Here is a 72,089-nt window from a genome sequence, read left to right as displayed (position 1 = left end):
CCCTCATGGGGGTTTTCGAGGGCAACATCCTCAAAGCCAAAAATGATGTTATATTCTAAAAATTTTTGACTACTATTTGTATATTATTCTAGCCTTAATTTTGTAAGCGAAAAAAAAAATGTATAAAAGGGCTTAGAGTCAGGGATTCTTATAGTGAGTGATGCATAAATTGTTCTTGTAGTGGTATTGAACTGCAAGGGATTACAAATTCTAATCAGGTTGTAATCACTAGATTGTAATAATATTGGACTTGCTATTTGATGGACGTAGCCTAGGGTTTGGGTGACCATGTAAAATCTCGGTGTCTTGTGTTCTCTTCTATGTGATCTATTATTTTTTGATATTGGTTATATTTAAATGTAACTATTATTTTTGTTTGAGGTTAATCCTAACATAGGATATACTCTCCCATGTATACATAATGATATTTTTCATTCTAGAATAATCTTCACTTAGTTTCATTTTACATTTTTCATAAATGCTCCTATTTACTTACTCTCCCTATCATTTTTGTTCACCTCCTATTCATTCCAAGATCCCACCTATGTTCTTTGAACCCACTTTTATTCTCAAGGGGCATACCTCTACATCCTCTTCATCCTTCTTCATTCTTCCATGATTGGGGAATTTTATTTTCTTCTATGCTGATTTTTACATTGTATCAAAAGGGGAAAAATGTAGACACCCAAAATTATCCTTTGTACACTAATATTAATTTTTATTAATATTTTAGTTTATTTTGGTAATTAGCTACATTGTTATATTATTCTATTCATTCAATTAAATTTGATCTAATTAAATAAATTATATCCCTATTTTGTATTTAAAATTTATTTAAATAATATCCACTCAATATATTAGATTTATTTTAATATAGGATTCCTCCATCTCCTTTATTTGAATAAATTTTATTTATTTAATTTCCCTAACTTGGCTAATATTATTCTAAACCTATTTGGATTAACTTAAATTTAAATCTTGGTCATATTCACTAATCCTTATCTACACCTCAGTCTTCTTTATAATCCTAGTTAAATTGAAAATAATCTTGTCTTCTATGTAATTATGTGCATGGTCACCTTTTCCAAGGTGGCCATCTCTCCATATTTTTTCTCTTCCAATCATTTGAATTTTTTCTTTTTATCCATAAAGATGAAATATATTCAACTTTTGCATTTTTTTTCTATTAATACTAGACACATTCTTTTTGCCTTTTTATCTTAGCCTCTCCCTTTTGCCTCTAATCTTAGCCTCTCCCATTTTCCATCTCATCCATTAATTTCATTCCATTTTCTATAAAAGGAGACATCTCCTTCATCAATAGGCTAATCTAGCAATAATCATAATCTTTCAATAGTCAATAATCAATAGTCAATGATAACATTCTAGAATACTTGGGCACATAACATTTAACATTTAACATTATAGCATTTAGATTAACATGGAATTTTGATTTCATTGGTTTAGAATCATGACATATCTAGCATAAATTTCCTTTTCTTGTATATTATTTTAGTTTTTTTTTCTTAATTGTTAATCTTGCATCATCATTATTATTAAGCTTGTATTTCATCCTTAATATACTAAAATTATTGTCTTCATAATTAATTTTTATTGTCTTTTTCATATATTTTGCACTTCATCTTGTGACATTTGGGGAAAGTTCCTTATACTTGTTCTCAAACTCCTCACTTTGCATCTTGCAGTCTTTGTATTTGTTTTCATATCATTGTATTGGATAGAGCATACCTACAAATATTTAAAAAGAGAAAATCAACAATATTTTAGGCACCTTTGTTCGAGCTAATCAGAGGTTGTAGTAGAAATTTCATGTTTGTTATGCTTTATCAAGGCTAACATTTGAATGTGGCTTTCTTCATTGTTTTGGTTATTCTATTTACAACAAGTAGGTTGATATTTTTACTGTATAAACTAGAGAAGTAATCCTCAAAGGGTGATGGAGTTCACCTTCCCTATAAGACTCCTTTTTTTTTTCAACTCCAAGCCACTTCTCACTTTTCATTATTCAAATCGATCTCCCATATTACTTTCTATTACCTCTATCCGTGCCTTTCAATTTTAAGTAGAAAGAGTAAATTTCATCACTTTGAGGATAAAATATTGAGTAGGGGTGGATTCGACCCCTACCCTATTATTCCATCACTCCTTTCCCCAAAATCACCAAAAAATCTCAAGACTTAGCCCTTTATCCTTTATCTTACATCATGAAATCATAAAAATGTTGAGTTATATAGATATTAGAGTGCATAAATTTGACATAGTTAAGATTAAAATCTTGGGTAGGGGTAAAATTCCACCCCCTCTTGAGGATTTCGGCATTTTTATTTCATCAAATCCAACATGCTCTACCTTAGTTTCAACATCAAACTTGCGATTATAACCCCTAATCCTTTGATCTACCTTTTATTTATTGAGAAAAATGTTGAATTGTCTTTCAAAGAGGAAAACTTTGAGATGCTTAGTGGATATATATCCTACGTAGGGAAAATATTCTACCCCTACCCAAATATTTTATTATTTTCACCTCAACAAAATTTACCTTATTCTTCTTCAATTTCATTATCAGCTTCTACACTTATCCATTTTAAGTCACTTGACTCACACTATGTCATTAAATTTGAATTGATTAACTCTTTAGAGGGAAAAAATTTAGCCATTAGGAGGATTAAATCTTAGGCCAAGAGTAGATTACACCCCTTCTTGAGGATTATGACTACAATCTAACTTGAATTTTTTATAAAATATCCATCATATTTTCTTTGTTACTTGCCCTTGACAAGGAGTTTAGGGGGCTCATACTTGATCCAATTTTTTCCAAGTCAAATGTTTAAGGTAGTTAAGAATTTTATGTTGAGACCTTGTCAAATTTTGACCTAGTGCTAGGATTTTGTATTTTTAATTTAACTTCCCATACTAAGTCATTTTTAACTTAAGATGTGCGAGGATATATAGATATATGAAATTATAGTTTACTATAATTTGAGATATATTTATATGAATATTATTATGATGTTTGAGATAGGTTTCAACTTCATAGGAGTTATAAGTAATATTCTAGATTTTGAGGGTTTCAAAAGATTTAAACAACCAAATTTTAGAATTGAAAATGCTTTCTACATTCTAATCTCTCATAACCTTACTTTAATTAATAAGATCAAGTTAAAGATGGAATAAGGATCCTCTAATAATTATAACTCATTCCCTAAAAAATCACTTGGTTTCAAATCCACACCTTTACCAAAAATAGCCCAAATATCACTCACATACCAGACATACTTGACGTCCTAATAGGTCAAAGTTTCTCAAAAAAAACTCTCAAACTTGGAGACTTGAAAATTTCTACCCCCTAAGTCAACTAATCCTGCCACTAAATAAAAAATTTGGGGTCACCATTTGAAATGGGGTGATGGTGTAAAAACCTCACAAGACTTATGAAATAAACCACCCTCTCTCTATGTAATTGGGTAGGGATTTTCATATTGTTACTATCATCTCCCTCTCAAATTTTAATACACATTATTCAACATTGATGACAAAAAAATATAGGATTTAAAAAAAAAAAACATTTACAATCAATTTGTAAGGGAGTCATGTATACAATCTACCCATTTTTTATTTTATCAAGACAAATATCAAAGAGAAAAATTAATTATGATGAGATAACAAACCATTAATAATTTTAAGTTCTTAGTGTTTTTCTCAATTTCTTAATTATGATAAGATAACACACCATTATTAATTTTAAGTCTTATAGTTTTTCTCAATTTCTTATATTGTTTGTTATGTTTTATCTGCATTTATTCTAGAGTGTTCCCTAGGACTTTCCTATATCACATAATAATGAGGAGATATTTTTTCTCTCTCCATCACTTAGTAGGATTTTAAAAATGAGGGGAATCATGGTCACTATATGAATCGATTCCTCAACAATTTAACAACATTCATAATGCAATTTCAACAGTGTTAATCATTTCCTACACAAGTGGTTTTTAGTATTTATATTTATGGAAACTTGAAAATGATGATAAATAAAGCCTAATAGTTGAACTATTACTAAAGTCAGGAAATGTGAACTAATATCAAAGTAATCTTCCACAAGCCAAAATAGTGCCAATTGAGTCAACACCAACTTGTAGACATTACTTTGATGCCAAATATAAACCACAAACATCTATTTCTAAAATTGTACTATCTAATTACACAATATGGTAAAATTCTAAAATGTACCAGCTTTTCCTTTCTAAAGACTATTAAATAATTTTTAAAGATATTTTTTGGTGTAAATAAGTATTTACTATTTACACTTTACTTAAGTTTACTTAGGTTAATGCATTATTTTATTATTTCTTACGTAGACACTTAGAAGTTTGTGTACTCTTATGAGTTGTCATGTTGACAACATCGGAGTTGTTGGAATGTTCAAAAATAGGAAGAGTACTTCAGAGGGGGGGGGGAGGGGGGGAGGGGGGGTGGGGGTGAATCAGAAGTACCACACTTTTAACCTTTTCAACAATATAAACATATAACTGAAAAAAAATTGCATGCAAGTAAACATATAAATGAACATGAAGTAAACACATGCAATAACACATAACACCAGATTTGGTAACTCAGAAACCCTCCAGGAATAAGAAGGTAAAATTGGGGTGGGGATGATACCCACAAAAATTACTGTAGCAATAAATGTTTAACCACTTTTGATGGTCTTCCCTGTGAAAGGTCTGCCCTATTAAAGGCTTTACATTGTGTCAATAGTGACTTGATTAGAGGATTTACAAACACTTTAAATGAAGTGTTACCCTATTAAAGGATTTAAAATATGTTGTTAAACCCACCTAATACAATAGGATTTTAATCACCTTCTTCAAAGGTTCTCCCACCTAGCTATTAAGCTAACATATCAATACAGGATTTCCATCTTCTAATACAATGGAAAGAAAGTATTAGAATAATGAACTTGATAGTATGCAATCTTTAATTGTTGGATTTAGGCACTTGATATACTCTCTTTGATCTTGATCATTTGTGATCTAATATCTGATTGTGTCCCTTGTCTCTTATACTATTCTAATCAACTGAATGTATAATTTCTGCTTTGTTCCTCTAAGTCTTACTCACTTCACACTAATTTTTTTTATAATCTCCCCATACACTATTCTCTTCCACATATGCAATGGAGTTTTTGACCTCCATTTAAGGATTGTAAAGACTTAGGGTTAGGGATGGATCTATGATCCATATTGAATCTTTAAGTTCCTGTTCATTCCTTGCATTTTTCTCATTGGTTGCATGCTTTCTCCATTTTTTGATTGGCTACATGCTGATCGCATAGGGAATGTAAAATATTAGGCCTTATCCTTTTTCTCCTTCAAAATCCTTCTATGTTGGTTCAAAAAATGGTTTACATCTGAGTTTGTGAGGGCACAAACTCATATGCTAATTTTGTGTTACTCAGCTCATACTGGACTATTGGTGCTCGACACATATATTATCTTGGATTTCTCGGCACCTATTACACTTTGTCTCACTCGACACTATATGATTTTGACTCACTCGACATATGAAGCATTCTAACTTGCTCGACATCAACTGTGACTTGGCACCCATATATCACTCAACACTTATATATTGCTCAGCACCTGAAGTCACTCGGCACCTGTTGCAAACCTAACTTGGCACACACTATGGCTCGGCATACATAGTGTACTTAGCATCAATGTAGAAAGTGATTAAGTGTGTTGACACTCAAATTTCAAAACCATCTAAGGACCAACAATCTCCCCCTTTGACATGAGTGTCAAAAACACTTAACTAAACATTACTAATTTGACCCTATGAGTACCTTATCCACATAATTTCAAAATTATTCAATTTTTTTTCAAAATACCTTAATTGAGCTAATTGTTCCTTGACATTATTGAAACCAAAATTCTATGTTGAATGTGCTTGATACTCTTTGTTTTTTAATTTTGTTCCTATATTCTATACCTCTGATCTATATCTTGCCAAAATTTTGTATCTCCCCCTCTTGGCTATCAAAATTGATAGGTATTCTACCCCTTAGATATATCAAACTATTATATCTTCCTTAAAACATATATCTCCCCCTTTCCTTATTATTTCTCCCCCTTTTTGACACTAATGTTAAAGGCTGCTAAGGAGTAATACCATATTTAGCTAAAAAATTATTATTTACCTCCATTATTGTTTTTAGAGCTGCATCCCAATTCTCTAAACTAATGTCAAGTGATTTATGCTAGATGGAAGTCTCTACAGCAAGGTGTACAAGTCCATCAAGTGTAGAAAGATTTGGATATTTCTTTAAGACTGTTTCAGCATACACTTGCTCCTTATGGAAGAATTCTAAATGAGGGGTTACAGAGGACTAAATTTTCATTAGTTTGGCCTTAATATCAGCCTACTCTATTGTAAGTATAGCTAAATCCCTTTGAGTGTGAAGCGATTTTGCAAAATGCTTCTCACTTTGAGCTGGGTCTCTAGGTAATTGCATGCTAGAGATTTTCAAATTTCTTTCCAAGCTCATCATTCTTTGGTTTGTTTCTTGTGTGAAATTGGAAAAATCACACAACTTCCTGTACAATGAAATTTTTTTTTCAAGGACAATTTTGACCTTATCTATTTTCTTGGCCAACTCTACCTATTCAAGTGCTATGCCACTTGATATCTTTTAATTTACTTTTCCTTGAAATTTTCTCTCTAACCATTCCATGAGTTTGACATTAGTATCCTGGTCTTCATTTGTCACCTGGTCAACTATGTCTAATAGTTGCTTTATTATTGGCTTTGCTTCATCTGGTGACTACAAGCTGAAGGCATCCATGAAGATGTCCTTGATGTAATGAATTGCTTGCTTATGTTTGAATTCTTTCCTTAGTATTTCTTGCCTCATCCTTCTATGTAATGCATTTTGGATTTCAATCATTTGTGCCATTTTGATGGTCTTGGAATCATAGGAAGGAATCACAATATCGTCATCTAGTTTAGGGTCTCCATAATGAAGTACCCTTGCCACTCTAGTTGAACTCAAGCCTAGAGTCAATAATTACAAAGGAATGGCTTCAATGCTTAGCTTCTAAATGGTCTTTGTAGGAGTTCCAATCTTTGGTAAGTCTACCAATGTCTGAATGGCGGCCTGCTCCTTTTCTTTTGAGGTATCCTCTTTTTATCTAACTTCCTTTCCTGTACACTCGACATCTGAATAGTATCACTTGTTGCACTTGGTGAAGGTGTTGGTGGAAGCATCAACATCTTAGTGCTAGTAGCTTTATAGGTGAAAGGTGGTTCTTGTGTTTTCACCTTTATTTTTTGTGGTGTACCTACTACCTTTTTTAACTCATCAACACTTGCCAATATAGGGCTTGCACATAAATGTGCCTATAAAGTAGATTGGTGAAGGATCTTGGAGAGATCCTCTATAGCAAGGGGATTGATGTTTTGAGCAGAGTTGTCAGGAGCATTCTTAATGATTACTATTTCTACAGGTGTGATGGTTGTATTAGGTGGACTAGGAGGTGGCATTTGTGTGTCTTGCACACTCTTTTCATCTTGATGCTCTTGCTATTCAACTGTTGCCATGTCTTCTCCTTTAGATAATTCCTCCTCTTCTTTCTCCTTATTCTATTCCTCTCCCTTTTCTTCCTCAATTTTCTTTTCCTCTTCTTTCTTTTCTTCTTCCTTCTTCTCTATTTTCTTTGCTTCTACCTCTCCTTTTTTCTCTTCTATTTTATTTTCCCCTACCTTCTCTTTGGCACTGGTTTCTACCTTATTTTCTTTCTCCACCTTATCATCAGTTATCTTATATATTGTTTTCCACAATTGTGTGGATTTATTTACAACATCCTCAATCTTGTTTTGAAGGATGTAGAAGGCTTCTCTAATCTCCCTTTCCATCTTTAGACAATAATGCCACTTATTTTCAATTATCTCATATAGTTCCTTGGTCATAGTATTGTCAAGCTCTAGAGGTGTGTTTTTAAATTCTGCCATCATGGCATACACATATTCCTCTACTTTATTCTACTCTTCCCTACTAAGCTTATTGAAATTAAGAGACTTTAAATCATTCAAATCTGCATTTTTTATTTTATTGCAAAGTTTGTCAATTGCAGATTTTGGAGGATGACTTACGACTTTAAATTAGCTAATGTCCTCTAATTCTGTTCTTTCTTCATCATCAATATCTAGCTATACCACATACCTTCTTCTCTTCTTGGGCTCTTCAATAGGCTATACAATGGCTTTCTTTTTCTCTTTTGATGCCTCTTAAGCCTTTTGAGTGGTTGCTCTTGTAGTGGCCCTTATTGTTGGAGCTGGCTTAGCTTGAGCTGGCTTGGTGACCTTTTTGGGCTTGGGTTGAGCTGTAGGCTGAGTTTTTTCCTTTCTCTTCTTTTTCTCAGTAGGTGTAGGTGCTTCCTCAATTTATTGTCCCTCAAAACCTTCCTCCTTGTCTTCCCCTAAGCCTTGTGTTAGCTCTATTGGTCCTTGCTCTTGCTCTCCTTCTTCTTGTTCTTCTTGTTTTTCACCTGCTTCTCCCTCAATACTTGCTCCAAATGTCTTTATTATCTTCCTTACCATTTTATCTTTCTTCTTGATAACATAACCTATTTTCAATTTAGTCTCAACTTTGGACTTGACAATATCATATGTCCCAACATGAGGAGCTACCTTATCTATTTCTTCTATAAGCAATGTTGTGATTACTACTGAGGCTTCATCTACATCAAGCTCATATCCCAATGGCCTTAACCATCTTACTCTTGGCATTGCTGCCTGAATGTAGGTGCAATCAATGTCAACCAAGAAGCATATGTCATTGACATGTTTCTCTACTAATGAGACTGGTATTCTCATTCTTTGATTCATAGACTTCTTAAAGTCTTCAAAATAACTAGTCATATGAGCCTCAAAGTTATCTCCCATTTGATCAATGAACTCATTGATTTGTGTAATTGCAATTTTGTTGGGGTTTCAATTCACCTTTCCTATAGAAGGAAATTCTTCCATAACATAAAAGAATATACATACAAGAACTAAAAAAATTTGCATTGTGCTCCCTTGGAATATCATAGGTGTGATCTTTCTTCAGCAGTTTGTAAGCTACATCAACTGCTAAACATGGCATGTTGTTTAATCTACTGGATTGATAGAATTTGTGAGATATTATTCTCACAACAAAATCTAGAAGGGAATCAGTTATAGTATCAATGTTTATTCCCCTATTGTTCCATTTGGCTCCTATTTTTTTCTCTCAATGACCTCCTTTTTGTCACTTCTCAAGGTCTTTGGCCAATCTAGGTTTGGGAATCTTGTAACCCTATGAACTATTCTCTTGGTAATCTTAATGGGTCTTGTCTCTAGCCACAACCATCCATCGTGAATTTGACTCAAAACAATTTGAATCCATTCAGTTTTGAATCCTATTGGGTAAACTAGGGCATTGGTCAAACCCTTTTTCTCAACTATCTCAAATTCCTTTTTCAAAATCTTGTTCTCACATAGTTTTTCATAAGCTTGAAATATTTCAAAATTACCTATGGCACCAATTTTGTAGTTGTAACATTTTCTCACATCTTGCTCCATGACTACTTTAGGTGGAATGATGGATAATGCACCAACTGGGTCATTTCTATAGTCGACTTTAGGGATTGGGCTAAATTCAGGTTGTTTTACTTCATTTCTGACTAACTAAATCCCATGATCTTCCTTTACTTTAGGGTTTCTTGAACTAGAGGCCAACTTTTCAAGCTAGGGTTTCATATGTAGTAAAATTTTAACTTCTGTGTAGCTCGGCACTTGATAAATACCTTTAAATTGATGAGTTCATGCTAAATTACTATTGGAATTTGTGCAAATAGCTGTTAGGTTTCTTCTTGATCGCTTCTTTTCTCTTCTCATCTTTGCTCTTTGTTTGAACGACATGAAAATGAATGAAATTTGACCTTATACTTGTCAAAGACTTAGCATTAAATGCTTTGTGCATACAACTATAAACTTGGCACTTGAAGGATTCAATATGATTTGGCTCCCATTGTATTTCATTTACTTGGCCTCCACTAGAATTATACTTCATTTGGCTTCAACTATCAGCTTGGTTGCTATCAGAAACTTGGCATCCATTGGAACTTTACTTGGCATTTGAGGACAGTTTGGTAGTATTTGGCAAAAACTTTAGATTTTGACTTGGCATCTTTGCTCATGCAGTTTTCTTCACAGTAGTGCTCCTTTGTTCTTTGGAATTGATGTATGATTTAACTTTGTACATCAATCCCATACACCTTTCTTTTGCTTAGTTAGATGAAGTGTGATCACTTGACCTTTTGGGTGAAGTGAACCCTCCATATGATGTGCTACACTCATCTTTCTTTTTCCAAGTTTTATTCCTTTGCCCTCTTATTTGTTTAACAACAACCTTCTCTTTTCCTTTGTTGACTTCTATTTGGTTTCTTTTGACTTTGTTGGGAAATTTCTACTGATATGACTAGTCTTCAAGAAATTGAAACATGTAGTTTGGCTCAACCACCTATTGTAACTCCCTTTAAAATGTGTCCTTATGCAATTTTAAAGAATGTGTCCATACTCCTGACAATAATGATAGCTATATCTAGTATTCTAATCCTAGTTGTAGTGATGTGCATGGTTGGTTCCTCTTGTAGGTTGATTAGGTGTCCACATTGGCTTTGATCCGCATTCAAATGCTCTATGTCTATATTTTTTGTAGTTGTAGTAGTGGCCTTCAAATTTTTATGTCCTCATGGTTTTGGTTCTACATTCATGTGCTTGATGTCCTTGCTTTTTTCACTTATGAAAAAAGCTTGCATTGGTAGGCTTATCATACTGATGACTATTCTTGCTCCTACATACATTAGAGATATGTCCCTTTTTACCACAGAAATGACAAGTAGGTTTTTTATTTTTACCTTTGTTATTCTTTTCTTCTATAGTCTTGGATGATTCTCCTTGTTTAGTGCTAGTTTAACCAAGTCTTGAAGTGTCATTACTAGCCCTTGGTGATCTTAGTAGTTGCTCAAAATACTTGATAGCCTCATTGGGTTTGTTGAAGCTTTCTGCTATCTCCTTCTCTCTTCTCAATTCATCCTACAATTTTTCATTCTGCATCTTCAAGGTGGATATCTCAATGTCCTTTATGTTTAGCTCATGATGAGAATTCATCATCTGGCTTAAGGTGTGTAGCTGCATGTTTGAGATCCTTCCAAACTCAATTGTCTTCTCCTCCAATCTATTGGTAAAATTTTTCTTATCATCTTCTATCATGTCCTTGTCTTTAATGGCTCTCTTCTTTTTTTCAGTCATTTCACAAAGCATTATGGCTTGTGATTCTTGTTCAAGCTTGAGTAATCTAATTTCTTCAGCTTGTGCTCTATTTTTCTCCATCAATTTTGCTATTGCTGCATCAAATTCTTTGGAATCTCCATTGGAAAACACTTGTGTGGTATCAATCTTCTTGTAGTGTATGTCATTTTTAGCTATGGCTATCTCCTTCCTTATCTTTAAGGATTTTCTCAATTCTTCTCTGGCTTCTTCTGCTTTATGTAGGGATAGGTGCACATCAATCACTTGATTGTCTATGATCTTCCCAAGTTTGAAGAATTCCATCTTCAGATCTTTTCTCTAAGCTATTAGGCTTCTCCTTGTGAGAACCTTAGCTCTAATACCAATTCTTAGAATGTTCAAAAATGGGAAGAGAACTTTTGAGAGCGGGGGGGGGGGGGGGGGGGGGGGTGGGGTGGTGGGGGGGGGGGGGGGTGAAACAAAAGTACCACACTTTAACCTTTTCAACAATTTAAACATATAACTAAAAAGAAAATTGCATGCAAGAAAACATATAAATGAAATTGATGTAAACACATGCAATAACACATAACACCAGATTTGGTAACCCAAAAACCCTCCAAGAATAAGAAGGTAAAACTGGGGTGGGCATGATAGCCACGAAAATTACTATAGCAATAAATGTCTAACCACTTTTGATGGTCTTCCCTGTGAAAGGCCTACCCTATTAAAGGCTTTACACTGTGTCAATAGTGACCTAATTAGAGGATTTAATAAAAAATTTACATGAAGTCTCACCTTGTTAAAGGATTTACAATAGGCTATTAAACCCACCTAATACAATAGGGTTTTATTCACCTTCTTCAAAGGTTCTCCCACCTAGCTATTAAGCTAACCTATCAATATAGGATTTCCATCTTCTAATACAATGGCAAGAAAGTATTAGAACAATGAATTTGATAGTATGCAATCTTTGATTGTTGGATTTAGGCACTTGATCTACTCTCTGATCTTGATCCTCTATGATCTAATATCTGATTGTGTCCCTTGTCTCTTATACAATTCTAATCAACTAAATGTATAATTGCTGCTCTATTCCTCTAAGTCTTACTCACTTCACACTGAATTTTGCTATAATCTCCCCATACACTCTTCTCTTCCACATATGCAATGGAGTTTTTGACCTCATTTTAAGGATTGTGAAGACTTAGGGTTAGGTATGGATCTATGATCCATATTGAATCTTTAAGTTCTCACTCATTCCTTGCATTTTCCTCATTGGTTGCATGTCTTCTCCATTTTTTGATTGGCTGCATGCTAATCGCATAGGGAATGTAAAAGATTCATCATTATCCTTTTTCTCCTTTGAAATCTTTCTATGTCAGCTCCAAAAATGGTTTACATTTGAGTTTGTGAGGGCACAAACTCATATGCTAATTCCATGTTACTTGGCTCATACTAGACTACTAGTGCTTGGCACATATATTAGCCTAGATTGCTCATCACCTATTACATTCTATCTCATTTGGCACATATATGATTCTCACTCACTCAACATATGAAGAATTTTGACTTGCTCAACATCAACTGTGACTTAGAACCCATATAGCACTCAGCACTTATATACTACTTGGCACCTAAAGTCACTTGACAACTATTGAAAACCTTATTCGGCACACACTGTGGCTTGACATACATAGTGTACTCAATATCAATGTAGAAAGTGATTAAGTGTGTTGATACTCAAATGTCAAAACCATCTAAGGACCAAAATGAGTAAGAAACTCTAATTCAACACATGGTGTCCACAACACTAGAGTTTGCATAATTAACCGAGTTGTCATGTAGAAAACATAGTTATTCATACTCCTAATTTAGCACATGGTGTCTACAACATGATTTTGCATGCTACACCATTGTAGGCTTATCCTCTCATCATTGCACTTACTCTTGTTCTTAATGTGGGATAACCCATATTTGATGGACATGTGCCTAATTGTATGACTTATCATGTCACTAACTTCTATGCATTCTAGAAGCATTCTAGAGGCCTTTATATACATACACTCCTAGTGTACTTTCATTCATATTGAATGAATATTATATTGTCATTCTGATCATACTCTCTTTGGTTTGCTATTGTGCTTGTGCTTGAGTTCCTTAGTCTTGGGTGAATTTTTCTCTAAGGCAAGGCATATTCTTACAATATTTAACCATAGATTTCTCATGTTCTTAAGATAATTCAATTTTTTCTTATGGACAAAGGATTTCTTGTCAAATATAGCATGGAGTAATTCTTTAATAGCTAATATTTAAAACTATTCATTCAAAATTTGGTTAGGAACAAGTTATAAGATGACCTAAATTATCAAATTTTATAAAACATTTTGAGTCCTAATTAAATCACTAGAACATTTATTTTAAAAATTTTTAAACTCCAAAATACTAAAATATTTGATGTTTAATTAGATAAAACTTACAAAAAATTCTATGTTATAGTATAAAATAAAATTAGGGTGACAATAATATAATATATTTACTAGTTACTATAAGGTCATATCACCAATTTTAATCACAACCATAAAGTGTTATATTATAGATAAATTAATAATGCCAAAAAAAATATAAATTCGAATCCAGAAGCAACATCATCATCATATAAATTTGAGTTATAATATTTAGCATTTGGTATGAAATATCAAAGAATTATAAACATAAACACTTCACCTTGAGACACAACTGGAAAATCACTACAAGTATATTCTAACAAGTTGATTAATGAATGTAGTAATAAAACAATTAGTAAAATACTTGAATGACAACCCATATAATTATAAGTTAATTGATATATAATTATATAATACCCCATAGAGTGAGTGGGAGGATAGAAATGATTATTTTCATAAGTTCACATACTACTGAAAAACTCTTTGAGACCATAATTAATTACACTTTCTTAACAAACTTGGTTTTGTTTATTGGGGTATACATTTCATTTGGTAAGCTGATAGAGTTATTTTTTTGAGATAAGATTTCATATATGAAATCAAGATTTGATTGCAATGTATTAGAAATATTAGGGTTGCCATTACACCCAAATATTGACCTATTAATGTCCTATACAATTGATAGTCTTATAGAACAACATGAGGTGGTTAAACCATGTCACAAACCCTACAAGAGATTCTAACCCACTTCTAACAATCTGCATCCCAATATTACTCACTGTGATCTACATGGATTCAAACCTATAACTAAGCTCTGATACCACTTGTTAGAATGTTTAGGTTTGTGGTATAAAAAGATCAAACTGTCAATGCCTTATACAAATGATATTCATATAGAACCACATGAGGCAGTTAAGCCATGTCAAAACCATGTGAGAGATGCTAGCCCATCACCGATATGATAAATATGCATGATTTTTGGATAGAAAATGTGATGTAAAGATACAATTAATGTTCTTAAAGATTGTATTTTTCATTAGAACTTTATCATAAGCATATTAACAATGTTGATGCTACTAGTTCTTTCAATATAGGATAGTAAGTCCATTTTATTTATGTTATTAAATTACTGAACTTGACTGAAGGCCAAATCTATTTTTTTATTAAACAATGATCCTAAGGTGAGTACTTGAAAGAAAGAAAATTATTCTCTTTTGTACCCATTCCTTTAACACAATATTTATTACTATAGTAGTAAGATTATTTGTGGGCTTCATCCCTACTAGGGTTTACCTTGACCAAGTTTTCCTTAAAAATAAATATGGTGTTACAAGTTTTTGGATTACTTTTGTGTTGTGTTATAGTTTAATTTTAATTTTATTTATATGGTATTTGTGTAATTGGTTTAAAGTTAATATAAGAGCTAGAATATTACTCATTCACCCCTCCCCTTGGTGTTCCTCTTAGTATTCTTCAGTCAAACACTATTTTCAATAAAAGATTATAATTTTGATGAAAATTGAAATGCATTATAATTATGATAAAAATATAAGATGTCACACGTGTTAGCATTCTTTAGAATAACTAAGAGTGCAGGTGGGGGGGTGAATTAGTTATCCAAGGTCCAGATGTACAAAGAAAACTTTTCACAACTTAGTGAACCCATATCCATAAAACATTTTCATCATATATGCATCCATTAGACCATAAAATCACTTAAACTTGTAGATTACTATCAAATAAAATTTACAAAAATGTAAGCATGAAACATAACAAATTCATTAACACATTTGACCTAATAATTTAATGTAGAAATCTAATTTGGGAAAAACCACTAGTAACATGCTACTCATTCTCACTCTTTTGAAGTGATGCCCTATGAAAGGCCAACCCTATTAAATGTTATAATGCACACTATTAAATGTGATTTGGTTGGAGGATTTCAATCACACTATTAGGAGTGAGCCTTGTTAGAGGAATTTAGATCATTTACTTGGAACATCACCCGATTACAAGATTTACAAATGACTATTAGGCGAACCTTAATCCAAAGGATTTACCCTAGACTCGTACAATGATTAGAAAGTAACAATAAGGCTTGATTTGATAACAACTTACAACACACTTTATAAATTTTAGATCTCTATTTTTAGTCCTCCATTCTGCTTGGCTTTCACACAAGTTAGCTCTGATAGCTTGTTCACCCTTCAAGCATCCATACCCTTAAGCCTTCTTTCTTTTCTTTCTAATAATAGTATTTTCTCTTAGGTCACTATATAAAGCAATAACCTAGACTCCTTGTCTTCCTTAGGTTCTCGCACATGACAACCATTTCTTTTGACTAGCCTTCTCTTTAAATAGAAAATTAGGATCTTTTGTTTTCCATCCTCCACCCTCCATTTTAGGGTTAGATTGGATTAGGTGGGATTCATTGAATCTACCCATCATTTCATTTTATTCCCTTCTAGAAAATTCTCCTCCATTCCTCTTTGAATTTTCCTCAAAATGGTTCATCTTGAATTTTGTGCCACCAATTCATTAAGCTTATCTTCCACACAGTTCACACAATCCAAGAAATCAAACTTGTAGGCTCAGATTTATTGAATTCATGATCTTTCTCATAATGCTAACACTCAACATTAACTTGCTTCTGATGTGTTAGTTGGTGTTCTTAACCCCAATTTTAAACTTGAAATCTCATCCTCCTAATGATCTTTTCCTTGGTTCTTCTGAAATCTCCTCTAGTCTATGTTGAAAATATTGTGGAAAGCAGGTTTTAAATATAGTTTCATGATAATGAATCAAAGTGCTCAAATGCATAAGTTCAAGACTTTCCTTTGTAAATTTGGAACCAATTGAACAAGGAACAAGGTTCAAAGGTTCAAATGGTTTGACAGGTATGAAAGCTCAATCCGTATTTCAAATAGTTTCATTGGTTTGATGTGACACAATGTGTGTGTTTAGAGGAATGTTTCTAGATTGTGCAAGACTATGTGTAATAATTCATATGTGTAGAAGGTTCAAATTCATGCCATTGTTAGACTAGAAATGTGAATTCAAGATGCAAATTCAGTTTTCCAACTTTAGACCCATAGTCCCAAATGTAGATTTTGAGGTGCAAGTGATCAATTCAGGTTTGAGGTGAAAAAGACATGCCCATTAGTCCAAAATGCTGATCTAAATCTAAAGATCAGATGTTCCAAATACAAAAACATTTATTCAAGTTTAAGAAGGTAGAGTTAAGAGGAATGGTTATCAATATAGTTCTATTGTTCCTATTTCATCATTTTGATGGTATGGGTTTAGAATTATAAGTTCAATATCCAAATTTGAGAAATCAATCTTAGTATGAGTAATTTAAAATCAATAAATTAATATTAGGTGTGAAGATGATATCATCAATGATTATGAAAAGTTTCATATCCTTATCATATATGTAAACAAGAGACTATTAAGCATTACCAAATGGGGAGATTTCCCTTCATAAAATCATCTAACATAATTGAAGGCTCTCTACATACTAAGACATATGATTAGTTTAGTGGAACAGATGGACAGTTCAATGGAAGTGGTGATGTCCCCTTTTTCATCAAATATTATATAATATTGATAAAAAGTCATAAATGGAAGAAAATGATCTAAAATAATTGGCAAAGAATCGGTCATGTTCTATGTCACTCTTGTGATGATGCAATTGTTGGTGTTTGAAAATATTACCAGTTTCCAATTACCTCAATGAGAAGATGACACATATAGGGGCAGCTAACTCCCATTTTTGACATATCTTTTCAGACACTAGGCCAACTATAAGGCTTGACTCTTCTTCTACTTTAGGATTTGAAAAACCTAGGTAGGTGGACCTCAAATTAAATCGATATGGTACCAGTGCAAAAACATACTCTTGAATCTATTAAAGAAAACTTTTCACAACTTAGTGAACCCATATCCATAAAACATCCAAGGTTATTTAGTTATCCAAGGTCCAGATGAAAAAAGAAAACTTTTCACAACTTTTCAAAACTTGGGTGGTGGGGTGGGGGGGTGAATTAGTTATCCAAGGTCCAGATGTACAAAGAAAACTTTTCACAACTTAGTGAACCCATATCCATAAAACATTTTCATCACATATGCATCCATTAGACCATACAATCACTTAAACTTGTAGATTACTATCGAATCAACTTTACAAAAATGTAAGCATGAAACATAACAAATTCAGTAACACATTTGACCTAATAATTTAATGTAGAAATCTAATTTGGGAAAAACCACTAGTAACATGCTACTCATTCTCACTCTTTTGAAGTGATGCCCTATGAAAGGCCAACCCTATTAAATGTTATAATGCACACTATTAAATGTGATCTGGTTGGAGGATTTCAATCACACTATTAGGAGTGAGCCTTGTTAGAGGAATTTAGATCATTTACTTGGAACATCACCCGATTACAAGATTTACAAATGACTATTAGGCCAACCTTAATCCAAAGGATTTACCCTAGACTCGTACAATGATTAGAAAGTAACAATAAGGCTTGATTTGATAACAACTTACAACACACTTTATAAATTTTAGATCTCTATTTTTAGTCCTCCATTCTACTTGGCTTTCACACAAGTTAGCTCTGATAGCTTGTTCACCCTTCAAGCATCCATACCCTTAAGCCTTCTTTCTTTTCTTTCTAATAATAGTATCTTCTCTTAGGTCACTATATAAAGCAATAACCTAGACTCCTTGTCTTCCTTAGGTTCTCGCACATGACAACCATTGCTTTTGACTAGCCTTCTCTTTAAATAGAAAATTAGGATCTTTTGTTTTCCATCCTCCACCCTCCATTTTAGGGTTAGATTGGATTAGGTGGGATTCATTGAATCTACCCATCATTTCATTTTATTCCCTTCTAGAAAATTCTCCTCCATTCCTCTTTGAATTTTCCTCAAAATGGTTCATCTTGAATTTTGTGTCACCAATTCATTAAGCTTATCTTCCACACAGTTCACACAATCCAAGAAATCAAACTTGTAGGCTTAGATTTATTGAATTCATGATCTTTCTCATAATGCTGACACTCAACATTAACTTGCTTCTGATGTGTTAGTTGGTGTTCTTAACCCCAATTTTAAACTTGAAATCTCATCCTCCTAATGATCTTTTCCTTGGTTCTTCTGAAATCTCCTCTAGTCTATGTTGAAAATATTGTGGAAAGTAGGTTTTAAATATAGTTTCATGATAATGAATCAAAGTGCTCAAATGCATAAGTTCAAGACTTTCCTTTGTAAATTTGGAACCAATTGAACAAGGAAAAAGGTTCAAAGGTTCAAATGGTTTGACAGGTATGAAAGCTCAATCCGTATTTCAAATAGTTTCATTGGTTTGATGTGACACAATGTGTGTGTTTAGAGGAATGTTTCTAGATTGTGCAAGACTATGTGTAATAATTCATATGTGTAGAAGGTTCAAATTCATGCCATTGTTAGACTAGAAATGTGAATTCAAGATGCAAATTCAGTTTTCCAACTTTAGACCCATAGTCCCAAATGTAGATTTTGAGGTGCAAGTGATCAATTCAGGTTTGAGGTGAAAAAGACATGCCCATTAGTCCAAAATGCTGATCTAAATATAAAGATCAAATGTTCCAAATACAAAAACATTGATTCAAGTTTAAGAAGGTAGAGTTAAGAGGAATGGTTATCAATATAGTTCTATTGTTCCTATTTCATCATTTTGATGGTATGGGTTTAGAATTATAAGTTCAATATCCAAATTTGAGAAATCAATCTTAGTATGAGTAATTTAAAATCAATAACTTAATATTAGGTATGAAGATGCTATCATCAATGATTATGAAAAGTTTCATATCCTTATCATATATGTAAACAAGAGACTATTAAGCATTACCAAATGGGGAGATTTCCCTTCATAAAATCATCTAACATAATTGAAGGCTCTCTACATACTAAGACATATGATTAGTTTAGTGGAATAGATGGACAGTTCAATGGAAGTGGTGATGTCCCCTTTTTCATCAAATATTATATAATATTGATAAAAAGTCATAAATGGAAGAAAATGATCTAAAATAATTGGCAAAGAATTGGTCATGTTCTATGTCACTCTTGTGATGATGCAATTGTTGGTGTTTGAAAATATTACTAGTTTCCAATTACCTCAATGAGAAGATGACACATCTAGGGGCAGCTAACTCCCATTTTTGACATATCTTTTCAAACACTAGGCCAACTATAAGGCTTGACCCTTCTTCTACTTTAGGCTTTGAAAAACCTAGGTAGGTGGACCTCAAATTCAATCAAAATGGTACCAGTGCAAAAACATACTCTTGAATCTATTAAAGAAAACTTTTCACAACTTAGTGAACCCATATCCATAAAACATCCAAGGTTATTTAGTTATCCAAGGTCCAGATGAACAAAGAAAACTTTTCACAACTTTTCAAAACTTGGAGAGGGGGTGGGGGGGTGAATTAGTTATCCAAGGTCCAGATGTACAAAGAAAACTTTTCACAACTTAGTGAACCCATATCCATAAAACATTTTCATCACATATGCATCCATTAGACCATACAATCACTTAAACTTGTAGATTACTATCAAATCAACTTTACAAAAATGTAAGCATGAAACATAACAAATTTAGTAACACATTTGACCTAATAATTTAATGTAGAAATCTAATTTGGGAAAAACCACTAGTAACATGCTACTCATTCTCACTCTTTTGAAGTGATGCCCTATGAAAGGCCAACCCTATTAAATGTTATAATGCACACTATTAAATGTGATCTGGTTGGAGGATTTCAATCACACTATTAGGAGTGAGCCTTGTTAGAGGAATTTAGATCATTTACTTGGAACATCACCCGATTACAAGATTTACAAATGACTATTAGGCCAACCTTAATCCAAAGGATTTACCCTAGACTCGTACAATGATTAGAAAGTAACAATAAGGCTTGATTTGATAACAACTTACAACACACTTTATAAATTTTAGATCTCTATTTTTAGTCCTCCATTCTGCTTGGCTTTCACACAAGTTAGCTCTGATAGCTTGTTCACCCTTCAAGCATCCATACCCTTAAGCCTTCTTTCTTTTCTTTCTAATAATAGTATCTTCTCTTAGGTCACTATATAAAGCAATAACCTAGACTCCTTGTCTTCCTTAGGTTCTCGCACATGACAACCATTGCTTTTGACTAGCCTTCTCTTTAAATAGAAAATTAGGATCTTTTGTTTTCCATCCTCCACCCTCCATTTTAGGGTTAGATTGGATTAGGTGGGATTCATTGAATCTACCCATCATTTCATTTTATTCCCTTCTAGAAAATTCTCCTCCATTCCTCTTTGAATTTTCCTCAAAATGGTTCATCTTGAATTTTGTGCCACCAATTCATTAAGCTTATCTTCCACACAGTTCACACAATCCAAGAAATCAAACTTGTAGGCTCAGATTTATTGAATTCATGATCTTTCTCATAATGCTGACACTCAACATTAACTTGCTTCTGATGTGTTAGTTGGTGTTCTTAATCCCAATTTTAAACTTGAAATCTCATCCTCCTAATGATCTTTTCCTTGGTTCTTCTGAAATCTCCTCTAGTCTATGTTGGAAATATTGTGGAAAGCAGGTTTTAAATATAGTTTCATGATAATGAATCAAAGTGCTCAAATGCATAAGTTCAAGACTTTCCTTTGTAAATTTGGAACCAATTGAACAAGGAACAAGGTTCAAAGGTTCAAATGGTTTGACAGGTATGAAAGCTCAATCCGTATTTCAAATAGTTTCATTGGTTTGATGTGACACAATGTGTGTGTTTAGAGGAATGTTTCTAGATTGTGCAATACTATGTGTAATAATTCATATGTGTAGAAGGTTCAAATTCATGCCATTGTTAGACTATAAATGTGAATTCAAGATGCAAATTCAGTTTTCCAACTTTAGACCCATAGTCCCAAATGTAGATTTTGAGGTGCAAGTGATCAATTCAAGTTTGAGGTGAAAAAGACATGCCCATTAGTCCAAAATGCTGATCTAAATCTAAAGATCAGATGTTCCAAATACAAAAACATTGATTCAAGTTTAAGAAGGTAGAGTTAAGAGGAATGGTTATCAATATAGTTCTATTGTTCCTATTTCATCATTTTGATGGTATGGGTTTAGAATTATAAGTTCAATATCCAAATTTGAGAAATCAATCTTAGTATGAGTAATTTAAAATCAATAACTTAATATTAGGTGTGAAGATGATATCATCAATGATTATGAAAAGTTTCATATCCTTATCATATATGTAGACAAGAGACTATTAAGCATTACCAAATGGGGAGATTTCCCTTCATAAAATCATCTAACATAATTGAAGGCTCTCTACATACTAAGACATATGATTAGTTTAGTGGAATAGATGGACAGTTCAATGGAAGTGGTGATGTCCCCTTTTTCATCAAATATTATATAATATTGATAAAAAGTTGTAAATGGAAGAAAATGATCTAAAATAATTGGAAAAGAATTGGTCATGTTCTATGTCACTCTTGTGATGATGCAATTGTTGGTGTTTGAAAATATTACCAGTTTCCAATTACCTCGATGAGAAGATGACACATCTAGGGGCAGCTAACTCCCATTTTTGACATATCTTTTCAAACACTAGGCCAACTATAAGGCTTGACCCTTCTTCTACTTTAGGCTTTGAAAAACCTAGGTAGGTGGACCTCAAATTCAATTGATATGGTACCAGTGCAAAAACATACTCTTGAATCTATTAAAGAAGATAAAAGCCCTTATATCTCCTAATGACTTATGAAATGACATAAATCTATAGTAGCTAAATGTAAAACCATGGAGTTCATAAGTTGAGTGAGGGAATCATATTTTATTTCTTCAACATGAAATGGGAAAAATGTTTGATTAATGATGTTGATTCAACAAAACCTCAAATATGTAGCAGTATAACAAGTGATCCAATAACTGATCAATGTCTTAACCATTGGGCAATTTCATGGATTCAATAAATATATCTATGATATCGAGACATATTTCATATACCCAAACATCAGATCTATCTAATCACCTTGTGATTCAGATATCGATTTTCATTTAGACCTCATTCTCATGAAATATCCTTCTCAACATAAGTAAAAATCTTGTCAAACACATCAAGCATTTACTTGGTCCTTTGTCCCAACAAAAAAACCTATTTGACATACAACTTTAAAGGGATGCAAATGGATCTCAGATCTTTGTTCCTAGACCACATAAGATTGCAAAATATTGAGACAGGAGACAAGAATCAGAATGAAACTAATGGAATTTTTTCTCACTTGTATTCATTTCCTTGAAACAATACAATCAAATACATGAAATTAAAACATGAAACAACCTAACAGATTTGAAATATCTATATTATCTCTACAACTACTATTCATACAAGAAGCAATGCTGAAGAATGGTGTCACTGTATTGGGAATACATCAAGACTGGAACCAAAACCTAGTATCACAATAATGAGCAAATTTGCTACAAAAAATTGGAACCTCTACAATGAGAAGGAATGATAATGATATAGAGGTAGGGATTCTCAGATTTTCTCTACATTTGATATGTGTCCACTTGAAATTCCCTCTCTTTTCCATGAAAAGACTCTCTCTAATATCTCTCTTTAGTGGTGAATAATTCTTTGATCATTTTACCTCTCAAAGGTATCAAATATCTCAAAGACTGGATGAGCATTGTAATTAATTTTGATATCAAAGTGAACTCAAAGTAAAAGTAAAAAATTAGTTGAATAAGACCTTTAGAAACCAGGAAACCTATTAAAATCAGTTTTCTTCACCATCAAGCTCCAAAAAACTCTTATATCTACCTCCTAGCCAATTCTTATTATCAATGACGAGTTTTGCCTATTCTGCTAAGAATGCCCCGAGAATCACAAATTGGCTTATAACTTGAACCAGTGAATAGCTGTGTAGAAACTAACCTTAGATTTGAAAAATTTAGATCATTCCAATTTTGGTGTTATATTGGAGCATCTATTTTGAGAAAAAAATGCCCTTGTTATGCCCATTTGAAAATCAGTCTCTCATTCATGATAGAGTCATTAAAAAGATCAATTTGAAATTTTAAAAAAATCCTACAGTCAGAATTATAGAAAATTATAATTTTAAATCAAATTTTCAAATTTGATTTTGGAGGTTTGCACTTGAGTTTATAAAAAATAATTTTGGGACTTTGATTTTTTCATCATTTTTCCAGTCGGGTCAAACTTGGTTTGACCATCCCTACCACGTATCAACATGTGATTGGTTTGGACTTGCACAATCATCAGACCCTATCACCTAGGTGCTACGTCAGCACTCAAGAAGTGTTCCACATTAGGAACCTCTGCCACAATGTCACCATTAGACTGGTCCACCATGCCTGCCACATGTGACCTTTCTATTGTGTCACTATGTCGCTATATTATCTCTCAAGCAACTTTCTCATTGTGACATAGCAACTACCCTCAGATCTACCACGTAGCACGATCTGGTGCATTTGAGATATTTTCTTGCCTCAGTGCCACTTGTCCTTTTGTGATTCACCATTGAGTCATCTTGTACATACTATTGGTTGCCACTTGTCAATTTTTGGTTCGTTGACTGCATTTAGAAGTGGGACCCACGTTGCATTTTACCTTGGCTGGATTTTCATGGTTTTTCAACAATTTTCTATGTCACTACTAGAAAACTTGGGATTTTCTAGCAAGTGACATGGAAACTCACCGGATTCTTTAACTTTCCAATGAGTTGCAATGCTAACATCATTGGCTTGTTGTGGACGTTTGGGTGTTCAAAATTTGTTTGACTCTTTGCCAACTGGTTGTTCATGCACGGGGTCCACCCACATCATGTGGCTTCCAAAAAGCCCGTGTCTTGAAGAAAACATGCATTATGTATGGAATATCATTTAAACCTTACAAAATTTCAATTCACAACCCATGTGGGAAAAATGTTTTGAGCATTTAGTCTGTAACCTTGCTCTACACAACCCATGTGATTCTCTTCCTTGTATGTGAAGCACAAGGAGTAAAAATGTGGTCAAAGAAAGGAATTATTTTTTTCTGGTTGAATTGGATCATCCAAATTGACTATGTAAAGTTTTTAACATGGATACACAATGTTCAAGTCTCATAATCGGTTGCTCACATCATAAATATGTTTTCGACAACTATGACTTTGCATGAGTAAAGGATAGTCTTCCATCTACTAAGCAAGGAATGATGCAGAGGTACAATATGGCAATCATGCCAAAGACCAATTGACAATTCCATCCCATACATTGGGAAGTCCTTTTCCTTGTGGAATCTTCTTTGCCTCTTGTCATGCAAACTATGACTTCCCTTTATTTAATGGCTTCCCTCTTGGCATGGAGTTAAAATGCTCTACATTGCAATGCATTCCAATTATAAGTTCCAGCGATAGGTATAGTTTGGCGTGGAGTCTTCTTTTTAGTGTGGGGCTCTCTGCAAGTTCATGGTGCCTTTTTCTCCTACCTTGTAGATGCCATGGGCTTCTCTTTGTCACTAGTGGACTTCTTCTTCTACATGGAAATCTTTTATACTTGCTTCTTTTTCTTTGCAAAATGAAAGCAAACCCCTGCTCATGTTTCTTTAAGCTTCTTTCTTGTGTTTGATTCCTAGGTGTCCTTTTTCTTGGATAGCTCAATCCTACCTTTGCACCCAAAAATGTGCTGCAGAGAAACAAGTTAGCTCTCACAACACAAGGCTTTGAGGAAACACTTCCATTTGTGGAGGAAGCAAAAGAAAGAGCAAAAACATTTGCAACATACATAGGCTAGACATGGTGAGTGGTATTTCGAAGAGTTAAAAATAAAATTGAACCCTTGGTAGCAGTAGCTCCATCTTTATTTCACAATCAATGTCTTTCACTATTAATCATCTCATTATTTCCTTTTTTTAAAATGTGATCTTCCCCTTCCTTTTCAAATGCATGGCTTCTTTCCTTTGAATGTGCTTAGTTTTTTCTTGACTTTGAATTCTCACTCTAAACAAACTTGTAACTTTTACATTTTGACTAGTGCTGTTATCCTCAAGGATGTGAATTACAATTACGAGCTCTTCCTTTTTTAATCATTGTGCTCTCCTGTCTGCTCATGATTTCATCTTCTTGATGCCATGTGGTTTCTTTTCTCCCACTTTCTTTGGCATCTGACATCTTTGAGGTTATAGTATGGATTAACATACTTATAGCACTAAAGTTGAGTGTGGTGTAGAAAATTTTGTGTTCTCTCCATTAACATTGTTCACTAATTTGAACATGGTATCAAAGATGCTGATTGGGAAGATGTATGCTAAAATATAATGCATGAGAATGTTTTGGAGATTATTATTGCAATTCATTTGGCAGTTGTAAAATGAAATCCCTGAAATGATAGTGGCCTAATGATATAACATCATGCTTGATATAGTTATTAATGGAAGTCTCCAAAGTGCTCATGATTGTCAGGGCATTGTGTATGTGTGGGACTCTGTTTGGCAATGGTTTGATGAATAATTGATGCAGGAGCATCCAGAGGTATAAGGGAAATCCTGTGTCACCCAAAAAAAAAAATACCTAGACATAGTTTCTAATTCATGTGTTTTCATTTCTGGATATCCATTTGGGTCAAATAAAGGTTCCAACTCTCATAGTTCCACTATTGGTGTTTTATGTTAGAGTTTTTAAGCACCTTGGGATACGTGTAAATGCCAAAAAAATAGGACTATGTAATTAAGCCATAATTATGGTGAGTTAGAAGGTGTAAATTGGAGGGATGATTATAATTATAATTTAGAACATTCTATAAAAAGAATCAGATCAAAAGGCCCCACGATTTGAAAGTTATTGCAATTTTTTGGTTTCTAGAGACCTCCTAAGAATGCTTCAAAGTCAGGTTAGAGGCATTAAATAACCTTTTATAGGTCTAAAAAATGGGGGATGAGTGAAGCTAGTCCAAAGGGCTATAGAGCACTTTGAGAGCTTTTTGGAAATGTAAACAGTTTGTCAATCGAAGCTACGATTCAAAAGTAATACCTCCCAAAAATTTGGCTACTATTTCTGGATTCTTCTAATTTTGCACCGACTTCTAATGTGACTTCTGGAGCCTTCTATTTTGGTGGTGGATTCCAATTGGTACTTTCTAGAATTTATTCCTAATCCTTAACCCTTTGGGGATTGTAAGCCCAAAGGGCATGTTTTGGAGTCTATTTTTCTTTGTACTGATTGTATTAGCATATTTTCATAGTTAATAAAGTTTCCCTTTCCTATTGTGTCCATTCTATTCTTGGGCCTGACCCCATCAATAATGCAGATTTGAGGCAAAATCTTATATTAGAAAAATCTCTAAAATCATAACATTGAGTGAGGTAAGCTATGACCAAAGACATGTTAGCAATCCCCACACTTGAAAATGACATAGAACATGCATAGTCTGATGTGAAGAAGTATAAACTCCAAAGCTACTACCATAATGCCAACCTAGACCATCGCTACAGAGGCAAATCTTTATGATTCATTGGAGCATTTTTTTCAATGTTTGTAGCTTTATACAAGTCCCCATAGTACCCCAACCATTCTTAATTGGTCCTATTCCTCATTTTCATGCTTCCTTTTCTTCTTCCTTTCACTCTTTTCTCAGCAACATCACTCCTCTGACCCCGAGTCCATATCTATGCAATCAGATGAAATTAGTCAGGCCCTAAAGTAGGTCTGACTAATTATTTTTTTGTTTCCATATAGCTAAGTTCTCAAACTGACCTACTGAACATCTAACACTAATTTGAATCAAAATCCATCACTGAAATATCATTAAAACTCATTTTACCACTTATCTACAAACTACAACTTTCTGCTAACAAGGCCTATCGGCTGGCTTTAAAAATTGACCCAAACATCTGACCAGGCTACGAAATCAAACATACTAATTCTTTTTCTATAATCTCTTACCCTGTCAAATCTCATCTCATGAAAAGTTTTCAGTCAAAATATATTGACCATCAAAGTTGCTCTTAGAACTGCCTACAAGAAAACATGTCATAAAACATAAATTGCATTTAGATTTGGCTTCAAAAATTGGGCAAACTGACATTTGGGAAGATGAAAAATGGGACATTAGTTCACTATCATGAGGAGAGTATAAATTTTCAATTTAGGTTCATGGCGAATAATTGGGCGCAAATGGCAAGCGGTCAAAGTGGGCTACTTGGATTTTTTAAATTGAAACAATGGTAGAAAAGTGATTTTTGCAACTGGAATGAACTCGAAAAAGTGTGCAAATGGATTCATCAAGATATGAAAATTGGGACATTTAAAGTATTTTCAGAGAAAAACATAGTGGTATAATCCATTCAATCTCACGTATCACATATTTTGAGATATAATACATCAACAAATCTGCAAATGCTGACACCAGTAAAAAGCTAGAAATTGCATTTGGAATCACGTTTGAAAACTAATCAAACGGTTTCATCATCAGCTCAAACTTGAAACATAACAACTCTCTAACCTCTAGAATGCAACACAATAGGAATGTTAGCATTTTGATCAATTGGGTCAAAATTATAACTCCTCAAATAGGGCCTTACAAAATTATGAATAAATTGCATCAGCATGGCATTGATAAACAACCAACTTTGAGGGATTCGAAACTTAGGAAAACAGACTTGAAATGACTCAAAATCTGAAACATATTCTCTTAGATATGGATACTAAATAATCTCAAAGTAGTGAGTCATGAAGGAGATATTCAGTTGCAAACACATGCTCTTATCGCTATTTGACACTTAGGTAAAAATGCAAAATTCTCAAATTGCTTAAAACAAGACCTCATGAAATGACTTGGAATGACAATTTAACTTCATGGAATAGGTAGACACACTAGATGGAAGGCATTAGAAACATTAAACACCTCATAGGCTTATCAAGTACAACCAGGTACATGTGCACTTAAAAGCATTTATAGGACTTAATTTCTTCAATAGTACTCAAAATCAAGGCTATGATTTTGAGTGCCAACAAATTAGAACACATATTCTAGAGGTGGAACTTGAGTTGCAGTCAAGAGTAATGAATTTTGAGCATAAGATGGTGAGATTTCCTATCTTGAGCATTGACTACAAAAAAAAATGGCCAAAAGAAATTGTTAATTACTCATAACCAATAGTGGTAGGTGTTTATCTCTTATGGTATGGTTATTTTAACAGAGCATCAAGAGTGAGGAGCTAAGAATCTACATTGGTGTCAATCTCCATATTTCTATTGAACTCATAGTTTGAAAGTTCTAGCCATTCTTCTATAAGATAGAAAACCTATGAGGTGTGAATGATAGATGGGAAACGTCTGATGCCTTTTACTTCTAAAGCCAACACATGGAGATATTTGACAATTATTCATTGTGATGAATTTAACATAGTTACATATGGTTTGGTTTAAATTTCTTGTTAGAGCTCGTGATCTCCTCAGGGTTTTAAGATCTAATTACATGGTGTCACAATAACTTGAGCCTCTAATGGAAGTATTACTACACAAATTCCAAGTAATTTTTTCTTAGTGGCATCTTGTACCACCCACTTGGTGACTAGCTTTTCTCATTTCTCCATCTATGAACTCAAATCCAAAGTCAAGGTTTATATGACCAAAATTGAACTTGATATGCAAAAGCACAGGAATGCATGTGAAAAACTTTTCAAAATTCTCAAATTCAATAGGTCCAAGTCATAAATCAAATGCATGGAAAGGCATGGAGGAAGCCACATAAAGCATTAGGTTGTTGGTCAAATACCTAACTAAATATTAATGTAGAGTCATAGAGAAACCACTCATCACTAGAGTCTAGGAGATATATGTATCATGTTATGAATAGTAACTTCAAGCCTTTAATCAAATACTAGTTATTGTTGTATGGAGGTTATGATGATTGAGTTAAGTGCTCCACAATGCACATGAAGCATCGAAACTTTTAGGAACTCATAGTCACCATAGGTCATACATGGAGACACCATCATCTAAGGCCATCCCAAGTCACACAATGTATAGAGGTAGTGGGTATGAAGTGTAGACAATGCATGAAGACTATTTGAATAAATGTCTTCGGCTCTTGCCTAATGAAGGACCTTCATGTTGAGGTAGGAAACTAAATTGGGAAGCACACACATATTGGAACAATTTGATCATGAATCAACTTGAAGCATTTTGTGATGATAGAGAAAAATAATTGCATAGAGATTTTATAGATGTAAGGTGTCATTCGATGCTTAAAGATGTGGATTACTCAATTGACCTCATGTTTGATAGAATACCCTACAAAAGAGAAGTCAACAATGACATATGTGAATTAATGGTCATATTTAAAATTGGCATTGAGAATAAAATAAGAGAAGTTTGAAAGTTAAGTAATTTTCCATGTGTCATGTAGAAAATAATGGATGTCAAGATGTGACAGGGAAATGTTGCCAGAAAAGCAGGAGATAGACCCCATTTTTAAAAGATAGATGTCCCAAGTTTAACCATAATCTAATGCACCTTAATATTATGTGCCACTTAAGTATGACATTTGGTTCTTGTGATAGAACATAACATTATATTTTTTAATAAAACTTAAAGGATGGGAAGTTTTAAAAGTGGTAAAGAGATCATCAAAGAGGGAACACAAATATTAAAAGAAGATCTTATGAATTTTTTATAGAAAGAATTGGTTTTCAAGATTCAGTTATAGAGTAGAATAGGGAGTCCTTAAATAAATTTATTCCAAAATCTTGGAGGAGCAAAGGGTTCTTCTTTTTCCAAAGGAGGCTGATGGTGTGCATCTTCTTTTTGGGGGTGGAGAGTTATGGAGGTTCCATAGTTTGGGTAGACTATGTGCTGCATGAGAGGGGGAATGCAAATTTTATGAAAGGGACAATTTTTTATGGAGATCATAGATGTCCATTTTAATTTAGTTTTCTTTTCAAATTCTATGCAATTATTTTGATTTTCAGTAGTATTTAGAGAATGGATAATTTCTGGGTTGAATGTAGATTCTATTATTTCAAAGACTATGTGCTTTGAATTGATCTTACTCTAGGTTTATGTGTGAATTGAGGCTGAGTAATAGAATTAAATTCTACTATTGAACTCATTTATTATAGGGGTTGTCCTTGTTAGTTTAATCTTTCCTTAATGTATGTGCGAGTGGAAGAACTATGTGTCTTACCGCATGTGGAAGTCTTTTATTTCTATTTAAGTTATAATGATTTGTTCCCTATCCAAGAATAGTGTGAGTAGCCTTCACTTTCAAGTTAAAAGTATTTCTTAAATCTTATTCATTATATATCCAACCAGGGAGCTATACTCTATAAAATTCAAAGGGTGCTTGCACAATTCAATGGAAAAGTGACCCAAATATTGGTACCATTTTGTGTCTTCATTTTTGGGTAAATAAGAGTTATTTTTATGGTTTATCATGTGGAGAAATTTTTTTTTACTAACATGATTGTACATACATACCGTGTTGCTTGACATCCACTATCAAAACACTCGCACAAACTAAAGTTTATTGGTACTCAACATCAACTAAACTTTACTTGGCTTACACTGTATCACTTACATATACTAAAATTTGACTTTTCTTGGCTCCAACTAATTTTCTACTTAGCTTACACTAACTTTTCTTGGCACCTACTATGCAAATTGTTAAGCTTGGTAGACACAATTCATTTAATTTGTTCTTCTTAACTTAATCAGTGTATCCGTCCTTTACAACCTTAAGTAGATTATCAATGCACTATAATATCAGTATCTTAACTATTCCTTGTACTTCCTTTCCATATCATAACTCAACCTTTCCTCTGGGTGCTATTGTTATCTCATTTGATCAAATCCTCTTCATCAATCAAACAAATGATAGTACTCAAATCATCTAAGCAATTGTCTTACCAACAAGTTGTAGGTTTGACGTTAGTGACGAAACAATGATTGAAACACATATTTATACTTGTATTAATCTATTTTCAACAATATCCTTCTTTGACATTGATGGAAAACCAAACTGAATTAGTACAACCAACAAAATACCAAAAAGAAAATAATTCCTTGTATTGAAATCTCTCCCTCTATCAGCAATGTTTATCTTCTAAATAGGTTAAAATATTCTATTCTAATCAATAGACAATCAATAAATTCACCCTTATAACTCCCTCTAGATCACTTCTTATATTTCCCTTGACATTATCTCCCTCTCATTCCGTATTCCATGTTTCTTTTGTATCTTCTTTCTCCATTTCTAAATTGTTGGATTTCTCTTTTATTTCTATTTGTCTCCCTTTAGGATTTCTTTCACTTTCACAACAATGCCAAAGACTTGTCATCTTAATATCTAGATATGAGCATTTATAGTTTATCTCTCTGTCACATAGCTTGTGATTGATTTGTAGCTTCAGCTCTTTGATTACCGTAGACAACTCCTAAAGTAAGATCCACTACATCAATGTGTATCATATGTCAATCATGTTGTTTGATGTAGGGTACTTTGGATGCTTCTTAAACAACCATTGATAGTGGTATCACCCCTAGTTTACCTCTTGGATACTCATAAGCATCCTTAGGTAGTACTTTTGTGAAGATATTAGCTATTTTCTCTTTTGTGTTAACATATTCCATCTTCACCTCTTTATCTTGAACTAACTCTCTCAAGTAATAATACTTGATTGCAATGTCCTTAGCCTTCATATGCATCACATGATTCTTTGATATATTTATAACACTTGTATTATTACAATAAAGTATCATAGGTTTAGTGATTTTCTCTTTCATACCTTTGAGTAGCTATTTGATCCATACAATATTTGTACAATTTACTACAATAATAACATATTCAACTTTAGCAGTAGATTGATATATGTAGTTTTGTTTTTTACTAGTCCATGTAGCCAATCTTTTTCCTAAGAAAAATTCTCCTCCACTCATGCTTCTTTTTTCATCAATATTCCCAGGCCAATCAACATCAGTGTATGCTCTCAATTTAGATTTATCATTTTTCTTATAGTATAGAAAATAGTCTTCTGTTCCTCTCATATATCTCATTCATGGGATTAGTAGAGAATATTGCAACTATTGCAATAGATAATGCAATATTAAGTCTATCGTGTACTACATATTAAAATTTGTCAATCATAGACCTGTACAATGTTTGATTCACCTCAGTTGAATCATCATTCTTTGACAATTTATGTCCTATCACCATGGGTTTTCTTATTTCCTTAGCATCTTCCAATCTAAAAGTTTTCAGTATTGTAAGCATGAATTCTAATGATATTCCTATGGGGGAGTATTGTAGATATGTTACTATGATGATATGTGACATTCATGACTAAGTTTTTCATTGATGTCAACATAACAGTTTTATGTGGTATCTAACAAAAGAACAACAAAAAGATCAAGTTGGTATAGATAGCTAGTTGAGTATTCTAACTATCCAAGGTTATGGGAGATACTTCTAAGTAGCTAGTATATGTAGTTAAGGTCATAAGAGGAAATGATAAGTCTAGAAGAATTTATGTAAGTTTTGGTGATGTCTTTTTTGAGATAGAGTTTATAGAGGCATGTTCTAGTAAACTTGTTATATCTCTTAGTAGAGTTGATATTCTGAGAATTAAGGTTGAGAAAATGAAGAAGACATGTTGATGATGATATGGCTAATTTTTCTCATCATAATATTGCATGTATGAAAAGTTATCCAAGTTGAAAGGTAAAATATTTATGTTATTTCTAAGTATAACATGTTCTTAATATGGTCCTATAATAATTAATCGAGAAGGTCTAACAACTGAATCAAGGAATTATTTTGAGGACTTGATATAAAGGAAGGACATTTTCCTTATCATGAGGTGTGAGACTCAACATGAATTGTATTGATGAGAAGAGACTTTAAGTTGAGAGAGAGTGTAATGTGAAATTGAGAAGAGCAGTGCATAAGTGAAGGAAACTTCATTATTGAGGTTTTGTTGAGTGATCTAAGGTTTGATATTTGAATTTGAGGTTCATGACCTAGTCTACAAGGTCTGACAGGTGATTGTTTTGGTTGACAAAAAAAAGGAAAGAAGAAAATAATAGTAAATTACATGTTTGAGTAGTGAGATCTTCTTGTAGTTGAAATTGTTTTTTTGGGCAGTGGGCTCATCTTGCATACATTGTAGCACAACTTCTAATAGGGTTAGAATCTTCTAATATAGATTCAAAGTCTTATAATAGGGAATCTATGTACTAAATGTTGTAATAAACTCCTAATAGGGTCCATCTTCTAACAATTTATATTAGTAGAGTTTTTCTACTAATTAAGGGTTTCCCCAGTCAACATATTTGGTGTAATTGTCTATGTGCATTTTATTATGGTTTCTATTTACATTGGTTGAATGGTTAAGTTTTTATAAAGAAGATAAATGTTTTATCTATGAAATAACTAATTCATCCCCCTCTTAGTTATCTTGGTGGGCTATTATTTCTAATAATTGGTATTAGAGCATCAGGTCCTTAAAGGTAAAGTTTAACAACTTTGGGAGATCCATGGTGAACATGTTCAGGAAAGATAGTCTGAAGTTTGATGAAACAAATTATGACAGCTGGAAAGAAAAGATGAAGACAAATCTATTGTGTATGGGCCTAGGATATTGGATCTTTGACAAAATCAGCGAAGAAAATCATTCTTGAAAAAGACTTGGAAACTTTTACTAAGATAGAAATAAATCTTTTTATGAGTGACATGAGATCTAGAGAAGCACTATTGATTGCACTTTCTAAAATTGAGTACAATCAGGTAAAATCACTTGCTACTTCACATTTTATTTAGAAAGCTTTGGAAAATAGTTTTGAAGGAGATGCACATTATAAGAAGTTGAGACTACAAAGTTGGATTTTTGCATTTCAAGATGCTAAAATGATGGAAGATGAATCTATAAGAACATATATAGGTAAGATATAAAAAATTACTGTACGTATCAAAGCTCAAGGAGGAACCAAAGAAGATGATGAGGTTATATATAGAATATATTGAAGACTCTAACACCACCATTTAAGTTAGCAATTTAGATGATACAATTGTTGATATCTTGTACCAAATATTTCAAAAAGGAGTCATTACTTGGAAGACATGAAGTAGTTGAGAATGAGCTCAGACAGTCCAAAGAATTGACTAGAACAGAGACAACTTTTAGTGCCCTAAATATTCAACCCAATCTATCAAGAAGCACAAGTGCTAGAGGAGATTTTGCTAGCATCAAAAAATCTAATGAGGACATAAAGATTGAAGAAGGAATAGCCTTTCTATTGAAAAGAGAGAAAATAGGTAAGAAAACCTTTAAATGTTGGACTTGTGATGAATATGGTCATATGCATCTAAGTTTCTTAAAAGAGAGAAAAAGTATAAGTGAAATTACAAGCCTAGAAAAGATAGAGAGTGTTTGTATGCAACTGGAGATAATGATTTTGATGAATAAACATTAAGTGCTAGTGATGATGAAATGAGATTTATGGAAATTAAAGCATAAAGTATAGAAATGGTAGCTTTGGTGTCACACGTTGAGAAGAAATCTAATTGGATAATTGATAGTGGTTGTTCACATCATGTGACTAGTGACATGAACAAGTTTGTTAAATTCAAAAGTCAAGATGGAGGAATTGTCAAAGGTGGAATCAATTCAACATGCCAAGTTAACGGTATTGGATCTATAACTCTTGATGTAAAACTAACACTAAGGATGTATACTTTGTTGATGGTTTAAAGCACAATGTTTTGAGTGTTTGACAATTAGTAGATAAAAGTTATCTATTACAGTTCACAAAGAAGACATGCATGATCAAAGACAAAGATGGAAAGGTAATTGGAACATGAACTAGATCTAGAGATAATGTATTTTAGTTGAATCCTACTAAAATGATATGTTTGGTTGCAAAGGTAGATGACAGTTGGTTATGGCATAAGATATTTTGTCACATAAACTTTGACAATATTGTGAAGACTAGTAGAACGTTTGCAGTTAGAGATTTTCCAAAGATTGTAAAGCCTTCTAACATTTTTTCCAAGGAATGTGTTTTGGCTAAGCATAATAGAACTTCTTTTCCTAGCAAGAATTTTAACACTACAAGAAATTTGGAGATTGCACACATAGATCTTAGTAGCTCTACAAAGACTAAATGATTCTATGGTGAAAGATACTTTATGATTCTAGTTGATGATTTTTCTAGAATGATGTGGGTTGCATTTCTTTAAGAGAAATCTAAGGCATTTGATAAGTTTTAAATATTCAAGAATAGGGTTGAGAATGAATCTAGTATGAAGATTAAATGTTTAAGATCAGATAGAGGAGGAGAATTTACTTCAAATAAGTTTAACATATTTTTTGAAAAAAATGGAATTAAAAGATAGTTATCAGCTTTGAGAACCCCTGAACAGAATGGCATTGTAGAGAGAAGGAACAAGTCAGTTACAAAAGTTGCAAGAGTTATGTTAGTAGATAATGAATGATGTATCCAAATTTTTTTGGAGAGAAGCTATGAATATTGCAGAGTACACTATGAATAGAGTGAAAGGTTAGGAAAGACATAAACAAAGCCCCTTATGAATTGTGGTTTGGTCACTCACCTATAGTTAAGTACTTCATAATTTTTGAGAGTAGGTGTTATATCAAAAGAGATGATGATATTGGTAAGTTTGATGCTAGAAGTGAAAAAGGTATAATTCTTGGCTATTCTTTGAAAAACAAGGCTTATAGATGTTATAATCAGAGAACTAAGACTATAATATAAAGTAAAAATATGAGAATTGATGAGAAATTTAGAACACAAGAAAGAATAGTTGATTACAATTTAGATGATGATGTTGTTACTAAGCCAAGGAATGATGAGGTATTTCTTGAGACTAACAATGATTTGTAGAATAAAGGAGTGCCAAGGTAGGAACAAAGCTCAAAACCTTTAGTAGAGCCAAGAGTTGAGATAACAACTCCTACTTTCAGAAAGAATATGATAAAGAATCACCCATTCAATCAAATCACTAGAAGTAGAGATAAAGGTGCGATGAAAAGAAGTAGAGTAAATGAAAAAATATGCTTGATATCTCAAGTTGAGCCTGAGAATGTAGATGAAGCATGTAAAGATGATTATTGGAAACAATCCATGAAAGAGGAATTAGATCAAATAGTAAAGAATGAGACATGGGAATTGGTCCACAAACCAGTAGACAATAATGTGATAGGAACTAAATGGGTATTTAGAAAAAAGATGAATGAATAAGGTGAAGTTGTAAGAAAAAAAAAAGATTAGTATGTAAATCTTATTCGTAGAAAGAAGGGATAGATTATGAGGAGACCTATGCTCCATTGGCTAGAATAGAAGTAGTAAGACTATTCTTAGGCTATGCATCATAAAAAAAATTCAAAGTATATTAGAAGGATGTCAAGTCAACATTTTTGAATTGAGAACTTGAAGAAGTATACATTGAGGAGCTTGAAGGATGTCCTTTGATAGATGAAAAGGACATAGTATGTAGACTAAAGAAAGTATTGTATGGATTGAAGTGAGCACATAGAACCTAGTATGAAAAGTTGGACAAACATTTGACAAAACTTGGATATAGAAAAGGCATGATAGACAATAATCTATATTAGAAAGAAATTGATGATGGTTTGATGATTTTGGTAATATTTGTTGATGATATCATATTTGGAGGAAATAGTGAAGAAAGTGAGAAGTTTGTTGAGGAGATGAAGAAAGAATTTGAAATGAGTATGATGGGAGAGATAAAATATTTCCTAGGATTGTAGATTATATTAAATAATGAAAGAATCTTTATTTCTCAGACTAAGTACCTAAAGGATTTACTGAAAAGGTTTGGTTTAGAAAAATTAAAACCCATTGGAACACTTATGGTAACTGGATACAAGTTATCTATAAAGGATGGGACACCTACTATTGAGTAGAAGAAGTACAAATCTATCATTAGAGGATTAGAATATCTAACTCACACAAGGTTGGATATAACAAATGCATTTGGAATTGTTGTAAGATTCCAACCTAATACAAGAGAATCACATTATGTAGTAGTCAAAAGAATATTTAGATATCTAAAAGGAACATCTAAGTTTGGATTGTAGTATGATAGATCTAATGATTTCACTCTAAGTGCTTATACCAATGTAGATTGGGCAGGTAGTATGGATGACAAAAAAAGCATAGTGGTGCAGCCTTCTTTCCTGGAGGAAGATTGGTTTCTTGGTTAAGCAAGAAGCAAGATTGTAAATCACAAAGTAAAATGAAAGTAGAGTATGTTGTAGAAACAAATAATTATAATCAAGTAATTTGGATGAAGAAAATGCTAAAGGATATAAGGATAGAAATCAATGAACTTGTTTTCATACATTGTAACAACACAACCATGGTAAATATGATTAAGAATATAGTGTTGCATTCTAAGACCAAGCACATTTCTACTAAGTATCATATGTTGAGAGAGAAAGTTGCAAAAAAAGAAATTAGATTGGCATATGTGAGCACTAAAGAGAAGATTGCAAATATATTCATTGAGCCTCTTCCCAAAGAGACTTTTGAGTATTTACAAGGTATTCTTGGGGTTATGCCCCTTTATACATGAGAGTAGAAGATGCAAGAGTGCATCACTCTTGTCATGTAATAGAGTACCATTGTTGTATAGACTGAATGTTGATGCTTCCTGTATGGTGGAGTATATATTATGAAAAGAGTCATCTAGGGCTCTTGTTGGATGTTGTTTTGAACGACGTCTTTTGACACTTAAGCCTAGTAAGAATCATTTGTTGCAAAGTTTGATGCAGTAAAGTTGGTTGCTGAAACCATTGACATTGATGTCAATGGGGGAGATGTTTGGCATGAAAAACAGCATGGTAAATTAGTATGCATGATAATTGGAGAAGTTTAGCATAAGCACAACATGGAATTATAGTTTTTTAGTAGCCACATTGAGGTTTATCAATGGGGGAGAATAATTGAAAAAGAGGTTTTGACAAGTAAATTGAACAGTCTATTGTTGATATTCTTGGAACTAGATGTTTCCATCAATGCCAAAGGGAAAGATTGTTGGAAGCATGAATGCTGATGATATTCCTATGGGGGAGTATTGTAGATATGTTACTATGATGATATGTTACATTCATGACTGAGTTAGTAATTGGTGTCAAATTAGCAATTTTTTGTGGTATCTAATAGAAGAACAGTGGAAAGATCAATTTGGTATGGACATCTAGTTAAGTATTCTAACTATCAAAGGTTATGGGAGATACTTCTAAGTAGCTGGTATATGCAATTAATGTTGAAAGAAGAAAGGACAAGTCTAGAAGAAGTTATTTAAGTTATGGTGATGTTTGTTCTGAGATAGAGTTTATAGAGGTATATTCTAGTAAATTTTTTATATCTCTTAACATATTTAATATTCTAAGAATCAAGGTTGAGGACTTGAAGAAGACATGTTGATGATGACATGGCTAAGTTCTCTCATCATAATATTGTGTGTATGAAAAGTTATTCAAGTTACAAGGTGAAAGATGTATGTTATTGCTAAGTGTAATGCATTCTTAATGTGGTCCTATACAATTAATTAAGAAGGTCTAATAGCCAACTCAAGGAATCATTTTGAGGACTTGATATAAAGGAAGGACATTTTCCTTTTTCATGAGGTGTAAGACTCAACATGAATTGCATTGATGTGAAGATATTGCAAGTATAGATAGTAGAATATGAAGTTGAGCAGATCAATACAAAAGTGAAGAAAACTTCATTGCCAAGGTTTTATTGAGTGATTTGAGATTTGATATTTGGATCTGAGATTCATGACTTGGTCTAAAAGGTCTGACAAATGATTGGTTTGGTTGAAAAAACAAAGCAAAGAAGAACATTACAGTAAATTACATGCTTGAATAGTGAGTTCTTCTTATAGTTGAAATTGCATGTTTGGGTAGTGGGCTTATCTTGCATACATTGTAGCACAACTCATAATAGGGTTGGAATTTCCTAACAAGGATTCAAAGTCTCCTAACAGGGACTCTATGTACTAAATGTTTTAATAGAGTCCTAAAAAGATCCATCGTCTGACAAGGAATATTTTTATTAGTGCATCATCTTGTGGGCATCATTCTCATTGGGGTTTTCCCTCTAATCAAGGCTTTCCCTAGTCAACATATTTGGTGTAATTGTCTATCTACATTTTATTATGGTTTCTATTTACTTTGGTTAAATGGTTAAATTTTTTTAAATAAGATAAATGTTTTAATTATCAAATAACTGATTCATACCCCCTAAGTTATCTTGGTGGACTATTGTTTCTAACATTTAGTATCTCCTTTACATAGTTTGAATGAGTGATGTATATACCATATTTTATTTAATATACTTGCAAAATCACAAAGAACTTGGTCTCTCCCAACATAGACATCTCAAATACTTTATTCATTTCATTTACAAAAGCCTTACATAAAGTATCTTGACCTCCAAATATGATATTATCAATAAAAATTTTAGATAGTAAAATGCCTTTTCCTTTCTCTATTTACAAGTATATATTGTTGTTATCATTAGTCCTCTCAGATCTAGTCTTTACAAGATAATTATGAAGCTTTTTATACCATGCTCTTGGTGCTTGCTTCAAACCATATAAAGCTTTGTGTAGTCTACATACTCTATTTTCATTGTTAGCATCAACAAATCCTTCTGGCTGTTCTATATAAAGCTCTTCCTCCAATATACCATTTAGAAATGTAGACTTAACATCCATTTGATAAAATTTAAAACCTTTGTATGTAGAGTAAGCAAGCAGAGTTCTTATTCCTTCCAATCTTGCAACAGGAGTGACTATTTCTCCATATTCTATCCCTTCTTCTTGTGCATATTCTTTACAAACTAATCTTTCCTTGTTCCTTGTGACTTCACCATTTTCATCTAACTTGTTTCTAGACACTCACTTGGTGCCAATCACATTTTTATCTTTTGGTGTAGGAACTAGAGTCCATGCCTTATTTTTCTCTATTTTTTCAATCTCTTCTTTCATGGCTTTACTCTAGTCATATCTTCTAAGGAATCTTTCACTATTTTAGGTTTTTGAATGATAAGAAAACATGTATCATTTCTCAACTTGTTCCTTGTCATTGGTCTAGCATCTTTATCTCCAATAATTTGTCCAATAGGGTGATGTCTCTTGACATACTTTGACAATCTTGCTTCTGCTCTATTTTTTCTCATTTGGTTTCTCAAATTTTGAATCATTATATACATATCTATTAGGTAGTTGAAAATATCTTTCATGTACACTAATCTTAGAATAAAAATGTGCCTCAACTTCATTCTGTAACTCAACACCTAAATGTAGCCCAATTCTTGAATACAAATTGATATTCATAGTATGTAACTCAACAGTCACACTTGCTATTGATTTGCAACTTGATTTACAATATCTTCATTAGCAGACATACCTTCATAAAAATATACAAATGATTTGTATTCCTTTCACTACTTCATAGGTTCAACCTCATGTACCTTTGTGTATTCATCAATTTTCACATTTTCACTTTCCAAAACTTTGTTAGTGTTAGTATTTAAACACTTATAAGCTTTACCTTCTTGTGGAATAGACAAAGAATATACCTTCTTCACTTTTTGCATCTAATTTACCATTCCTAAAATCTTTGAGGATATAACACTTGCTTCAAATACCTTAAAATATTTTACATTGGGTGAGTATCCATACCATAGTTCAAAAAATGTTAAATGAATACCTTTCTTGAGTTACACATGGTTCAAGGTATAGACAACTGTACTTACAAATTCTCTCCAATATTTTAAAGAAACATTATTTTCCATCATAAATGTCTTACTATAGTCCATTATAGATATGTTCCTCCTTTTAGAAATTCTATTTTGTGGAGGGGTCCTAGGGGCAAATGTCTATCTTTTGATACCTCTATCATTATAAAACATTTTCTCATTTTATGCAAATTTTCCTTCTCTATTAGATCTCAAACTTTTCAAAATTTTACCTATTTCTTTCTCAACTCTTGCTAAGTACCACTTAAACATTTGGAAAGCATCAAATTTCTACTTCAGAAACATAACTATCATCATTCTAGAATAATCATCAACAAATAACATAATGTACTTGTTGTTGGAAATATGTATGATAGGCTAAGTTACTAAGAAGGGAGGGGTGAATTAGTAACTAAGAAAAAAATAATCTTTATTTACCAATTAAACCTTCATGTGTATTTTGATCTAATTGCATGTATGAGAAACTAAAAATATTAAGAATTCAAAACATTTGACACACAATTTTGGTGACTCAGAAACCTTCCAAATAGAAAGTAAAACTAGGGTGGGAATGATACCCACAAGCTTTAGTACTATAGCATAAACTTGGCCCGTTAAGGGTTACAATGATCACTTTTGATTATTTTCCCTATTTGGTGCTATAAGGACTACTAGATCCACCTTACAAAAGGAGTTACAAACATACAGTAGCCTGTGCACTCAACAAAGAGATTTACAAAAGACTGTTAAGTCTACCTTGTGAAAGGATTTAACTGATTCACTTGTTAGGATGAAATAGTAATTGATCTCTAATTTGTAACTTAGTTTGCTGAATGAGATACCTTTGAGTGTAATGATTACCTTATAGTGATAGATAATTCTTTGTTGCTCCTTATACTTCTTTTAGCCTATATTTACAAACACTTTACATGAAGTATCACCCTATTAAAGGATTTACATAAAGGTTGTTAAAACCACCTAATACATAGGATTTTCTTAACCTTCTTCAAAGGTTTTACTACCTAGTTGTTAAGCTAACCTATCACCATAGGATTTCAACCTCTAATACAATTGTGAGAGAGTCTTAGAACTTTAACCTGATTGAATGCAATCTCAAATCATTGGATTTAGGCACTTGATCTAATCTTTCTCTTCTAATCCTTGCTTGATTTGATATTTGAATATGTCCCCTATTCTATTCTAATCAATTGGATATATAAATGTTGTTCATTCCACTAAGTCTTTTCCTCTTCACACTAAAATTTTGCTATAATCTCCCCTTATGCTATATTTCTTCTATACATACAATGGTGCATTCATTATCCTTATAAAGAATATGAAGACTTAGGGTTAGGTATGGATCTACAATCAATATTGAATCTCAAATTCTCGCTCATACTTTGCATTTTTCTTATTGGTTGCATGCCTTCACCACTTTTCTGATTGGTTGCATGCAGCTTGCATAGGGAATGTAAATGATTTGTTCTTATCCTTTTTCTCCTTCAAAATTTGTCTAAGTTAGCTCCAAAAATGGTTTACATCTTAGTTTGTGCAAATACAAACTCTTATGTTGATCCTGCATTGCTCAGCACATGAAGTATTACTGATGCTCGACACATACTATTTCTGGATTGCTTGGCATCAAGTATGTTTCCTATTATGCTTGGCACCTATTGTATCATATATCACTCAAAATATATTGTTCTAAGTTGCTCAACATCTAAATGATTTTGTTACTCGACACATGAACGATTCCTAGATCACTTAGCACATACTACACTATGATTTGCTTAGCAGTAACTATGACTCAACACCTATTGAATTCTAGCTCGACATCTATTGTGTACTCAACATACATAGTGAAAATGGTTAAGTGTGTTGACACTCATTTGTCAATACTATGTATTTGACCAACAATCTCCCCCTTTGAAATGAGTGTCAAAAACACTTAACTAAGCATTGATGATCCTAACCTTATTGAGTACATTCTTTACTCACTGAACTTACATGCAAAATTTCAAAAAATTATGAGTAGCAATATACCTTATGACTCCCTTTGAGTTGATTATGCCTTTGAAATTGGAATTTTGTGCCAATATGCCTGATCCTTTCTATCCTTTGACCCATTTCTGCGTTCTAAGCCTAAATGTTATATCTAATCTATGTAATGTCCTTGAATTCCATGTGATTACCAAAAAAATTACATCTCTCCTTCATTTCTTTATTCCTTGTCTCCCCTTTTTTGTTTATATACAATCATTCCACTTTATTTTCAAAATAAATGAAAGAATGGAGTGAAAGAATGTATTTGATAATTGCCCATAGTATCTACATATCTCCTCCTTTGCTTATTACTCCCCCTATAATATATATCTTCCCCTTTTTTTGACATTGATGTCAAAGGGTTCTATGGAATAATTCCATGTTTAGCCAAAAATGAGCTATTAGCCTCCAGAAGTATCTTCAAAGCTGCATCCTATTTGTTTAATGTAGTATCCAATGACTTGTTTTGGATTGTAAGCTCTGCTACTAGGTCTACAAGTCCTTCATGTGTAGAAATATTGTGGTGCAGGAGCACCTAGGTAGGCTAAGTGTGAAACCTAGGTATTTCTTTATTTTTGGCTTGTAGTGATGCTAGCCACATCACTATTCTAATAATAGGTCCTATGTGGTCCTTAGGTGTGTTTAGGAGACTTGGCAAGACCCAAAGTGACCAAGTTGCTAGAAGTTGCCGACTATTGTCAACTAGGTGACTTAGGTCCGGAAAAGGCTAAAATGGTCTAGAAAGGTTCCAATGGCTTTGAATTGTTTATTTGAAGTCATTTTATGCATATTATATGTCTACTTTGTTTTGTGCCAAATTTGGAGGTCTAACTCCATGTAGAACAAAAGTTGCTGAAATGTTGTCATGTTGTCATGACAACATTTTCTTGCAAAAAGCAACTTTTTGGCTTTTGTGTGTTTAGAATGTCCTAACTATTTAGAACAGTTATGGAACTGATGGAGGAGCCTGTAAAAATGTGAGGATAGCCATTTTCAGGGGGTTGGACAAGTTGGTTTTGCATTTTGTACAAATTGAGCAAGTATTTTGTGGCCGATTTTATGCATTTGAAGTCATTTTTAATAGAGGAGGATTGAATGGCCTGATTTTTGTGTTGGAAAATTTCTGAAATATTGTTTTTAATCTTTTTGTAGTGTTGGTTTGATCATTTTAATTCGTTTGCATTAGTGTAGAAAAATCTTTTTGTTCTTGGCAAGTTGCTGATCTGAACAGGGCTGCACTTAGAAAATGGGATCTTAGGGCCACTTCCCACCATTGGAAACCTTTGGCATTTTGGGATTTGGAACTAGGATCCATGTACATTATGTATCAAGAAGGAGGGACCTTGAAAGCATCAGAAAGCATTTTTAAGGTGATGCCCTAGGCAAGCCAAATGCAACTTGGCTAGGAATCACAGTTGGAAAATGAGTTATGGAGAGGATTGAGTGTACAAATACCTTAATCCAGCTGCACAGTGAGTAATGAGAAGGTCTAACCTTGCTCCAGTCCAAAGGAGAGGTCTTGGAAAGGTGTCTAAGGTGGTTTTCCATCACAACAGCGATAAAGCACTTGAAATCCTCATTTTTGGCCTAAAATTGTACTTTCATTGTACGGAAAGTTTGGAGGCTAGAAAATTACAGAATCTTGAAGTATTCTAAAAAGGGTATCCAAAAATATAATTTTTTTGTAGGGTTGTTAAGAATTTTTTCAAGAAATCTTGTTTCCAGCTATTTAGGAGGGCTAATTCCTAGTAGCCTTTTTGGAGCAATTTGGTGTATCTTCCCTAGTAGATTGAATTTGCCTATGAAATCAGCATTGTTTAGGGTCATGGATGTTAGAAGGAGTCTAAAAAAACTCTAGATGAAGAACTGGTACCCTTGGAGCTATAGATGGACTTGAGGGTTAATAGCGGACTGGAGCCGGCTAGTAAGAAATTTGATGTTACTTTGTTGGTGTACCCCCAACTGAAGGATTAGGATCTCTTGAGCAAGGTCCTAGTAATTATAGGGTGTGAAGAAGCCCTAGTGGGTCTAGTGAATGACCTAAGGTAGCCCTGAGAGAGAGCTTGGGGTTTGGAAGCAAGGTTGGGGTGTTACATCAGAGTGGTATCAGAGCCAGTTAAAGATTTTGGAAAGGTAGTTAATGTTGGAAGCTGCTAAAGAATCAGTAGGAGAATCCATGATGGTGACAAATGTGGAGTTAGCTAAAGAAGTTGATGAGCAAAGGCAAAGAAATCAACTTCTTGAAGAAGCACTAGAAGAGGTGAAGCAAAAACTAGATGCAGTTGTAGAGGCAGCCAAGAAAAGAGATGAAGAAGAAGATGGGAATGGTAAAAAGGTAGCAGAGGAAGATATTGTACCTGAACCTGATCCTATCTTGCAAGAAGAGCCCTTCTTGAAGGTAATCAAAGCCTTAGGAGGTAAAGCTTTGGAAGGAGTGCCACTTTTCAGTGGTAAGATGGATATTGATGCAGTTATGGATTGGTTAGAGGGTATGGAGAACCACTTTGAGTGTGAGGGTATCTCAGAGGCACAAAAGGTTAAGGTTGCTAAGTCAAGGCTTAGAGGCTCAGCCTTAACATGGTGGAAGTATGTACAAGATGAAAGAGTCAGCATGGGCAAGAATCCAATTGCAAATTGGAGTGCTATGGCAAACAAAATCAAGGAGAACTTCCTACCTGAAGACTTTGAGATCCAACTCCATAAAAAGAGGCAAGGACTGAAGCAAAAAGATCTTGATGTGACCTCCTACACTGAAGAATTTCAGAGGTTGTGTTTGAGATTCAAGAAGCAAGAAGAGGAGTCACTCAAGGTGGCAAGGTATCTTGGTGGCTTGAAGTGGAACATTCAAGAGGAGCTTAGGTTATGGGCCCCTACCACTATCCAAAGATGTCATCAGCTAGCTTTGAAGGTAGAAGAAAAGAACAAGAGGAAAGGAGATTCTAACTTCAAAGATAGAGGCAAAGGCAGAAATCAAAAAAATCAAAGAGGAGGCTACCATGGCAAAGGTAGTGATCAAAAGAGCCAAAGTGAAAGCGAACCCATGGAGCAAACTATTGACCACTCTTCAAGAGGTGGTTATAATAGAGGGAGAGGCAATCAAGGAGGATCAAGTAGGGGTAGAGGAGGTAGGAGCAGCTCTTACTTTGCAACAATGAAGTGTTACAATTGTGGTCAACTAGGCCATCCTGCCTATAGGTGCCCGGACAAACCCTCTTCCTCAAGCCAAGATAAAAGGCTAGCATATGCACAAGAAGATAATAGAAGTTGCAAGGATGTTGACATAGACCATATTGAGTCTGAAAAAGGTGAGAACCTCATGTTTAGGAGGGTGCTGATCAAGCAACCAGCTTCTAATGAGCCTAGACATAGAAGGGCATTGTTTAGGATCAAGTGCAAGATCCTAGGAAAAGTATGCAAGGTGGTGGTTGATTCTGGATCAACTGATAATGTAATATCAGAGGAGGCTATTACAAAGCTCAAACTGAAGAAGATACCTCATGACAACCCTTACAAAGTCACATGGCTTAACAAAGGGCAAAGCATCCTAGTGAATGAACAAGCATGGGTGGACTTCTCAATTGCAGGATATAAAGACCGCTTATTATGTGATATTTTGCCAATGGATGCTTGTTATCTTTTGCTAGGGAGACCTTGGAAATTTGATAGGGAAGTGGTCTATGATGGCAAGGAAAATACCATAACATTTAAGAAAGGAAGCAAGACCTTCAAAATTCAGTCATTGTTAGAAGGGGATGAACCTCAGTCCAAGGTGCCTAATGTGCTGCTATGTGGAGAGAAAGAGTTTATTAGAGACCTCAAGCATGAGGAGAGCCAAGGATTTGCAGTCATACTAAAGGTTGCAAGTGAAGAAAAGCCAGTCCAAGAACCTTTACCAGCAGAGGTACAAGAGTTGCTTGTAAAGTATAAGGAGATTGTTAGTGATGGTACACTAGCTACCCTACCACCAAGAAGAGTTATCAGCCATCAAATTGACTTTGTTCCAGGTGCCTCACTACCTAATAAGGTAGCCTACAAGTTAACCCCAGATTAGAACCTTGAAGTGGCAAGACAAGTCCAAGAGTTGATGGACCAAGGTTTGATCCAAAAGAGCATAAGCCCTTGTGTAGTCCCGGTGGTTTTGATATCCAAGAAGGGAGGAAAATGGAGGTTGTGTACTGATTCAAGGGCCATTAACCGCATTACAATCAGGTATAGGTTTCCTATTCCAAGAATTGAAGACCTTATGGATTGTCTAGGAGGTTCTATGTATTTCACTAAGCTGGACTTGAAAAGTGGGTATCACCAAATTAGAATAAAGGAGGGAGATGAATGGAAGACAGGATTTAAGACTACTGATGGTCTTTATGAATGGCTTGTGATGCCATTTGGTCTTTCCAATGCCCCTAGCACCTTCATGAGGCTCATGAACGAAGTGCTCAAAGACTTCACAGGTAGATTTGTGGTGGTGTATTTGGATGATATCCTCATCTACAGCAAGACCAAAGAGGAACATGTCAAGCATGTAGAAGCGGTTTTGAAGAGGCTTCATGAGGAGAAGCTATCTATCAACCTTGAGAAGTGTGACTTCTTCAAGCAAGAGTTGGTGTATCTAGGCTTTGTGGTGTCTAAAGGAACTTTGAAGATGGACAAGGAGAAAGTTGCTGCTATCCTAAGTTGGCCTACACCTACCACATCTAGTGAGGTAAGAAGTTTCCACGGTTTGTCTCAATTTTATAGGAAGTTCATTAGGAACTTTAGTGGTATTTGTGCACCATTTCTTGATACCATAAAGGGGGGAGTCAAGTCCAAGTTTAGGTGGACTTTAGAGGCTGAAAAGTCATTTGATATGTTAAAAAAACAAGTAGCTACTCAACCCATCCTAAAATTGCCTAGCTTTGAAAAGTTGTTCACCTTAGAATGTGATGCAAGTGGCCTAGCAGTGGGTGGGGTGTTGAGTCAAGAAGGTAGACCAGTAGCCTTCTATAGTGAAAAGCTAAATGAGGCCAAGAAGAAATACTCATCCTATGATCTAGAATTGTATGCCTTAGTCCAGTGTCTTAGCAAGTGGAGACACTATTTGTTGCCAAAAGAATTTGTTGTGTTTACAGATAATCAAGCTCTTAGCTACATCAACACACAGGAGAAGTTGAGCAATAGGCACTTGAAGTGGATGGAATATTTGCAGGCCTTCACCTTTATAATCAAGCATAAGAAAGGACAAATGAACAAGGTTGCTAATGCATTAAGTAGAAGGGTTTTAATAGTCCAAGAGATTCAGCTCCATAGCATTGGAGTGGAGAGTTTTCAGAATCTTTACAAGAATGATGAGGACTTTGCTGAAGCCTATAAGGTATGCATGGATTTTGGAAACCACTTTCATAGCAGATTTTCAGAATACACTTTGCAAAATGGGTTGCTATTTAAGGGTAACCAGTTGTGTGTACCAAGAGGTTCCATGAGAGAGAACCTAATACAAGAGAAGCATAATGGCAGCTTGAGTGGGCATTTTGGTATCAGCAAGACAATAGAACTAGTGCAAAGGTTCTATTATTGGCCTAAATTGGTCAAATATGTAACCAAGTATGTGGAGCAATGTATGGTGTGTATGAAGGAAAAAGGAGGAATGAGAAATGCAGGTCTTTACCAGCCCTTACCAATTCCTAGCAGACCATGGGATTGTGTAAGTATGGATTTCATTGTTGGTTTGCCTAAAACTAAGCAAGGGTATGATAGCATTTATGTTGTTGTTGATAGATTCAGTAGAATGGGACATTTCATTCCATGTAAGGCAACTAATGATGCAAGTCATATAGCTCATTTGTTTTTCAAAGAGGTTGTAAGGATTCATGGACTTCCATTAAGCATTGTGTCGGATCGAGATGTGAAATTCATGAGTCACTTTTGGAAGACTTTATGGAAGAAGCTTGGCACTAACATGTCTTTTGGTTCAGCTTACCATCCTCAAACTGATGGTCAAACTGAGGTGGTTAATAGAACTTTAGGTAACCTTCTTAGGTGCCTAACTAAGGAGTATGGTCAGACTTGGGATGTTATCATCTCACAAGCAGAATATGCCTACAATGATAGCAAGAATAAGACTACCGGAAAGAGTCCTTTTGAAATTGTTTATGGCATGCACCCAAGAGGTGTGTGTGAACTAAGGTGTCTTGGAAACATGGATCAGATTAGTGGTCAAGCTGAAGACTTTGTACAAACCATGAAGGAGATTCAGGAGCAAGTCAAGAAGACTATTCAAGACAACACTCTAAAACTCAAAGCCAAGGTGGATGAAAAGAAGAAGGATGTTCAGTTTGCTGTTGGGGACTATGTGATGGTCCATTTGAACAAATCAAGGCTTCAAAAAGGCATTCCTACTAAGTTACAGATGAAGAGGGTAGGGCCTTGCAAAATATTGGCTAAATATGGAGCAAATGCCTGTAAGGTAGATTTACCTTCCGATTTGGGCATATCCCCTATTTTTAATGTGCAAGACTTGGTGGCATACAAAGGTGACCCATCTCAGCTCAGTCCCGATGTTCATGAAGATCTTGAACTTGCTTCAACACCTACAAACAACAAGTTGGAGGTAGAAAAGGTGTTAGATTCAAGGGTAAAGAAGACTACAAGGCACAAGGTTTACATGGAACACCTCATCAAATGGAAGGAGAAACCAATTTTAGAGGCTACATGGGTTGCTGAGACAGAGTTCAAGAAGGTTGGCATACCTCTAGATTTGTTGCAAACTGATCCACCTTGAGTTCTTTGTTGGAGGGGGGAGTATGGTGCAGGAGCACCTAGGTAGGCTAAGTGTGAAACCTAGGTATTTCTTTATTTTTGGCTTGTAGTGATGCTAGCCACATCACTATTCTAATAATAGGTCCTATGTGGTCCTTAGGTGTGTTTAGGAGACTTGGCAAGACCCAAAGTGACCAAGTTGCTAGAAGTTGTCGACTATTGTCAACTAGGTGACTTAGGTCCGGAAAAGGCTAAAATGGTCTAGAAAGGTTCCAATGGCTTTGAATTGTTTATTTGAAGTCATTTTATGCATATTATATGTCTGCTTTGTTTTGTGCCAAATTTAGAGGTCTAACTCCATGTAGAACAAAAGTTGTTGAAATGTTGTCATGTTGTCATGACAACATTTTCTTGCAAAAAGCAACTTTTTGGCATTTGTGTGTTTAGAACGTCCTAACTGTTTAGAACAGTTATGGAACTGATGGAGGAGCCTGTAAAAATGTGAGGACAGCCATTTTTAGGGGGTTAGACAAGTTGGTTTTGCATTTTGTATGAATTGAGCAAGTATTTTGTGGCCGGTTTTATGCATTTGAAGGCATTTTTAATAGAGGAGGATTGAATGGCCTGATTTTTGTGTTGTAAAAGTTCTGAAATATTGTTTTTAATCTTTTTTTAGTGTTGGTTTGATCATTTTAATTCATTTGCATTAGTGTAGAAAAATCTTTTTGTTCTTGGCAAGTTGCTGATCTGAACAGGGCTGCACTTAGAAAATGGGATCTTAGGGCCACTTCCCACCATTGGAAACCTTTGGTATTTTGGGATTTGGAACTAGGATCCATGTACATTATGTATCAAGAAGGAGGGACCTTGAAAGCATCAGAAAGCATTTTTAAGGTGATGCCCTAGGCAAGCCAAATACAACTTGGCTAAGAATCACAGTTGGAAAATGAGTTATGGAGAGGATTGAGTGTACAAATACCTTAATCCGGCTACACAACAAGTAATGAGAAGGTCTAACCTTGCTCCAGTCCAAAGGAGAGGTCTTGGAAAGGTGTCTAAGGTGGTTTTCTATCACAACAGCGATAAAGCACTTGAAATCCTCATTTTTGGCCTAAAATTGTACTTTCATTGTACAGAAAGTTTGGAGGCTAGAAAATTACAGAATCTTGAACTATTCTAAAAAGGGTATCCAAAAATATAATTTTTTTTTAGGTTTGTTAAGAAGTTTTTCAAGAAATCTTGTTTCCAGCTATTTAGGAGGGCTAATTCCTAGTAGCCTTTTTGGAGCAATTTGGTGTATCTTCCCTAGTAGATTGAATGTGCCTATGAAATCAGCATTTTTTAGGGTCATGGATGTTAGAAGGAGTCTAAAAATACCCTAGATGAAGAACTGGTACCCTTGGAGCTATAGATGGACTTGAGGGTTAATAGTGGACTGGAGCCGGCTAGTAAGAAATTTGATGTTACTTTGTTGGTGTACCCCCAACTGAAGGATTAGGATCTCTTGAGCAAGGTCCTAGTAGTTATAGGGTGTGAAGAAGCCCTAGTGGGTCTAGTGAATGACCTAAGGTAGCCCTGAGAGAGAGCTTGGGGTTTGGAAGCAAGGTTGGGGTGTTACATCATATTGGGATCTTTCTTCAAGACTGTCTCTGTCTACATTTTCTCCTTGTGAACTACCTCCAAGTGAGGGGTGATGGAGGATTGAATTTGAATTAGCTTGGCTTTTATATTAGAATCTTCTACTATTAATACAGATAGTTCCCTTTGAGTGTGAAGTGTTTGAGAAAAATGCTTCTCACTTTGAGCTAGATTGGTTGGGAGTTGTGTACTAGAAATCTTTAGATTTCTCTCCAAGCTCATTATTTTCTAGCTAGTCTCATGTGTGAAATTGGAAAAATAACACAATTTATTTTAAAGGGGGAATATGTTTCCAAGTACAATTTTAACTCTATCTATTTTGTTAGCTAGCGTTAATTTGTCCCAAAATGATATCATTTGATATCTTCTTATTGACCTTACCTTGGAATTTCTTCTCTAACCATTCTAGTAGTTTGTCATTTGTATCATGGTCCTCATTTGTTACCTAATCAACTATATCTAATAGTTGCTCTATAATTGGTCTTGATTCATCTGGAGACTATAGGCTAAAAGTATCCATGAATATGTCCTTGATTTCATTCAATGCTTTCCTATATTTGTAGTCCTTTCTAAGTGCTTCTTGTCTCCTTCTTCTATCCAATGCACTCTAAATTTCATTCATCTTCTTCTCAGTGAGAGTACTGAATTCATAATAGGGTATCTTTATTTCTTCATCAAGCTCAATAATTCCATAATGAATTGTCCTGGCTACCCTAGTAGAGCTCAAGCCTGGTGTTTTGATTTACAATTCTAGTGTTCCAGTGCTCGACTGCTGAAGAGTTTTTGTAGGAGTACCTATTTTGGGTAGTTCAACCAAAGTTTGTATTATAGATTCCACCTTATCTTTTGTCTCTTCTTTCTCTTCAATTTGTTTCTCTTTTTCTATCATTTTGGCTAGGGGTGTACCTATTGATTGTACTAATTTGACTTTATCATCCCCTACTACTACACTTGGCTCTTGAAGTACAACTATTACTTCTTTTGGTGGAGATGGTGGTGGAAGAAGTAGAAGTCTAGTAGATTGTGGGGTCATAGGTGGTTCTTGTGTTTACACCTTGAATTCCTTTAATTTCACTACTACCTTCTGGAGTTCATCAACACTGACCAATATTGGGCTTGAACATAGCCTAGCTGCTTGTGTTGAATGGTCAAGGATCTTTGCTAGATCCTCTGCAATTAATGGATTGATTTTTTGACCAGAAGTGTCAATGACATCCTTTATTTTTATTATCTTTGTAGGTGTGATGGTAGAATGACGAGGGCTAGGGGGTAGTAGCTGTGTGTCATGCACACTCTATTCTTGTTGCTCACCTATCCCTTTTTCCTCTTCTTTACTTATTTCCTCCTCCTTTTCTTCTTCATCCTTTTCTTCTTTATCCTTCTTTTCTTTCTCCACTTTCTTCTCTTCTGCTTTCTTCCTTCTTTCTTCCTTTATCTCTTTTGTTTTGGCACTTTCTTCTACCTTGTATTCTTCATCAAATACATCACCAATTTTCTTGTAAATAATCTTCCACACTTTTGTGGTTTTTCTCACAACCTCTTCAATTTTATTTTGTAGAATACTAAATGCCTTGTATTTGGTAGTAAATTTACTATTGTGCCTTTTGATTGCATTTTTTATTTGACTTTTAGTCAAATTAGGCAACATCCTTGCTAAGGTAGACTCCCTTATTTCTTTCTTAGTTTGCAAACAAAAATGCCATTTTCCCTCTACTATCTTATATAATTCCTTTGGCAATGAATTATCTAGTTCAAGAGGTGTATGTTTATATTCTTCCATCATACTATAGATAGATTTCTCTATTTTATTCTACTTATCCTTTATGAGCTTATCAAAATTTATATTCTTCAAATCATTCAAGTCGCCATTCCTAATCTTAGCACATAATTTGTCAATAGAAGACTTAGGTGGATGACTTACCACTTTAAATTGATTGTGGTCTTCTGATTCCATCTTCTCTTCATTTGAATCATCTTCTTAGTGGATTCCTTCCTCTTTGTTGCCTCTTCCTTTGCCTTTTGTGTAGTAGCCCTTATAGTAGCTTTAGTATTAGGCTTCTTAGGTGAAGGCTTTTCTAATTTCTTTGGCTTGGGCTAAGGAGTAGGCAGTGCTTTTGGATTTCATTTGATGACCTTGGTTTGGGTGGATGATTCCTTGGCTTGTTCTTCCTTGTCACTCTCATCCTCATCTTCACCTAGGCCTTGTGTTAACTAAAGCAGCCCTTGCTTTGGCTCATCCTCATTGTCATCTTCTTCTTCATCTGCTTCCTTTTCCTCTGTTGTGCCTGCCTCTTCAACACCTAATTTCTTTTTGATCTTCTTTACAAACTTGTCCTTCTTCTTGACTATTGTTTCTGTCTTGAGGTCTATAACCACTCTTGATTTGACAATGTTTTTATCAATTTCCTCTAAAAGAAATGTTGTAATAGCTGCTAAAGCTTGATCCACATCAAGTTCATAACCTAGTGGTCTAAGCCATTTGACTCTAGGAATGAATGCTTGTATGCAGGTATAGTCAATATCCACTAGAAAAAAAATGTCTTTTTCATGTTGCTCCACTAATGAGAGTGGAATTCTCATTCTCTATTTCATGGATTGTTTGAAATCTTCAAAATAAGTAGTCATTTGGGTATCAAAATTCTCACCCATCTTCTCAATGAATTTGTTTATTTGATCAACAATAGTCTTATCTAGATCCCATCTCACCTTACCCATTGAGGGGAATTCTTTCATAATGTAGAAGAACATGCAAATTAATAGTGCAACAAATTCACATTAAGCCCCTTTCGATTTCCTTATAGCTTCCAAGTTTTGATTGATTTGTTGCATCAACAATTTTGCAAGATCATAAGTGTGATCCTTTTTTACTAGCTTGTAGGCAACATCGACAACTATGCAAGGTACACTATTTAACTTGCTAGATTGATAAAATTTGTGAGATATGATCTTGACAGCAAGATCTAGTAGGGGGTCTTTGATGGTGTCAATTTTCATACCCCTATTGTTCCACTTGGCACTAGTGTTTTTTTCATTTGCCCCCCTCTTATCACTCCTTAGGGTTTTGGGTCGATCTAGGGTTGGGATACCAATGACCCTATGTACAGTTTTCTTTGTGAACTTTACTAGCCTAGTTTCTAGCCAAAAGGCTCCATCATGGATTTGTCTTAGCACAATGTGTATCCATTATGTTTTAAAGATAATAGGAAAAACTAGGGTTTTGGTTAGACCCTTTTTTTCAACTATGGAGAATTCATCCTTAAGTTTCCCATTTTCACAAAGCTTATCAAATGCATTAAAAATCTCCAAATCTCCTATGGCTCCTATCTTACAATTGTAGCATTTGTGTACATCCTGAACCATAACTACTTTATCAAGAATCACAGATAGGGCACCAACGAGATCATTTTTATAAGCAACTTTAGGGATGGGTCTAAACTTTGGTTTTCTAACTTCATTGCTAGCTAGTTGAATTTCCAACCCTTCCTTTTCTTTTGCAAATTTAGAACCAGATGCCATCTTTAACTAAACTAGGGTTTATTATTTACGAAAAATTTTTAAACTATGTAACTCAACACTTGAATGAAATACTTGGTAAATTGATAAAATGGAGTTGGGTTGCTATTGAATTGCTGTAAATAACCTTTTGATCACTAGGAAATTGCTTAATTGATCTATTTGTCTTTGCTCTTTGTTTGAATGACCAAAAAGTAAGTGATTTTCACTTTTATAAGGCTTGAAACCTAGCATTTATTTCTTTCATGCTTACAGTTGTCACTTAGCTTCCAAAGGTTTTTCCAACTCAGCATCAACTGTATTTCACTCACTTGGCAGCTACTGTCTCATTCCATTTGGCATCTATGGATCTTGTTAATTGCTCGACAATTACTATCAAGTGTTACTCGGTAGGTACTAGACTGTTCAACTTGGATTTTAACTAGGCAACCAAAGGTAGCTCGGCATGATCTTCCAACTTTTATCCTGTCATCTTAACTTATGTAGATTTCTTCTTTGTAGTGTTCCTATGTTCTTTTGGGTTAATGTATGATACATCTTTATATGTATTAGCCCCATGTGACTTTCTAGTGCTTAATTTGATGAGGTGTGATCATTTGACCTCTTGGGTGAAGTGATCTCTCCATTTGATGTGTTGCATTCACCTTTCTTCTGCCATGTCTTCTTCATATCTTCCTTGATATGTTCCACATTAACTTTTTCTTTGCCCTTGTTAACTTCAATCTTGGGTACCTTGGCCTTTGTTGGATAGTTCCTGCTAATATAACCAGTCTTCAAGCAACTAAAACAAGTAGTTTGATTTAACCATCTATTTTAGTTTCCCTTAAAGTGTGTCCTTATGCAATTTTTAGGAATGTGTCAATACTCTTGGCAATAGTGATAGCTATACCTGGTGTTGTAATCCCAATTGTAGTGATCTGCATGATTGATTCCTCTTGTAGGCTGATTGGGTGTCCACATAGACTTTGATATGCATTCAAATGCTCTATGTCCATATTTTTTTTAGTTTTAGTAATGGCCCTCAAATCTTGATGTCCTCATGGTCTTGGTTCTATAGTCTTGCATTAAATGTCCTTTCTTTTTTGCACTTGTGACAAAAGTTTGCATTTTTAGGCTTATCATGCTGATGACTATTCTTGCTTCTTCATACATTATAGGTATATCCCTTTTTACCACATAAATGAAAAGTAGCTTTAGTGTTCTTACCTTTTTTGCTTCTTTCTTCTATAGCCTTAGATAATTCTCCTTGTTCAGTGCTAAGGTAGCCAAGTCCTGTAGTGTCATTGCTAGCCCTTGGTGATTTCAACAATTGCTCAAAGTGTTTGATGGCCTCATTTGGATTGTTGTAACTTTTTTCTATTTCTTTTTCTCTCTTCAATTCATTCTACAATTGTTCATTCTATATCTTCAAGGTGGAGATCTCAATGTTCTTCATGTTTAGCTCATGATGAGCATTCATCATCTGGATCAAAGTATCTAACTGCATATTTGAAATCTTTTCAAATTAAATTCTCTTCTCTTCTAGCCTATTGATAAGATTTATCTTGTCATCTTCTACCATGGCCTTGTCTTCAATAGCTCTTTTCTTTTGTTCAGTTACTTCACAAAGTAGCATGGCTTGTGATTCTTGTTCAAGCTTGAGTAATCTGATTTCTTTAGCTTGTGATCTACTTTTCTCCATTAATTTTGTTATTACTGCATCAAATTCCTTGGAGTCTTCATTGGAAAATATGTGTGTGGTGTCAACCTCCTTGTAGTGTATATCATTTTCAACTATGGCTATCTCCTTTATTCTTTTCAAATATTTTCTCAGTTCCTCCTTGGCTTTCTCTACTTTGTGTAGAGCTAGTTACACATCAATCACCTGATTGTCAATGATCTTCCCAAGTTTGAAAACTTCCATCTTTTGATCTTTTTCTCCAAGCTATTAGACTTCTCCTTATGAGAACCAGAGCTCTGATACCAATTATTGGAATGTTTAAATGGGAAGAGTACTTCTAAGAGGGGGGGTGAATCAGAAGTACCCAATTGTTATCCTTTCAAACCCTTAATAGCATATAACTGAAATTAACATGCATGCAAGTAAACATGTAAAAAAACATAAAATGAAAGTATGCATCAACACATAACTCAAGAGACTTTGGTGACCTAGAAACCCTCTAGAAATAAGAAGGTAAAACTAGGGTGGGGATGACACCCACAAAAAAATTACTATAGCAATGAGTTCAACCTCTTCGAATGGTTTGCCCTATTAAAGGCCTACCTTGTTAAAGGCTTTATACTGTGTTAATAGTGACCTTTTGAAAGGATTTACAAACACTTTACATGAAGTGTCACCCTATTAAAGGATTTACATAAAGGCTGTTAAACCCACCTAATACATAGGATTTTCTTAACCTTCTCCAAAGGCTTTACTACCTAGCTGTTAAGCTAACCTATCACCATAGGATTTCAATCTCTAATACAATTGTGAGAGAGTATTAGAACTTTAACCTGATTGAATGCAATCTTGAATTCCTGGGTTCAGGCACTTGATATACTCTTTCTCTTCTGATCCTTGCTTGATATGATCTTTGAATATGTCCCTTGTTCTATTCTGATCAACTGGATATATAAATGTTGTTCTTCCCACTAAGTATTTTCCTCTTCACATTGAAATTTCCCTATAATCTCCCCTTATGCTATTTTTCTTCCATACATACAATGGTGCATTTGTTCTCCTTATAAATAATGCAAAGAATTAGGGTTAGGTATGGATCTACGATCCATATTGAATCTCAAATTCCCCCTCATACTTTGCATTTTTCTAATTGGTTGCATGCCTTCACCATTTTTTTGATTGGTTGCATGTAGCTTGCATAGGGAATGTAAATGATTCATTATTATTCCTTTTCTCCTTCAAAATTTGTCTAAGTTGGCTCCAAAAATGGTTTACATCTTAGTTTTTGCAAATACAAACTCTTATGTTGATCCTGCATTGCTCGACACATGAAGTATTAATGATGCTTGGCACATACTATTTCTAGATTACTCAGCATCAACTACATTTGTATCTTGTATCACTTGGCATATGTTGTTCTAAGTTGCTTGACATCTAAATGATTCTGTTACTTGACACATGAACAATTCTTGGATCACTAGGCACATACTTCATTGTGATCTGCTCGACACTAACTATGACTCGGTACCTATTAAAATTTTGGCTCAACATCTATTGTGTACTCAACATACATAGTGAAAATGGTTAAGTGTGTTGACACTCATTTGTCAATACTATTTATTCGACCAAAAGTATCTAAGTTTGTGAAGGCACAAACTTATATGGCAATCCTATATTATTGGGCACATACTGGATTATTGGTGCTCAACACACTTATGATTCTACTCTTCTCGGCACCTATTGCATTCTATCTTGATCATCATCAACTATGACTCATCACCTATATATCACTTGGCACCTATATCATGTTGCGCACCTAAAGTCACTTGGCACTTGATCTTCACTCTGCACCTGAAGAGTGCTCAGCACCTGAATATCACTCGACACCTATTGTAGTTCTATCTGACAGGGCACATACTATAACTTGGCATTTATAGTGTACTAGGCTTCTATGTGAAAAGTGGTTAAGTGTGTTGATTCTCAATTGTTGAAACCAATCTGAGACCAACAATCTCCCCCTTTGACATGAGTGTCAAAAACACTTAACTAAGCATTATTTCTCTAACGTTATGAGAACATTATCCAATCTATTTAGCATATATAAAAAATTTCAAAAACTTATTCAAGATTTTGTAAAGAACAATATACCTCAAAATTCTTATAACTCCCTTGGAGTTGACTGTGTCATTTCATTCCTATAACCAAAATTCTTGTGCTAATGTATCTAATACTCTTTTCCTTTGCCCTATTTTTGTACTCTGTACCTATGTTACCTTCCATACAATTCCCAAAACATTGTATCTCCCCTTTTTGGCTATCTAAAAACTTTCCCCTTTATTCTCCAAAATAATGAATAAAAGAATGTAATCACTAAAATACTAAGTATTCTCCTCCTTTGTTATATCTCCCTTATTATGTCTCCCCTTTCTTTTATTTCTCCCTCTTTTTTGAACTTATGTCAAAGGGTGCTAAGGAGTAATATCATATTTTTCCCAAAAAGTACTATTTACCTCCATAATCATTTTAAGAGTTGCATCCCAATTCTCCAAAGCAATTCCTAGTGACTTATGTTGGATGGCAGTCTCTGCAACAAGATGTACAAGTCCATCTAATGTAGAAAGATTAGGATCTTTCTTGAAAATAGTTTCAGCATAGACTTGCTCTTTATGGAGTACTTCCACATGTGGGGTTATGGAAGACTGAATCTGCATTAGTTTGACCTTTATATTGGCCTCTTCACTTGCTAGTGCAACTAATTCTTTTTGGATGTGAAGTGATTGGGAAAAATGATACTCACTTTGAGCTAGTTCTCTTGGTAGCTACATTCTAGAAATCTTTAAATTTGAGTACTAGTAGCTATAGAGATGGAAGGTGGTTCTTGTGGATTCATGTTGTCTCTTGATGAGTCAACTACTACCTTCTATAGCTCATCTACACTAACCAATATTAGATTATTGCATAATCTTTCTTGTTGGGTAGATTGGTCAAGGATCTTTGTGAGATCCTCCATAGTAAGTGGATTGATGTTTTGACATGATTTGTCAGTAACATCCTTTACAATTATAGTATCTACAAGTGTGATGGTTACATGAGGAGGGCTAGGAGGTGGCAATTCTGTGTCTTGCACACTTTGGTCTTGTTGCTGCTCTTGCTTAGTTGTTGCCATTTTATCTTGTTTTTGTGTCTCCTCCTCCTCATCTTTATCTTTTTCCTCTTCATCTTTCTTTTCTTCTATTCCTTTTCTTTTTTCCTCTTTTTTTTTTTTTGTCTTCTTTCTCCTTCTCACTAGCCTTAGCCTTATTTTCTTCTACATCCTTATTTTCTTCTCCATTCTTGTCATCAGTCAATTTGTATATTGACTTCCACAATTTTGTGGACTTATTTACAACATCTTCAATTCGATTTTGTAGGATGCTAAAGGCTCTATACTTTGGTGCAAATTTGCCACCATGTTTCTTGTTTGCATTAGTTATTTGTCCTCTTGTCAAATTAGGCATTACTTATGCTAGTATTGATTCTTTTATTTCCTTTTCCATTTTTAAACAATAATGCCATTTATTTTCTATAATCTTATATAACTCCCTAGGAATAGTATTATCTAACTCAAGAGGTGGGTACTTGAATTCTACCATCATGGCATACACTGATTCCTCTATCTTGTTTTGATCCTCTCTATTTAACTTATTTAAATCAATATTTTTCAAATCAGCAAAATCTACATTTCTAACATTTTCATAGATTTTATCCATATGAGACTTGGAAGGATGGCTTACCACTTTAAATTGGATGATATCCTCTAATTTTATTCTCTCCTCATCATCAAAATCTAGCTATGCTACATACTTTCTCCTTTTCTTTTGCACTTCACTAGTCTGCTTAGTAGCCTTCTTCTTTTCTTTGACTTGCTCTTTGGCCTTTTGAGTAGATGCCCTTGTGGTGTCTCTTGTTGCAGTTGTTGGCTTGGATTGTGTAGGCTTTGTAACCTTCTTTGCTTTGGGCTGAGCTGGAGGCTAAGCTTTGGCTTTTCTATTTTTGGACTCAACTTGTGTTGGTGCTTCTTTGACTTCTTCTTCCTCAATACCTTCCTCCTTATCTTCACCTAATCCTTGAGCTAATTCCATTGGGACTTGTCCTTGTTCTTCTTCTTCACTCTCACCTTGTTCTTCTTCTTCCTCTACACCTTCTACCCCTTCAATGCCTTTACCAAATTTCTTCTTTATTTTTCTCACCATGTTGTCTTTCTTCTTAATTATTGTCTATTTCTCACTTGGATTATTGTCTATTTCTTTTGCAAGCAATGCAGTTATTGTGGTTGGTGCTTCATACATATCTAGTTTATAACCTAATGGCCTTAGCCATCTCACCATTGGAACTACTACTTGGATGTAGGTGTAATCAATATCAACTAAGAAGTAGATGTCATTAATGTGTTGTTCCACTAGGGAAACTAGTATTCTCAATCTTTATTTCATGGATTTCTTAAAATCTTCAAAATAGCTTGTCATTTGTGCTTCAAAGTTGTCGCTCATTTGTTCAACTCATTGATTTGAGAAATTGAAAATTTGTTTGATTTCTAGTTCACTTTACTAATTGAGGGAAATTCTTCCAAAACATAGAAAAATATGCATACAAGAGCTGAACCAAACTTGCATTGAGCTCCTTTAGATCTTCTAATTGCTCCTAGGTTCTCATTTATCTATTACAACATTAATTCTGCAAGATCATATGTATGATCTTTCTTAACAAGTTTATAAGCTACCTCCAAAACAATGCATGGTACATTGTTCAGTTTGCTAGATTGATAGAACTTGTGAGATATGATTCTCACTGCAAAATCTAGAAGGACATCTGTGATAGTGTCAATTGTCATGCCCCTTTTATTCCATTTGGCCCCTGTATTTCTTTCAATGGTCTCTTTTGAGTCACTTCTTAGGGTCTTATGTCGATCTAGGGTTGGAAACACCGTAACCCTATATATTATAGTATTTGTTATTTTAACCAGTCCTCCTTCCAACCAAAAACATCCATTGTAAATTCAGCTCAAAACAATTTGTATCCATTTTGTTTTGAAAATTGTGGAAAAAATTAGGGCATTGGTTAAACCCTTTTTCTCAACAATTCAAAATTCATCCTTCAAAATTCTATTTTCACATAGTTTATCATAGGCTTGGAAGATTTCTAGGTCTCCTATAGCACCTATCTTGTAGTTGTAACACTTCCTTACATCCTGCACCATGACAACTTTGGGCAGAATAATGGATAGTGGCAGGGTTGTTTTTATAGGTGACTTCTAGGATTGGCCTAAACTCTAGTTGTTTGACCTCATTACTAACCAATTGGACCTCATGACTTTTCTTATCCCTCGGGTTCTTAGAACTAGAAGCCATTTTGCTGATATAGGGTTTTGAAGGATTTAAATTTTAACATTGCGCAACTTGACACTTGAAGAATACCTTAGATTGACGAAAATGATGTTGAATCTTTGTTGAAATTCGTGCAAAAACTTTTTAATGCTACTCTTTGTTCTCTTCTATGGTCTTCTCATATTTTCTCTACATTTGAATGACATGAAATAATCAAAAAATCATCCTTACACCTTTCAAAACTTAGCATTAAATGCTTCATGCATACAACTGTACACTCGACTCTTGAAGCTTTCAACATAACTCAACTTCCATTGGTTTTTCTTTACTCAACTTCAACTAGATTTCCATAACTCAGCTTTCATTAACATTTCTCAACTCGGCACTAACTATCAACATGGTCAATGCTAGTTACTTGGCATGCATTGGAACTTTACTCGACATCTAAAGGCAACTCGGTAGTATTTTGCAAAAGCTTCAAGTTTTGACTTGGCATCTTTACTCATATTGTTTTCTTCTTTGCAGTGCCTATTTATCTTGAGACTAATATATGATATAACTTTGTATATTAGTCCCACACACCTATCCTTTCTTAGTTGGATGAGTTGTGATCACTTGACCTCTTAGGTGAAGTGATCCCTCCATTTGATGTGCTAGCTCCATTCCTTCTCTTCCATGTCTTATTCATTTCTCCTCTAACTTGTTCAATATCTACCTTTGCTTTCCCCTTTTTGAACTCATAACTTGGTGCCTTTGACTTTGTTGAGTAGTTCTTGTTGATATGATCAGTCTTCAAGAAATCAAAACATGTGGTTTTACTTAACCATTTTTTGTAGTTTCCTCTGAAATGTGTTCTTATGCAATTTTCAGGAATGTGTCCATATTCTTGATAGTAGTGATTGCTATACCTAGTTTTATAGTCCCAATCATAGTGATGACCATGATTTTTTTTCCTTGTAGGCTGGTTAGGTGTCCATATAGGCTTTGATTTGCACTCATATGCTCTATGTCCATACTTCTTGCAAGTGTAGCAGTGTCCATCAAATCTTCATGTCCTAATAGTCCTACATTAATGTGCTTAATGCCCTTGCTTCTTACACTTATGATAGTAGCTTGCATTCTTAGGCTTGTCATGTTGATTTTTCTTCTTACTCCTATACACATTAGCATTGTGTCCCTTTTTACCATAGAACTGACAAGTAGGTTTAGTGTTCTTACCTTTGTTACTCCTTTCTTTTGCAATCTTAGATGATTCTCCTTGTTCAGTGCTGCTGTAACCAAGTCCTAAAGTATCATTATTGGCCGTTGGTGATTTCAATAGCTACTTAAAGTACTTAATTGCCTCATTAGGTTTGTTGAAACTTTCTAGAACTTCCTTCTCTCTTTTTAGGTCGTTTTGTAGTTGTTCATTCTGTATCTTGAGTGTAGAGATCTTAATGTCTTTCATATTTACCTCATGATGTGCATTCATCATCTGGCTTAGGGTATCTAGCTATATGTTTGAGATTCTTTCAAACTCAATTGCCTTTTCCTCCAGTCTATTGGTAAGATTTCTCTTGTCATCTTCTAGCATGGTCTTATCTTTAATGACTTTCTTCTTATGTTAAGTTACTTCGCAAAGCATTATGGCTTGTGATTCTTTTTCAAGCTTGAGTATTCTGATTTCTTCTACTTGAGCTCTATTTTTCTCCATCAATTCTACCATTGCTCCATAAAATTCCTTGGAATCTCCATTGGCAAACACTTTTGTGGTATCAATCTCCTTGTAGTGTGTGTCATTTTCAGCTATGGCTATATCCTTCCTTCTTTTTAAGAATTTTCTCAATTCTTCTCTAGTTTCCTCCAAGTTGTGTAGAGCGAGGTACACATCAATCATATGATTTTGTATAATCTTCCCAAGTTTGAATATTTCCATCTTTAGATCTTTTCTCTAAGCTGTTAGGCTTCTTCTTGTAAGAACCTTGCTTTGATACCAATTGTTGGAATAGTCAAATGGGAAGAATACTTTTGAGAGGGTTGGGGGGGGGGAAGGGGTGAATCAAAAGTAATGCATTTTATCCATTAAAAATGTTAACTAAAAGTAAACTGCATGCATATAAACATATCAAATAAACATAAAGTAAACACATGCATCAACAACACACAACACCAAATTTGGTAACATAGAAACCCTCCAGAAGGAGAAGGTAAAATTGGGGTGGGGATGATACCCACAAAATCACTATAGCAATAATGATTGACCACTTTTGATGGTTTGCCCTATGAAAGGCCTGCCTTGTTAAAGGCTATACACAATGTCAATGATGACCTAGTTAAAGGATTTACAAATACTTTACATGAAGTGTCACCCTATTAAAGGATTTTATCACCTCTTCAAAGGATCTACAAAGTAGCTGTTAAGCTAACCTATCAACATAGGATTTTCCTTCTAATACAATTGCTAAAGAGTATTAGACTAATAAATCTAATAACTTACAATCCTTGATTTCTAAATTTAGGCACTGGTTCTGCTCATTCTAATCTTGATCCTCTGAGATTTGATATCTATTCATATCCCTTGCTTTGTTCTGATCAACTGGATATGCAATGTTGATCTATTCCTCTAAGTCTTTTCACTCTTCCTACTAAATTTCACTATATTTTTCCTTACACTGCTCTCATCCTCTTCAACAATGGGGTTTTGTCCTCCTTTTTAAGGATTTCAAAGACTTAGGGTTAGGTATGGATCTATTATCCATATTGAATCTTTATTTCCCACTCATTCCTTGCACTTTTCTTACTGGTTGCATGCCTTTTCCATTTTTCTTATTGGTTGCATGTTGATTATATAGGAAATGTAAAAGATTCATTCTTATCTTTAATGTCCTTTAAGATTCTTTTGTGTCAGCTCAAAAAATTGTTTGTATCTAAGTTTGTGAAGGCACAAACTTACATTTCGATCATGTGTTACTCGACACATACTAGATTAATGGTCCTTAACACACATATGATTATACTTTTCTTGGCACCTATTGCATTCTGTCTTGCTTGGCAACAACTATGACTCGACACCTATATATCACTCGGCACCTATATCATGCTTGACACCTAAAGTCACTTGACACTTGATCTTTACTCGACACCTATTGTAGCTCTATCTAGCATGGCACATACTATAACTAGGCATATATAGTGTACTAGGCTCTATGTGAAAAGTGGTTAAGTGTGTTGACACTTAGTTGTCAAAACCAATCTAAGACCAATAGTGGGCTTAATTAGATTGAGTAAACAACAATTTTTTTTAGGTTGTTTATTATTGTTAAGTTAAAAATTTAGAGGTATTTATGTACAAAAATTCTTTGTTAATGCTGAAATAGGTTGATAATATCTAAAAATAGGTTTGGAGTTATTTGTAAATGTAAATACTTTTTCAAGGTGAAAATATTGTGCAGGATTTTAAGTCAATTGAGGAGATTATCATTTATGTTGTAGAAATATTCATCTTGTAATAAAAAATCTTCAAAATCTTCTAATGAGTACTACTTCCCTATTTTTAAATTCCATGAGAATTGAGATCTAAGTTATCTTCCACATGATAGGTTGAGAATCCTATTCTTCAATTTGAATATTTTAATTTTGTACCTCCAATATCAATTTGATCTATACTTTCTCTATATTATAGTTCCTTTCTAATATAGTTGAACACTACTATTCATATACAACTTAATATATTTCTAAAATGCTAATAATTATTTATTATTTTTCTTCTCAATTTGAAATTCTATGAAAATTAATACCAAGCTCTCTTCAAAATTGGTTGATTGATCTCATTCTTTTATTTGAATTTTTTCATATAAGACCTCTATTGCTGATTCAATATATAGTTTCTCCACATTATATTACTTTTTCAATATAGTTGAAAAAAAATATTTTGTATAATATTGATGTATAATTAATATTACTATTTTGATATGCTCCAAAATCTAGGTATTCATAAACTTTAGAAAATCAACATGAGCTCGTTGGTGATTGATGGTAATCATCTTGTTGATCATTCACCTCTTTTATAAGAAGCTTTATTTTTTCATTTCCTCCACCAACAAATAATTATTGACAATACATTTTTAATGTGTAATAAGTTCCTCTTTTGTGCTATTAGTTATTCCTTTGAATGTTCTTTGTATTCAAGTTGAGCATAGTTATAAACAACCTCAAATTATAAATTGATGTGTATGAAAACCATCTAGTTGTAAAAATAGAGGATACTACCTTTAATAAAATAAGTCATGTCATGCATGATTATCTCTCATTTGTGAAATATACAATTTCTATATATTGCAATATAGTTCTAGTTTCTACTCACTAGACTCAACAAGAGAAAAGTTCATTTATTTAGAGATGAAAAAAGCTATGTATATATGAAGTCGTGAAATATGTACTTCAAGGAAGCTAAGTTAGTTAGTAATGTAAGCATGTATCCATTTTGTTATGATAGGTCAAACAATTACAATAATGTTTCACAACATTTAATATAAATTTTTATATTCATGTTAATCATTCACTTGAAATGAAACCAAGGAAATAATTCATACTGATTTCTATGTTAGATGCATTATATTTAAATGTAGCTTGAAATAGGCCTATGATCATTGGTATTTTTCTATGAAAACTTAATATATGTTACTCACATAAGAACAATTTGACAAATTTGGTCTCAAAGAAATAGCAATTACTAGAGTTTCCCCCAACAAATTTGAGTTGTGGGCCCTCTATGTACTCAAACTCCTTGAGATGCTCATCCATGATGGTACTTTTCCTACACATGCACACAAATAATTTTTAATAGAAACAAAATTCATTTTTGTTTATTCATATACATATTGGAATTAACATAGCACTCATTCAAAACTCCACACATGTGATTCTATGAAGGAAAAAGAGGTAAAGAGTCTTCTAATTAGCCATTATTCTTCCCAATTCTTCTTCAAACCTTGTTAATTTTTGAGTTTGTGAATGATCCTAAATTCCTATCATTCTAGAATTTTGAAAATCTTATGGGGTTTCTACCACAAACCCTTGAGTCTCACTATTGAATATTATGGTGATATCTAGAAGGAACCTTATATTGTTTACAATGCTATTTGTTTGATCTTCCTTTCTAGATCCCTTTTTTTATCAAAAATTCTATATTACTAAAATTCTAGTTTTGCATACCAACTTTCTTCTTCTATTGCAATTTTTAATGATTAATAGAATTTTTCCTTTGGATCAATTTTAATTGTTGAAGTTGATGAAAGATCAATGCCACAACTCCCAAGAATCACCTGTGTGTAAACACCTGTCACAGAAGAGAGAAGCAAAATGTTATGGAGGCTAAAATTTCCAGATCCATAAATGAGAGATTCTTGATGAGACAAAAGAGAGATTTCTATATAAAAAATGAATTACTTAATAATTACAAAGAGAGATCATCCTTATAAAGGAGATCAAAACCCTAAAAAGTTGTAACCTAGGTTGCATAATAATAATTAATAAAAGAATTAATTATTATATGCCTAAAGTTTATCATAAGTAGGACAGAGTTAATTAGAAAATATCTAATTACTCCAACACCCCCCCCGCCCCCTAAGATAAAATTAGGGATAGGTAAAATCCTAGAAACTACTAAAGAGTATAGAATTAGGTCTCGGAAAACAAAGCCTGATGAGGTACCCAAGCACAATAAAATATCTAAAAAGAGGAGAAATAGAGAAAACAACATGGGAAAAAACCCTACTCCAAAAAAAGATGAAAAACATGTTAAAAGAAACTAGTGAAGGACTGAAGAAGCCTCCAAACTAGGGAATGTCCAAAAAGATAGGAAAAAAAGATGATCATTTTTGTCACAAAATTTTGCACCCTTGTCCAAATTTTTTACCTAAGGACAACCTTTTGAAACATGGAAACAACCTCCAAGCTATTGGACTTGAACTATGAGGTTGAGTCTCCAGGGAAGGTCGGCTTCCTTTGCTATTAGGGTGCACCTAACTACTCTTGGGGAGGAAAAGGGAGGAGGAATGCATGAAAGAAAATCTACCTACTCTAACCTAAGGGATGATGCACCAAAATAGAGTATTTGATCTTATATTTGCCCAAAAATGCAAATTTAATTAGTTATAGCCTCAAAGAATATAGATTTAGACCCTACTTAATTTAACAACCACATGTAGATCAGGTGACAAAATAATGCTATAGGAAGAGTCTTCATGTAATATCATTCAAATGCCAAAAGTACATACAATCATGCAAATTGCAGAATATAGACAAGAACATTAACCAGAGGCAAAGAGAACTTGTATAGTATATTAATGGGTAAAAGAGACCCAGTAGAGGAATACAATGGCTTAGAGCCATGAGAAATTATAATAGTATGCATAGAAGTGACACTAGAGAATCAGAGAAAGATCAACCCTTACAAAGATTACAAAATCTATTTTTATAGCTTAGGCATAACTGAGATATTTCTAACTAATGTTACTTTGCAACTACTGCCATTAAATACTCAAAGAATAATCAAGATGATCCCAATAGTATATTTGATTTGGTACACTTGCAAAGGCATGAAAATCATGGAAACCCTAGCCAGAGCAAATGTTGAAGTGATGGAAATTGTGCCAATCAATGCTAAAACTCCTCAAAATGGATGATTAGATGGTGGGAAGAGTGTCCTTTGCATCATTTAAAACCCAACATTAACTTGGAGTGGTTGGGACTAATCAAAAAGATTGGACCACACAAGAAACCCTATCTTTCCTTGTTTCTAGCTTATGATATTAGCAAGGTCAACAAGTCAATTGAGTCATGCAACTAGAAACCTCCATGTGGACTAACCATATTATTTCCTTTTGCCACCTCATGGAGTCTTCAAATATTTGACCACCATATCACCTTGATTATGCCACCCTTCAAAACTTGATAGTGATAGCTTACAATGTTGTTAATTCTAATTGCAATGTCAACCTAATTATTTCTACCAAAATGGGCCTACTAGGACACGTGGCAAGACCTCGCTATATCACTATGACTAAAGATCAATCATTTTCCCATAGTGACATAGTGAGAGATGTTGATCTTCTTACATTTGACAGCCCTGTAGGTACAACCAACCTATTAGTGCACCAACCAATAGAAGCAGGACCCTTTGCCAACCTATCTGACACTGACCCACCACACTATAGCCCACAAAAGGAAAGGACTCACCTGCCACATGTCAATCCATCGCTATGTTACTATGGATAACTACCATACAACTCTATAAGATGACATAGTGACAACCATAGATGATCCTTTCTCTGATGATGAGTAAAATGCACTGAAGAAACTAGTCCACACTTTGCACAGTCATCATCTCGATGAATGAAATGACACAATATTTCCATCATGTCTTGACATGTTCATGTTGTGGTTCTGACTAGTCTCCTTTTATGGCTCATCAAGGGAACAGGGCTCACAATCCATGTGGAAAGTTGATGTTATGTTGCATGAATTAACTCCCTCTCAACTCTACATGACGACAAAGTGATGACCATAGGTCATTCTTGATCTAATCGTGAGTAATATGTACTAAAGGAATTGGCACATAAAAGGAAAGGACCCACCTTGCATAGTCATTACCTTAGCCAATGAGAAATGAACAAACTACCAACATGATCTAATAACAGCTTGGTTGTTCTGATAGGAAGGGTCCACTAAAATACATGCTTTGAGCCATTTCTTTGTCACATGAATTAAAGTGCTCATAGATTTGCATAGCAACAAAGTTATGATTTTAGATCCATTTGCATCAGTCGGTAGATAAAACACAAGCCCATAAGGAGATATTAAAGTGTGTAGTCACTTAAGAATTAAAACATAAGCTAAGGTTTTTATTATAAGGTATTTTGTCCCCATTTTATTTTATTTTTCAAATATGTGAATGTTACTAAGTTTGAATTCAAATATGGTAGTTTGGCAAGAAGGAAAAATGACCAAAAATCATGAAGAACACCACTGAAGCATATAGTCTATAAAAAATAACTACTAGTTTGAAGAACTTTTAGTGAAATAGAACCCAACCAAGTAGAGAATATTGTAATCTACATTGAATTAGGAGGCAAACAAAGTGAAACAACTAAACTTGAAGATACAAATGGCATGAAACACCAAAGCCTAAAGAGTTGATTAATCGATCCAAGGAAGCATGAGAAACACTAGAAAAACCCAAACCACCCCCCCCCCCCCCCCCCCCCCCCAACCCTCCCTAAATGTAAACAAGGGTGAGGTGATAGGCAACTAGAAAAGTGGGCCAAATGAACTGCAAGTCAAGGAACCATGAGCAAGATTCAAAAAAGAGTACATATGTGTGTATTTAGGTGATCAATCTCAAACATGACATGAGGCTAATGTCATGAAAGGGACACTCATTGGACAAAAGAAGATGGAAAACAAAGGAAAAAATATCAAACCCCCCATGGCACTTTAATCATGAGTAGTGCATGTATAATAAGGCACAATATATAGTGAATACCAATAATACAATAATTTTCATGAGTGTCCTCAGATGACATTGCTTGAATAAAAAGTTAAAATGAGGCAAAATTACTGAAATAAAAATATAGATGCAATATGGCACTTTATCTTAGTGTGTTTGCAAGAATGGATACAAATGATGTCTAAATAAACCAAAAGAGACATAAGACTAATACAATAGATAGAACAGGTCATGATGAATCATCTAAAGTAACAAAATCAATCCTTAGACTTGAAACAACCAAGATATCTACCAAAATGCAAAAAATGATAAATATTGAATAGAATGTCATGACTAAAAAGAGCTCAGAAAGACCTTTCCAATGATATAAAGAATTCTAAAATTGGAGATTGGATGCTCCAGATTGTTGGAAATATAGGAGTAACTGAGAGGGGGGGGCAAATCAGTTACACTAAAATATTTCAAATCCCTTATATGTCAATAATAAATTTTAGACTGAGAAAACTGATTATTGCTCTTGCTTAGCAAACATAAAGAAAATGTTGTAACTCGGTAAATGCAGAGTGTGAATTACTTTTGTGAATCTTAAGATGTTATAAGTAATTAACTTACAAGAATAAGAGAAATAAAATGAACACATGAGACACCAGGATTTAATGTGGAAACCCAATTTGGAAAAAACCACCAATGTAACTAGTTACCATTTTTCACTCTTCTCAAGTGAGCTCTATTAGGAGCCAACCCTATTAGATGTTACAAAACACATTGCTAGGTGTGACCCTATTAAAGAATTTAATCACCTTGCTAAGAGAGGCCTTGCAAGAGGTCTTAAAATAATTCAATGGAATTTCCACTTTGTTAGAGGATTTACAATTGGCTATTAAACCAACTCTATTAAGAAATTTTAGATCACTGCTACAATGGTTAGAGAGTAACAATGAAATGACCTAATTGTGATGCAACTCAATTGCTGAATCTAGATCTCCTTTCTTCTTAAACTTGATCCTTCATGATCAAAT

This window comes from Cupressus sempervirens, chromosome 1 (assembly GCF_028749045.1).
Source record: "Cupressus sempervirens isolate cs-2001-9-10 chromosome 1, ASM2874904v1, whole genome shotgun sequence".
NCBI lineage: Eukaryota > Viridiplantae > Streptophyta > Pinopsida > Cupressales > Cupressaceae > Cupressus > Cupressus sempervirens.
This window is presented reverse-complemented; position numbering follows the sequence as displayed.